This window comes from Puma concolor, chromosome B4 (assembly GCF_028749965.1).
Source record: "Puma concolor isolate L17-30 chromosome B4, mPumCon1.1.hap2, whole genome shotgun sequence".
Taxonomy (NCBI): Eukaryota; Metazoa; Chordata; class Mammalia; order Carnivora; family Felidae; genus Puma; species Puma concolor.
Window position 1 is genome coordinate 28403600 of NC_141673.1, and position 72089 is coordinate 28475688.

Here is a 72089-nt window from a genome sequence, read left to right on the forward strand (position 1 = left end):
GTTTCTTCAGCAAATGGTGCTGGGAAAACTACACAGAGACATGCAGAAAAATGAGCCTGGACCGCTTTCTTCCACCATACACACACAAAAAAACTCAAAATGGATGAAAGACCTAAGTGTAAAACAGGAAGCCATCAAAATCTTCGAGGAGAAAGCAGGCAAAAACCTCTTTGAACTCGGCTGCAGCAATTTCTTACTTAACACGTCTCCAGAGGCAAGGGAAACAAAAGCAAAAATGAACTACTGGGACCTCATCAAAATAGAAAGCATCTCTGCACAGCAAAGAAAACAATCAGCAAAACTAAAAGGCAACCGACAGAATGGGAGAAGATATTTGCAAACAACATATCAGATAGTCAGTTAGTATCCAAAATCAATAAAGAACTTATACAACTCAACACCCAAAAAACAAATAGTCCAGTGAAGAAATGGGCAAAAGACACGAATAGACACTTCTCCAAAGAAGACATCCAGATGGCCAAACGACACATGAAAAAATGCTCAACATCACTCATCATCAGGGAAATACAAATCAAAACCAAAATGAGATACCACCTCACACCTGTCAGAATGGCTAAAACCAACTCAGGCAACAAGAGATGTTGGTGAGGATGCAGAGAAAGAGGATCTCTCTTGCACTGCTGGTGGGAAAGCAAACTGATGCAATCACTCCAGAAAACAGAATGGAGATTCCTCAAAAAATTAAAAATAGAACTACCCTATGACCCAGCAATTGCACTACTAGGTATTTATCCAAGGGATACAGGTGTGCTGTTTTGAAGAGGCACATGCACCCCAATGTTTATGACAATAGTCAAAGTATGGAAAGAGCCCAAATGTCCATCAATGGATGAATGGATAAAGAAGATGTGGTGTATATGTATATATATATATATATATATATATATATATATATATATATATGAGATGCAGTCAAAAAGAATGAAATCTTGCCATTTGCAACTACATGGATGGACTGGAGGGTATAATGTTAAGCAAAATTTGTGAGTCAGAGAAATACAAATATCATATGACTTCACTCATATGAGGACTTCAGGATACAAAACAGATAAACATAAGGGAAGGGAAGCAAAAATAATATAAAAATAGGGAGGGGGACAAAAACATAAGAGACTCTTAAATATAGAGAGCAGACAGTTGCTGGAGAGGTTGTGGGGGGGGAGGGCTAAATGGGAAAGGGGCATTAAGGAATCTACTCTTGAAATCATTGTTGCACTATATGCTAACTAACTTGGATGTAAATTAAGCAATAAATAACATAAAATGAAATTAAATAAGTAAATAAATAAATAAAATCAGAAAAAAAATTCATTACATTTGTGAACCCATATTGGATCATAAGGTCCAGCAAACCCCAACTACGATGGTTTAAGCACAAAAGGGAATTTATCAGTCCATGTAGTTGAAGTCCTGAGGTAGAACCCACATCTAACACAACTAAATCCGGGATTCAAAGAAGTCATCAGGTATCTGTTTCCCTGTCTTCACATCTCAGGTCTGCTTTCCTTTGGGTTGGCTCCATTGTCAGGCACCGTCTCCTGTGGAACAAAATGGCAGCCTAAAACTCTAGTTTCTCATGCCCATATTCTGAAAATTAACACCATCTTCACAGTCACGGTAGCGAAAGGCTTTGATAGACCTTATGTTAATATCATGGCTCATTCTTGATCCAGTTACAGTGACCAGAGCAACAGAGCACATTGATTGGCCTGGCCTGTGTCATTGTTCCCACCCTTGACTCTAAAAGACCAGGACTAATTCCCTCTAAACCACATGGACTGAGAATGGCAGAAACGAAGCAACCGAGAAATAATGACACTCTATTACCACAAAAGGGGTAAATAGCTTTCAGGTAGTCGAACACTACAGATGTCTACCACAGTCCCAGTACAATTACATTGAATCATTGACAAATATGGAAAAGAAAAAGTCCCATATAACAGTAGTAGTGGTCTTGGGGGTGTGGAGGGAAAGAAGGGGTGATGGTACATCACAGAAAACTGGACTGAGAAAAGCCAGAATGAGCAACTATAAGAACTTTGCTTTGAGTTTCTGAGAAGCCGTGGGTCATGTAGCTCTCCTAATCTAATGAAAGGAAGCTCCCAGCTTGTTAGTTGATATAGATACTTTCCTGGTTCTGAATTCTGAGAATAATTTGTGTCCAAAGCCTTTAATAAGAAATACTCAAAAACGTAATGAGGTACCATGTTTTCAAAAAGCAAGATTTCAAATAGAGAAAGATTTCCTTTTGCTCAATGAAAGCCAAGGACATAGCATTACACTGTAGCTCCGTAAAGTCAATTATTCAAAAGGCTAGTGTGACATGGGCCAACTATGTAACTTAATGAAGGGCTCAACCATAGAAAACCTGCAGTGAAATGTTAACCCTGCTACTTATTAGCTGAGCCACTTAGCCATCCCTCTCATTCTCTAAGCTTATGTTTTTTAATTATAAAGAAGGAGTAATAATACCTATATTTTTGACTATATGAGAATTAAATTAAGTAACATATGAAAGTACTTTTAACTCTTTAATATATATTTATAGATATACAAAGTATTTTCATCAGGAAAATGATACTCTAGGATCTTCTAGATAAAGGATAAAGTCAGATGGCATTGTATATATCTTATGACTGATTACAGTTGATGAGCCATTCAATAGTAAAGGGCTATTTCAAGTTTTCATTGCAGCTCTAATAAAAGCCTTTTTTACTGCCCCTCTTTCATTATTTTGCTCTTAAACTTCCTAGGCTTCAAATAAGTGAGGTGTCACCAACAAAAGAAACCGTTGTTTTTATTTGTGAAGTACTTTAAAGTAGTGCCCATAACCCTGAATAAAGCTTTGTGGACGTTATTATTACCGGTACAATCATTCCTACCACATTACCTCAATCAATCGCTACAATATATTGAGCATTTAGTATTGGCCATACACAAAATGAATCACTTTTGCATCCATTGAAAACGCAATCCCTGGACTAGGAATGAGGAGAAGGATGGCTTTTGTAACAGCCCTTGAGTGGTAGAACATTGGCTTAACCACCTACTGCTGCCTCCGTCTCGCCAGGCATAGTATGGGTATGACTGCACATCTTAAAGGTTTCCTTCCAGATTTCAATATTCTATCATTACTTCGTCAGGGTTAACTTATTGGTGAAAAGATTGTTTCTCACATTTGTGGTGTTCTATAAGCACTTTTACAGTTATGAATCAGTACTTTTTTACAGTGTTCTCTTTGGTATTTTATCAGAAACAGCACCATTTTTTTTTTTTTCCTCCAATGAACCTGATGGGCTGCTCTTCCGTAAGAGAGAAGAACGTGTCTGCTACAATTCATGGAATTTTGTGGAATGTGTTTCCTTAAGGAAACAGAAAAGACCCAGTAAGTTTGCGTTAATGTCTTAAACAAGCAGGTAGTATTGTGTTTCCAAGGGAAAATTCATTTCTTTTTCCTTTTTTTTTTTTTTTTAATTAAAAAAAAAAATTATTGAGATGGGGCTCCTGGGTCGCTCAGTTGGTTAAGTGTCCAACTTTGGCTCAGGTCACGATCTCCGGGTTCGTGAGTTCCAGCCCAGCGTCGGGCTCTGTGCTGACAGCTCGGAGCTTGGAGCCTGCTTCGAATTTTGTGTCTCCCTCTCTCTCTGCCTCTCCCCACTCACACTCTGTCTCTCCTTCTCTCTCAAAAAATAAGTAAACATCCAAAAATTTTTTAAAAAATATTGAAGCATCATGGATATAACACTATATCTTAAGTTCCCTAATAGTTCACCAGCTTTCATCAGTCAAGGTCAGAGTTAATACACCAAAATGGCATCTAGCAGTGGCTTTCAGCTTTGGATACACATTATAGACATTAGGGAGCTTTAAAAAATATCAGTGCCTGAATCCCACCACTAGCGATTCTGAAGAAATTGGCCAAGGGCACAGCCTGGAAATTGAGATTTATTTTCTAAAGCTTTCCCAGATGATTCTAATGTATAGTCAAGATTAAGATTTACTGGCCCATCTGGTGTTATCCGTGAGGCAGGGCATCATGTACTTGAAGACAGGATGCGCCAATCAGGATGATATGGTGGATGGATACACTGTTGGAAAACATCAGCAGGATTGACCAGTCAAGCCCCAACCAGCATTTGCAAGACAGGTGAAACCAGTGGTATAAAAAAATGGCTGGTTGTAAGAAGGATTTTTGTACTTATGTATGCTGTTTGGGGGACTTTCAACTGAGGAAAAGTAGAAGAAACGTACGTCATCTTCGGTGGAAAAAGCCTATGTGAGAATTTTCTTTTTTTTCTTTTCTTCTCCCCCCGCTCCCATTTTTTAAATTGTCAAAATCTAGAGCAGACACCTGGGGAAAAGATGTTCTGTATTCGCCCTCCCACCCCTTTTGGTGGCATTAAGTTTTCTTTTCTATTTCAGAGGTTTTCCAGACAGGGTTTATAATATCGTTGTTTCCTGCAGGGTCTATTTTAATTGACAGAACCAATAGACACAAGAAATCTTTACCAAAATGAGAAACCAACTGGATGTAATCCTTTGGGAATTTCTCTGCTTTCTTAAATAAACTCCAACACATGGTCTTGTCCTGGCATGTTTGGGGCAATTATGCCCATTACGACTCTTTGCTGGCTTTTTAAACCAGTGTTTTTGATTTCTTGCAAATTTTTCGGAGCAAAGCTAAATTGATCCTGCACCGAAAAGATGAACTCCAATCCAGAAACCAAAAAGAAAATGTTTATGTGGTTGAGGTGCATATTTATAGAATTCCTCACTGGGGGGTGAGACCCGGGGGGCGGGGGGGGGGGGGGGGGCGATGTTTCAGCTTCTGGTGGATATGATAGTCCTTTGTCAGTTCTGTGAGATGAGAGGTTTTCATCCACCGTGAAGCTTGCCAAGCCTGGTCTACAGATGGTTAACATTTGTGCTCTTCTTATATTGGCTTGTGAATTCTTGGGTGAAAATTTGAGGTTAGAGGTACAAATAATATGGAAGGAAGTAAATGCTTGAGGTTAATGTATGCAGGAAAAACCAGGGAGGGGACTTTTTGCTAAAGGTTTTTTTGAAAAGCTACTTCCTACAGATGGATAGAGTAACCCAAGATAAGGGAGTTTAACTTTTTTTTTTTTCAATTTTTATAATGGCCACAAAAACACACCTCATACTCTGAAGCAGGGAGAAATATTCGAATTGGTCATAGGGTTATATTATTTTGTTTGTTTGTCCGCTTTTCTATTTCACAATATGAGGAGAGAAAACTAAGATGTTTGGAAAATTAAAAGACAGTAAAATAAGTTTCCTCCATGGTAGCATTTAGGGATTAAAAGACAAGTAGTCAAAAAGAATAAGAAAGGCCACTAATCATTGTTATATTCACTGATTACCTAAAGATTTCAGAGATTTTTATTTTCTTGTATTGATTTTCCTGTTGGTAAGAGTCCTTAATATTTTGTTTTCTCGGACCTCAGGCTTTATCCCTGTTAAATAATCTGTTAGGTAGGGGTGTGTGTGTGTGTGTGTGTGTGTGTGTGTGTGTAGGCAATTTAGAAGTGTAGTAATAAGTTGTCTTATAATTCAATTATCTCTTGATTTGAAAGGTGAATTTTATTAAACTATAGGATACACGTAAGAAGTTTTGGCTGTAAAGAATAGAAACCAATTTGGCTACTTTAAGAAAAAAATCGAGATTCATTGCAAAGATACTGGGGTTATTTCACAGTACCTAAAGGCTGAGAGATGTCAGTGTATTAAGTTGCTTTTAAAATAGCTCTTGAGAAGCCTGGTGGCTCAGTCAGTTAAGTGTGTGACTTTCCCTCAAGTCGGAATCTTGCGTTTCATGAGTTTGAGGCCCACGTCAGGCTCTGTGCTGACTGTTCGGAGCCTGGAGCTTGCTTCGGATTCTGTGTCTCCCTCTCTCTCTCTCTGCCCTTCCCCCATTTACACTCTTTCTTTCTCTCTTTCTCTCTCAAAAATAAATAAACATTAAAAAAAATCTTTTTAAATGGCTTTCAGTGATCCCTGACTCCTAATATTTTTACCAAATATCATCCCCTCCCCAGGAGTGTGGGCTGGCTGGATCTAGTGACTTCTAATAAATAGAACTTAGCAAAAGTGATGGGATGTCTCTTCCAAGATTAAGTTATAAAAGACTGTGGCTTCCATTTTCTTTCTTTCCAATCTGATGAAGACAGATGCCGTATTTTGAGCTGCCCCGTGAAACAGCTTACGTGACAAGGAACCGAGGGCAGCCTCTGGCCAGCAGCTCAAGAGGAACCAAGGTTCTTAATGCAACTCCCGGCAAGAACAGAATTCTGCCGTCTGCTATGTGAGAGCCTGGAAAATATCCTTCCCTAGTTGAGATGTCTGGTGAGACTATGGCTGTGGTCAGCACCTTGACTTTAATTTTTTGAGGGATCTGGGGACAGAGGGTCCAAGTTAAGTCACGTCTAGATTCCCGACTTGCAGAAATTATGGGAAAATAAATGCTCTTCATTAATTTAGTGTTGAGTTAATCTGTTACATAATAATAGATAAACTAAGAGAGTCAGCAAGAAACTGGGAGAGCACTGGGGGAATCCATCAAATGTCTTTTTTTTTTTTTTTTCTGCTCCTTGATTTTCTTTTCCTTTGGGTGTCTGTCTCATTCGTTTCTCCCATTACCAAGCCACTTTGCCTACTCCTCAGGACCAGGGGCACCAATAGTTCCTATATTACCAGCTCTCAGTTTCTGTCACACAAAAGGAAATTGATGTATCTTTAGGTACATATCCACACCTCTAATTTTAGGTACATTTCCAAACTTTGGACCGGAGGCCCACATTTGAACCAATCATCTATTCCCAGGAGGGAAGCATAAAAAGAAGAGACTGTGATTGGCCCTGCTTGGATCAAGCACACTAACACTGCAGTGTTGGGAGCAATTATGAGGACTGGAGAAGGTAGTTACATCTGCAATTTGTTTCAATATCTTGTTCACTTTGGTCCATGTTTATACAATTTGAATTACTAACATATATTAGTAAAGTATTTGAATGACTGAACGAATATAAGCCGTCACTCTACAAAGTAAATGTAGAAAAACTGAAGGTCTCTAGAAAGACTTTCCACCTAGAAAATACATCCTGTGAGGGGCACCTGGGTGGCGCAGTCGGTTAAGCGTCCGACTTCAGCCAAGTCACGATCTCGCGGTCCAGGAGTTCGAGCCCCGCGTCAGGCTCTGGGCTGATGGCTCAGAGCCTGGAGCCTGTTTCCGATTCTGTGTCTCCCTCTCTCTCTGCCCCTCCCCCGTTCATGCTCTGTCTCTCTCTGTCCCAAAAATAAATAAACGTTGAAAAAAAAATATTTAAAAAAAGAAAATACATCCTGTGAAACTTGAGGTTTGTGCAAGTTACACGCCAAGAAGTAGAAAGTAATAGACACTGACATTCTTGATTATTCAGGAAGGATATGGTTTGACATTTAAGGCCAGCTGAAGCTTCTTACCCCAATCATATCACAAGCTCCTTTGGGCCTCCACTCTTTATTTATTGTCCTACATGTGTGTGGAAAAACTGATACAATTCTGGCAAAGGGGGGGAAAACCCACTAAGATCTGTTGGTTGTACCAGGATAGTGAGCTTGTATCAAGCTACAGTATTTTTCAAGCTGCACTTGCATAATTGTGACCCCTGAAAAGGTCCCTTCCGAACTGCCTATACATAGAAGGGCAGAACGCAGACAATAATCAAACAATGTAGACAAAACAGGGTGGCTTTGCCACTGTCTCACTGGGATCCAAGGAGAACAAATGGTGGCAGGTTATGTTGTATTTTGGCCATCAGACTTGCTTTGCATCTCAAAAGCGTTTTGTAAAAATTACCTCCGGAATCAGACAAAATAAGCATACTTCTCTATTATTTTGGTGTCCTGGGAGAATCAGCGACACAGTGAAATGGTCAAGGTAATAAAATCATGCCTTCAAGGGGCGCCTGGGTGGCTCAGTCAGTTGAGCGTCTGACTTCGGCTCAGGTCATGATCTCGCGGTCTGTGAGTTGGAGCCCCGCATCGGGCTCTGTGCTCACAGCTCGGAGCCTGGAGCCTGCTTGGGATTCTGTGTCTCCCTCCCTCACTGCCCCTCCCCCACTCATGCTCTGTCTCTCTCTCTCTCTCTCTCTGTCAAAAATAAATAAACATTAAAAAAAAAATTCTTTAAAAAAGTCATGCATGCAAGATGCTAAGGGCAGGTAGTATGTATACAGGTTGCACTTTGGAATCAGAGACAAGAATGGCAGGGGTCATGAACACACACTGTCCACATACAATATTGCAAATTGCTTAAGTACCTGGGCTTTCGAATCATACCACTTGGATTCAAATCCTGCTTTTGCCAAGCACTAGACATGTTGGGTACATAACTTATACTCTGTGCCTTGGTTTTTTCATCTTCGAAATAGGGAAAAATTTAAGAGCACCTACCTTTATAGTCTTATTATGAGGATAATTCATATAGAGGCTCTGGCACAGTGCCTACTATCTAGTAAGCACTCAAATGGTTATTATTATTACACACTTTTTAAAGTCTGAAGTAATCTCTACACCCAACACGGGGCTCGATCTCCAAACCTCAAGATCAAGAGTCACATGCTCTTTCCACCAAGCCCGCCGGGCACCCCTATGACATACTTTTTGACACCAGTTATTTACTCTGTCAACCTCAATGTCCTCATTTGTCAAATAGGGAAGTGATTTTTTAGCAATGACACATACAAAGTTCTGTGTATGACCCAGCGCATGGTATTGCGCACTCAATCTCATGCATTTTTTCGTCATTCTTTGGGAACGAGAAGGGAACGTGAGTCGGTTGTCCCTTTGTGATCATCTGGGCTCGCAGCTGTGGGCACATTTTGGTGTAGCAGTTTCCCAGGCTGCCATAATAAATTGCCACAAACGTGATGGCTTAAAACAACAGCAATCTGTTGTCTCTCAGATTTGGAGGTAAGAAATCTGAAGTCAAGGTGTCAGCAGCCCATGCTCCCTCTAAATGTACTTGGGGAGCATTTTCCCTTGATTCTCTCATCTTTTTTTTTTTTAATTTAAGTTTATTTATTTATTTTGAGGGAGAGCAAGAGAGACAGCCCAAGCTGGAGAGGGGCAGAGAGGAGAGACAGAATCCCAAGCAGGCTCCACACCATCAGCACAGAGCCCAGCCTGGGGCTCGAACTCACAGACCATAAGATCGAGAGTTGGACGCTTAACTGACTCTGCCAACCAGGTGCCCTGATTCTCTGAGCTTCTGGTGGTTTCTGCCCGTGGTCTGTGGCAGCAGAAGCCCAATATCTGCCTTTATCTTCCTTCACATGGCCTTCCTCCTTCCCCAGTGCATGTCTGTCTCCCAATCGCTCCTTCCTTTCTCTTAAGAGGACACCAGTCACTGGATTTAGGTTTGCCCTACATCCCGGATGATTGCATCTGGAAATCATAAACTAACTGCATCTGTCAATACCCTATTTTCAAATAAAGTCACATCCCGAGGTTCTGGGTGCACGTGACCGGGTGTTTGCGGGGCAAGGGCTGGGGGGCGCTATTCACCACACTGCAGTGGTGGGGTTGCCAAATGCTTCCAGCTCCTTCTTGCCCTTTGCCAATTTTTACTTCAACCTATTCATTCAGCTCACATTTTGGAAGCACCTACTGTGTATCAGATCTTGGGACACAAAGGTGGTTCCTTGAAAGAGCTCACGATATTTTGAGAAAGGTGCACACTGAACAGGCTGTCTGGAACTATAGCAACAGAGAAAAGTGGTGTTTTATCCCTAAGTGGTTGGAGAGGACTCTCTGAAGGAAGCAAATCCTGTACGTGTCACAAACTGTTTCCTCATCTAGGCAAAGCCCAGGTGCCAGATGAAGGTATATAGGGTGAAAGAAGGAAATGGACATGGCCAGACAGACTATTCTGGCCCTCTGGGTTAAACAGAAGTAGGCAACATCCTTGGGTGCCCAACCAACTTGCTTCAAATAGGATTGCAGCCAACATTCAAGGCGAATGTATATCAAGGTGTAACAATTAGAACCCCGGATTGTAAAAATTTTATTTAAATAAAGGATTTAGGGGCGCTTGGGTGGCTCAGTCGGTTGAGCGACCGACTTCAGCTCAGGTTATTATCTCACGGTTTGTGAGTTCGAGCCCCGCGTCAGGCTCTGTGCTGACAGCTCAGAGCCTGGAGCCTGCTTCGGATTCTGTGTCTCTCTCTCTCTCTGCCCCTCCCCCACTCATGCTCTGTCTCTCTCTGTCTCAGAAATAAATAAACATTAAAAACAATTTTTTCAAATAAAATAAAATAAAATAAAATAAAGGGTTTACCTGAGTGTCTGCTATCTACGAGAAATACAGTTTTATTTAAAATGGGGAACGTGCACTGCAAAATGTATGTATGCGCGACCACTCATTCGCTGGAATAGAACATCACGGGTTTCTAAATTATTTAATTGGTGACACGTTGCCATGATATGCGGTGACATTTAAGCTCCCTTTGTAGTTATGTTTCTTTCAAGGGGATGTTTTTATAAATCTAATTTCATACACATCATAGTTTAAAATTCTTCCCTGCGGCAAAGTGGTAACTGAAAGCTAGATGTTAGCTTGTCATTGCACCTTGCTTTGAGAGAACTCGGGAGGTGCAAGAACACTTATTTTCAGCACTTGGAATGTGACAAATGTGTTATCTCTAGACTTCATGAGGTTCACCTCCACCTCCCTCCATTGCACCTAGATTCTTGGTGAGTGTAGGTGCTATGTTTTCTATGATAGAGGCTTTGTCCTCAGACAAAAAAATTCCACGTGCAAGCGTTGTCACAAGGATTCGATTGTATGTCTACAACAACTACTTCTGCTGGCAGGTGGTGGCTTAAGCTACGTCACCCCACAATCAGGCTCTGAAGCTATGCCAAAGATATCAGAAAGCCCTGGTATCTATGAAAGAATCATTATTAATCCGAGGTAGTTGAACAGAGGGGACTCACCTTGAATGAAATTGTGAAGTAGGTAAACATGTTCATTATCCTCTTACTTCCCTTTGCTAGACACTCAATGTCTGAATAGACAAATAGTCTATTCAGTCATGAATAGACATAACTAGTCATGTCGTTCAATAAGCCTTAATATATTTAAAATTTAAGTGCATATTTTACTGCTTTAAGAATTAGAAAATGGTATGGAACCAATATGGCTGCCATGAAAAAAATTCAACACTGAGGTCTTATTGCTTCCAAGAGCAAGCAAATGTTTCCCCAATGGTGCCTCAAAGCCCAGTTTCACCTATCCAACCTTCAGTCATAGGCATCTTTAAGACATCTTTAAAATATCATCAGAGGCGCCTGGGCGGGTCAGTCATTTAAGCATCTGATTCTTGATTTCAGCTCAGGTCATGATCTCAGGGTCTTGAGATGAAGCCCCACATGGGGCCCTGAGCTGACAGCACAGAGTCTGCTTGGGATTGTCTCTCTCCTTCCCTCTCTGCCCCTTCCCTGCTCATGCTCTCTCTCTCTCTCTCTCTTTCTCTCTCGGTCTCAAATAAATAAATAAATAAATAAATAAATATTTTAAAAAATACGTGATCAAAGATATGGACCTTTCCACCAAAAAAAAATGCATAGATACAATTTACAAATGTTTTCAGTGGATTTTAGAGTCACATCTCCATTCCCTAAGATCGGGCTCATTCTTTTCCTGTCTTTCGACTCAGACATACCCTTTCTTGTGTTGGAATGGGGTAGCAGCTGGAGTGGACATTATATTTCTCCCCTTCCATATCAGGCTAGCTTCTGAATGTCTTCTTCCATGCTGCCATTCTGCAGACAGACCCACTGACCCTTCTTATTTTAAGGGCTCGTGTGTCAATCACCGTGAGAAACATTACGGGAAACAATAGCAGGGAGATGACAAAAATAACCATAGGGCAGTCCCAAAGCTTACCTCTTAAGGCGCGCATGCCCGCTGAGAAGGTTCTAGGAGCCCTGCCCTTCAACGGCTGCTGTCTGATTTTCTTCTTTCGAGTCAGATCTCTTCTGATTAACTTGTTGGTTGAATCCTTTCTTCTTTCTAGGAAAAATTCAGCATGTTTGGAAAGATATCATGGGAGTAGACTTATCTCAAGGAGGCAAGTTGCGCCCTTGCGCTCCTGTGCACTGGGCGACACACCCAAACGTAGGTACTTTCTCACTACACAGATTCCCTGCTCTTTTCCCTAAGAAATAGGTAAGTGTCATGAATTCCTTACAGAAGGAAGCCAATAGTTTTTAAGAACCTTGTAAAGGCATTGGAAACGGGAATAGCGTTAAGGAGAGGGTTCATTCGTTCAAAAATCAGTTAATGCTAATCTACTCAAAATGAGAGCTTGCAGAAGGAGAGTGCCCTGATGGTTAAAGAGAAAACTGCCCTTTTGGAGCTCACTACTAGGATTCTCATTGTTTTCCCATCTTTTCGGTCTTAACATGCTTCTCTCACCCAACTTCATTATGCTACAGTCCAAATATTTCTTCAGCTTTATGGGGTGATTTTGTGTTCTAAAAAAAAGACGCTCACCACTCTGAATTTCATACCTTTCTCCCACTGTTTACACTCTTTTCCTCAATAACTCACCTGTCCAGGGTTGCCAGATTTAGCAATAAAAACAGTGAAGTCTGAATTTCAGAAAAACAGCAAGTGATCTTTTAGCATGTAACATTTGGAACATACTTATCCTGAGAAATGTATCGTTGTTCATCTAATTCTGATTTAATGTCCTGATTTTTATCTTGCAACCCTACCATTATCCCAGCCCCTCTCTCCAAAATGTTGGCCCTCAAATTGAGTGACATCCACAAATTTAGACAGCATCTTCTTGATTTTATAAACCCGGTCACGGAGACATGCTAAAGGCTCCATAGGAAACCACTGCCTGCCAGGCAACACTTATTTGCTCCCCTCTGACATTGACCCCGTTAACTGAATGGGACACTCCAGCCACTGCTAACCTCATACAATACGAGTCACATCTGGAGCATGTTTGTTTGGTTCCCCCTCTCTCACTGATTTGAATTTTTGATTTTTTTTTTTTCCTCGAGAAAACAAATCCTGTGGGCCTTGGCTGTCTGTCACCTGTCCTGGGTCTGAGTGTGTCTTTTGTTTCTGTGACGACACTAAATGAGGATCGTGTTGGTAATTATCAAGCACATATTCTCCAGCATCTGTGGTAACAAGGCAAGAAAGACTGAAGCCTACAAGTAACTTACACCTAAGTTTTGACCTTCTCTAAAAAGCAAAGAAGAAAACCAAAGGTGAACAACTGGTCTGAATGTCACTCCCATCGTTCCCCCTGCTCATCGTGTGGTAGGATCTAGAATGTATGAAGCCTAGTGAAACGGATTTCGGATTAGCTCCTCTCTGACTGAGAGTTGGCTGTTCTGAGCTCAACAGATATCAGAGTATCATGAGATTGGGAAACACTAAATGTGTAATTTATTTGATGCAACACTTTTGTGGGTATACTATCCTGCCAACTGATAATCCTCTTTTAACCTCAACCTAACTGAATTGAATTATGTTATCACTAATACCCCAAATCAGCAATTTCTAAAGGAGTTTATATGTGCAGCTGCTTTAAAATGTGCTTACAGATTAGCAAAATGTCAGAGCCTACTTTCAAAGATAGCTGTCTCCTGGGACACCATTTATTCTCGATCGTGACTTTAATGAGATTACCTCCCACCGAAGCAAACTGGTTTTCTATAAAATTCTAAAGAGAAGTTATCCACAGAAAAAGCTATGATACTTCCAGTCAGTATGGCCACCTCTGAGACAGGTAATAGACGCTGAAACTTCTGTGACACCAACCTCCAGTGTACATTGCCAAACTAATTACACAAGGAGGCCATCAGACTGGGGTGGTTCCAATACTTCAGCAGCCTGTGCAAGCAAACCCAAAATGAAACCCATAAATGCTTTGAGGTTAAGAAATCAAAATCTAAGAACAGCCAATCATAGCCAACTAGGTTTTTCCCAAATAACGCAATGGCTGAAGCTGTAGCCAATTTAATAATTTCTTTGTTTTGTTTCTGCCTCTTTTCTTTAAAAGTCTAGCCCCAGCAGGATGGAGGTTCCTCAAAAAATTAAAAATAGAACTACCTATGACCCATTAATTGCACTACTGAAGATTTATCCAAAGGATACAGGTATGCTATTTAGAAGGGGCACATGCGCCCTAATGTTCATAGCAGCACTATCCACAACAGCCAAAGTATGGAAAGAGCCCAAATGTCCATCGACAGATGAATGGGTAAAGAAGATGTGGTATATATACACAATGGAATATTACTCAGCAATCAAAAGGAATGAAGTCTTGCCATTTGCAACTACGTGGATGGAACTAGAGGGTATTATGCTAAGTGAAATTAGTCAGAGAAATACAAATATATGACTTCACTCATATGAGGACTTTAAGAGACAAAGCAGATGAACATAAGGGAAGGGAAGTAAAAATAACATAAAACAAGGAAGGGGACAAAGCATAAATACAGAGAACAAACTGAGGGTTGCTGGAAGGGTTGTGGGAGGGGGGATGCGCTGAATGGGTAAGGGGCATTAAGGAAGACACTTGTTGGGTTGAGCACTGGGTGTTATCCATGGGGGATGAAGCACTAGAACCTACTCCTGAAATCATTATTGCACTAACTATATGCTAACTAACTTGAATATAAATTTAAAAATAAGTAAATAAAATTAAAAAAAATTTAAATATATCTGCCCCCCCACCCCCCGCAAAAAAAAAAAAAAAAAAAAAAAAAAAGTCTACCTGCAGGCTTCTGACGGTGGAGTGATCCTAACCATTTCAGGCCTGGAACGGCCCTATGTGAATCGGTTTTTGTTCCAACAAACTCTTAAAATGTTTACTATATCTCAGTGTATGTTTTAACACTATAAAGAAATCATTTATAAACCTGGAACTTGGACGGACGGAGATTTGGATGGAGACCAGATGATTATTCCCCAAGAGCAGAATCTAAAATAGGACAGCCGCTTGTGCCATTGGTTCACAAACTCCACTTTTCACAGAAACAAAAAAGTGTTTCTGAAATCCGCCTGAGACTCCCTAGGGGGTCAAGGGAGAATGCAGAGAACTTGCAAACAGTATGTGAGCCTATTCAGGCCCATCAGGAAATCAGAGTGCGGAGCCTACAGGGTAGCCCAAGGGAGCACTCTCAGGCCTGAGCCTTGAGGCCTCAGGACCTTGCTTTACAACCCTGGTGAAGACAAGCCCCGCCTGCGTGTCACATCGCCTGCAGGTCACAGAGGTTACTACTCCGCGCACATCACATCGCCTTCGGTGTTTCCTGATTCAGGCGGGGCTGGGGGTCGTTCTGCACTGTTTTGATTATATCTGCTGGTTCTGATGATCTCATTGCGTTGTTAATTAAATTTTTAGCTTATTTGAATCTCCTTTTAACAGTTCACTTTTAACGGCGGGGAAGAGGACATAGCACCTCAGAGAATAGTGTCTGCCTCAGAGGTAACTCCACAGCCTTCCTTCCCGGGCTTCAAATACGGTCCTCTTGCCAGGCCTTCCAGGGAACCCCGAAGGCGCAAGTTAAAAATCTTCATCCAGGTCGTTTAGGAAGAGCGTGGATGAAATTACCCTTCTGAGGAGAAATGCAGATAGCCCTCCAGCCTCTGGGGAATTGCCAGACCAGAGAGGCCCAGAAGCTGCTCACCCGGACCAAAGGTGAGGGCTCTCACCTCACGTATATTGTGTGTGTCAAAGTGCTTTTTCCACATTGTTTATCAATTGGGATACAATAACTCCCTAGGTGGTCTCTCTGGGCACAGTATAGACCCTGAAAGGAATCTTTTCAGATGTGATCATCTATAGTCACCTATTCTCGTCCCTTTGTCTACGTAATGTTAATGTGGGATATGTTCCCCTGAACACTGGCTCTTTTAGGTGGATGAAAAACTCAGACAATGCCAGCTCTTTGTTTATTCTGTCTAGCCCAATCCCTTAAGGGTATCAACTCTGTTAAACTTTAAAAATTGTTTTGCCTAGGGGTGCCTGGGTGGCTCAGTTGATTAAGCATCCCACTTCCACACGGGTCATGATCTCACATTTGGGGAGTTCGAGCCCCGCATCGGGCTCTGTGCTGACAGCTCAGAGCCTGGAGCCTGCTTCGGATTCTGTGTCTCCCCCTCTCTGTTCGTCCCCCTCTCTCTTTCTCTCAAAAATAAACATTAAAAAATTAAAAAAAAAATAGCTTTGCCTAGTCAGTTTTTTTCTGTTTTTCCTTTTGGGTTTTGGTGGCTGGAAGTTTTAAATTTTCACGCAGTCAAATCTGCGTTTCTTATGAGGATATATTTCCACGTCAGAGTTTCTTGCACTTTTGCCTTCAAACAATCCATTATGAATACAAATTTTAAAATGTGCAGCTAAGCTTAAAAACTGTTTGGATAGATAGCTATAATAGTTCCGACCGGTACAGTGCGTCATAACGTTCAGCAGTACGATACTGGACTGGCGGAGTCAGGTACGTGCTCATTTGGTCTCTGCCATATGCTAGCTCTGCATCCTCGATGCTCTGTTGGAAACCCTAGGAACCCTCCTTTTTCTCTTCTCCCCCTTTCCCGAAAAAGCCAGTCTTAAAGAAGTTACATAGAATTGAGCAAAGTGGACGTGAGCTTTAGGGCAGGGCTGTGGGAATGGGAAATTGGCATGTTCCAGAGGTGATGTCGGAGCTCAAGTGAAGTGACAAGGACAAATATCTACCTCCACTCTATACTTTATGACTATTGGCCTGTGGTCCACAGGTGGGGCAGAACATTTCATATTCTTACCAAGAAGTTAACTATTTAACAAGAAGTCTCTGTTAGTTAGGATGCTATCAGTTATAAGGGATAATAACAAGTTACAATGGCTTAAGCAAAAACAAAACAAAACAAACAAACAAACACACAAAAAACAAAGAACTACTGGAAGGCTCTTGGGGTCTCTCACAGAATCGAAGGAGGAGGTGAATGACCAAGTCATAAGAAGGGCCAGAACGCAGCAGAGAGAACACCCTGGAACAACTCAATTCAGGAACTTAAATGTCCCCAGGATGTTCCCTATGGCTTTCACTTCTGTTTCTCTTTGTGTTTTCTCTTTCTCTAGAATGGTGTTCTTCACAGTGTAAGAGAAAATGACTGCCAGTGGTTTCAAGATCTTACTTGCAACACATGTGACTATAGGAGAGAAACCGCCTTGATTTCCAGCGTTTCCAGGTCCAAAAATCCCAGTAAACGAACTCATTGGCCAAGCTTAGGCGCCTAATCATGGTGGCTCCTGGATCCTTGGATGAAAGTGAGATCCCTGAGGGAGTATTTGAAGGATTTCCCAGAATAGCGAGCGCCTGGTGGTTCAGTCAGTTAAGCATCTGACTCTTGGTTTCAGCTCGGGTCATGATCTCCTGACTTCATGAATTTGAGCCCTGAGTCGGGCTCTGTGCTGACAGCATGGAGTCTGCTTAGAAGCCTCTCTCTTTCCTTCTCTCTGCCCCTCCCCCACTCACGCTCTCTGTCTCTTTCAAAATGAATAAACTAAAAAAAAAAAAAAAAGGAATTGGGATGCTATGTATAACCCCTAAGTACCTAGTAGGCAGACTGGCCTACTTGCCTCCATCTCTTAAGGGTATAGGTGAGCAGTTCTGCTTTAAACTCATCCTGACTTAGCAGTGTTCTCTACAATAATTCTACATTCACCTCTGATGGTGAACTCAAGAGAATGACATTTATAAGAAGTGAGAACTTCTCAGTATGTTGCCTTCTGTATTACATGGACTCTGTAAGCGAGTGTCAAAAGTGGGATGTCAAAGTCTAAGCATATTTTTTTTTTTTAACGTTTATTTATTTTTGAGACAGAGAGAGACAAAGCATGAACGGGGGAGGGTCAGAGAGAGGGAGACACAGAATCTGAAACAGGCTCCAGGCTCTGAGCCGTCAGCACAGAGCCCGACGCGGGGCTCAAACTCACGGACCGCGAGATCATGACCTGGGCCGAAGTCGGCCGCCCAACCGACTGAGCCACCCAGGCGCCCCTAAGCATATTTTTAATGAATCCATTTGACCAGTTCCTTCCAAAAAGATTGTAGCTCATTGTATTCCCATAAACAAAGTGTCAGAAATGGCATTTCCCTATAAACTTATGGGCATTGGACATCATTAATTTTTTAATATTCATCAATCTGCTAGGTAACAAATGGCATATTGTTTTATTTTGCATTTTTCTGACTACTAATAGGACTGCATAACTTCTGTTATTGTTATCTACCTTCCTTTATTGTCAAATTGCCCATTCCTATATTTTTCCTATTTTTCTCTTATTTCATTTTCCAACTTGTAGGAGTTTTGTGTGAAGATATTAGTTTAACCTTTTGCATTTTAATTTTTATTTACTGTATTTAATATTAATCTCTATTTGTCACATGTCACTGATTTTTTTTTTTTTTTTACCCCTCATTTGTATCAGCTTTGTTTATGGTGCTTCTTATATAGAAACAACGTAGCTATATGATCGTATAATTAACCGATATATTAATCATTTCCTTTATGGATGCTTATTTTCCTGACTTACTTAAGGAAGTTTTTCTACCCATCCCAATCTTGTGGATCTACACGTTTCCTAACTTTTCTTCTACTGGTTTTGATTTCAATATAGTCCAAGTGGATTTGGTTTTGTATATGATGCAGCAGTCTAACTTTTAGCTAGAAAGCCAGTGTTCAGGATATAGAAAAATAAGTAAATGCCAGCCCTTCCAAACATAACCTCAGAGGAGTACACATCTGATGTTCACCTTGGACTTTTTCCTATGCACATATAATTCTTTGAGATGTGTTTGTATATATGTACACACACATATGCACACACAAATAAATTTATTTTACTTATTTACCTTATTCTCCTTCAGTTTGCTTTCTTTGCTTAAAATTCGGGGAAGGAACTCCAAACCAGCGGTCTGTGGCTCTAGCTCATTCTTTCAGAAGACACAATAGCATGCTATCTTAAGAACTGACCAACCGGATGCATTAAGGCATAACCAACTAATTAACTGCTCCCAGCTGAAGTCCCCAGGGTAAAATCTTCAGCTGCCCTACCTCTCCAAGTCCTGCTCTGAATAGTCAAACCTCCACGAAGCTCTGTGACTGACTGCCCTCTCGATTCTTCTAGGACAGAGTCACAGTATCCACCTCCGTCTTCAAAAAGGGTAACTTTCTCCTGTGCCACCTCCAATCAGTCTGCTCCACAGATGCTCCACATTCTGAGCTAGCTTTCTTCCTAATGCATTGTGGGTCTGGCTTCTCCATTTAATATTCTGCACGGAAAAGGAGCAGGGAAAGTACCATTATTCCCCTGCTGACCCTGTTTAAAAAAAAAAAAAATGTGTATTTAGTTACTGAGAGAGAGAAAGAGAGAAGGTGGGGCAGAGAGAGAGGGAGAGAGAGAATCCCAATTAGGCTCCACGTTGTCATCGCAGAGCCTGACTCGGGGCTCTATCTCACCACTGGGAGATCACGTGAGCCAGTATCAAGAGTCAGATGCTCAACTGACTAAGCCACCCAGGCCCCCCTGCTGCTGACCCTTTTGATACTTTTTAATCTATGGTGGGTATAGTTAAAAAGAACTGAAGACTACTGCAATATTTATTGATCGCTCATCCATCTTTGATTCCATAGGCAGGTACCACTTAGCCAAGCCATATGATTTTGATACTGATTCAAGTTGTTTTTATCTTCCCTCGGAGCTTCCACTGCGGCAGCATCTCAATCAGGGTTCATTTATTCCTCAAATATGTATCGATGCCACAATTTACCAAACACAGGGTCAAGTGCTGTGGATAGACTGGTAAGCAAAATAGTCACAATACTGGGGAGTTACAGACTTTCTCCGAGCAAATTCTAATCTTGGATGTCATTAAAAACATTCCTCACCCTCCATACTCCTCTGAAGCATCTATTCAAACGTCTGATGCAGATTTAGCCTTCCTTACGTCCTCTCGCCATAAAACAAAAGGTCGGCATCTTTTGCTATCTAGAAGAGAAGGTGTTTTATGCCGTGGGTACCACCATGATACTTCTCAACGTTTATTTATTTTTGGGACAGAGAGAGACAGAGCATGAATGGGGGAGGGGCAGAGAGAGAGGGAGACACAGAATCGGAAACAGGCTCCAGGCTCTGAGCCATCAGCCCAGAGCCTGACGGGGCTCGAACTCCCGGACCGCGAGATCGTGACCTGGCTGAAGTCGGACGCTTAACCAACTGCGCCACCCAGGCGCCCCAATACTTCTCAAGCAACAAATAGTTTCGCGTCTTTTTAGCAACAAGAAAAATATTGTTGCTATGAGTTAATGATCACCTAGTTTTCAAGAAATAGTTATCGAGCCCAGATTATAAAAGTAAGACACACCATGATCTAGTTTTAAGATCAAGATCCAGTGGTTGTCACCGGAATCTACCCGCAAAACCAAGAGCACGCTGTGTACACTGTATATTAGCCAACTTGACAATAAATTATATTTTAAAAAAAGATAAAAAAATAAATAAAATAACCATTTTGCTCCCTGCTGAAAACCTCCCCCCTCCCTCCTTAGCCTTTTGTTTGGGGAACCCAGGATCAACGTGAGAATGACTAATCTACAATTCCTGTCAAAACCAGGTAGGTCCTGTATTTCCCTTTAAACCGCCCCCCCCTCCCCCTGCACCGGCTCCCTGGGGGATGGTGGGATGGGGGGCAGGGGCGTGGATTACCCTTTCTGAAGGCCATAGCCTGCTTCAGCCTCCTTTGCCCAGCAAAGCATTAAAGCTATCGTTCCTCTTTATCCCAAACTTTGCCTGTCTTCACGTTATATTTTGCGTCTGAAGCACTGAGGCGTGTTTTTGACAACAATAGTGGGTGATATGTGTACAAGTCAGGAGTGTGGGAGTTTGATATGGGGAAGGTCATTATTCGTCCTGCATTATTTACATCTTCACAGATTTTTTTAACCTTTGGGTGAGCTCATTAGTAGGGAGGTCAAATTTTGCTTAAAATAAGCTTGAAAACTTATCTCTAGAGCAAAAATAGAAGCAGAACACAAACAATGCAAACTACTTGGAGGCAGCATGTGCACACAACAGACCAAAGGCTTGTAAGAAATGAAGATGGTAGGTTTCCAACTCTTGCTTGGTGTCTACAGGCAAAGCGAGAGTGTCTGGGTTCATTGGAGCAGGGCATCCAACTTAAATTTGCTACCTTTGGTACTTTGACTCCAAAACTCTGCTGACTGAACTGGTGAGTGGTTTGGGTCCAAAATTATCATACTGACACAATTTCTTATATGTATTTAGAGTGTTTGGGTGAAATTTTTCTTTATACTGTTGAAAAGAAAGCGACAGCAACATGGAGTCACTTAGGTCAAGTCCTCAAACTGGGGCTTAATACTTAACCTAGTGGCAATGCCACCTTCCTTGAGACATGTAGTCTTGACCTATCAATCAGAAATTTCTAAGCAGCACCAGTGAGGTCACATGGGCCCTCTCCATCCCTCCTCCCACCATAGGAAGATGAGGTAACCCACCTAATAAGACCCCCGCCTTTCCCCCTAAGGGAATGTGACTTTGCTGGAAACAATCTTTTCTTTTGCTAATAACTTCTTGCCCCACCCTCCTTCTACAAAAACCTTCCATTGTACACAACTCCTAGAGGCCTCTCCCTACTGGCCTCTGGTTCATGAATCGCCTAATAAAGCCAATTAGATCTACTGGGTTGAATTTTGTTTTTTGACGATACTGGGAATAAACGTTTCCCAGTGATCATGACTTTTGAAGAGTTTTATTGCTGAAAAGACATTACCTGAATGTTCATTTTGTGAGTTACATCTGTTAGCATATTCTATAGACAAAACCCAAGGACTCAGCTGGGGGTTTAAAAAACAGAACAAAATAACTGCACAAAACAGACATAAATCCTTGCCTCAAAGGAGCTCATATTCTTCACAATCTACACAGATGATAATTTTGTTCACAGGTCATTTCTTTCAGCTCAGAAGGTTCATTTTGTCCCTGCTATATAGTCCTATCACAACATAGTTCTCCTAAATCCCCAAGAGAGCACAGTTATGCCATTAAAGGTTTGTTTGCTTAGAGGGTTACCATAGCCTCTGAACTCTTCTATCATGATCAGCTCTTAAATGCTTCTTGATCTAGGTCAGAGATAGGCATAGGATTGTCAAGACCCAAGTCCATTACCTCCTGCTTTGTAAATAAAGTTTTATTGGAACACAGCCATGCCCATATTGTCTATGGTTGCTTCTGTGCAGAGATAAGAAATTGGGACAAACGTCTTCTAGTTCACAAAGTCAAAAATATATACTATCAAGCTCTTTATAAAAAAATTGCCTATTATCACTGATCTAGATTTCTGTGGCTTCAAGTAGAGTATTGAACATTTGACCAGATCTAAAGAAGCATCTTAAGAGATGTGGCCTTGGTTACAGATACTTTTATAGCTCTCCCACAAAGGAAATAACAGACAGAACCTCAGAAAAGTAGATCTTCACTTTCTAATTTTCATCATAATACTAGCATACCCATTGCCCTGTGCTTAATGAATGTAACTCTTAATATGCAAATCTGTCTGTCACTGCTTTGCTTCAAAGTCCTGCACGACACCTCCCTTATTCTTTGGATAAGATTAATGTTTTTAAAGGTAAGTTAAAAGACGCCTCAGGCTTTGACCTTACATACCCGTCCCGCCTTATCTTTGGTCTCTCTACTTACATTCTTCCAACTAAGACCACAGGGTTCTGCTTTGAGCACACCTCTCGGTCTCCTTTGTAAATTCACTTCCTTAGTCTACAGAGCAAGTCTAACACCCTCAGATCCCACCCAGCCCAATTCCTACTCCTCCTTAGACTTCTGACTAAAGCCCTTGCTGAAGGAAAGGCTTCTTTGATTGTCCCATCAATTAGGTTCACTTTCCTAGGTCCTGTATTTTTCTTTCACAGCGATCTTCAGAGTGGCAAATAGGAACTGATTTTCACTACTTCTTAATTTCAGTCTTTCTACCAGATTCAGTAAAGTGTGAGACAGGTCTTTTTTGTTTGTGGATGTACCTCCGATGCTTAGCCATTACCTCATTAGTCAATCAAATTTATGGAATGAGTTTATGAACACGATAGAACACATGCAGCAGACATTTATCAGTGAACTTGTTCTTAGCTCCCAGTGGGATAGTCAGATGAAGAATGCACTACCCCAGAGGTGCCTTGGTGGTTCAGTTGGTTGAGTGTCTGACTTCAGTTCAGGTGAGATCACTCCGTTCATGAGTTCAAGCCCTGCATTGGGCTCTCTGCTGTCAGCGCAGAGCCCGCTTTGGATCCTCTGTCCCCCTCTCTCTCTGCCCCAACCCCACTCACGCCCTCTCTCAAAAATAAACATTAAAAAAAAAAGAGTGCACTGTCCAAAACATGTTTCCTTGAACATTTTATAAAATTATGTAAACCTATTCTATATTATAAGTTGATAAGTTTATCAGCGTTTAACACCAATAAATTTTTTTTTTCCTTTGATGGTATCCTTTTTTTTTTTTTTTTTAAAGTTAGCAAATGTTGGTGCCCCGGGTGGTTCAGTCGGTTAAGTTTCCAACTTCAGCTGAAGTCTTGATCTCATGGTTCACAAGTTCAAGCCCTGTGTTGGGCTCTGTGCTGACATCTCAGAGCCTGGAGCCCACTTCAGATTCTGTGTCTCCCCCTCTCTCTTCCCCTCCCCTGCTTGCGCTCCGTCTCTTTCTCTCAAAAATAAAATAAAGTTACCAAAAGCAATGCACTTTGCTTCTCTTTTTCCTGGATGCCAAGGAGCTCAAAAGTAAATGTATTGCTTATTTACAAGAATGTTCTCCAAACCCAGATTCCTGGTAAAAATTCTTCCTACTTTCTGTTCACGGCTTATTAAGCCTTTTATTTATTATTTTTAAAAATCTGTTAAATATTTGCTTCATGTCAAGTTGTCTTGACTTTGCATAATTATATCTTGATCCCATTGAAGACTCATAATGTAATGTTCCTCATTGGAGTAAATTTAGAAAACTACATAAACAACACCTCTTCAGCTGTATCTTAGCAATTGGTAAGGGTGGAAACTACATTGGGACTTAGGAGGTTCTAAGTGTCCTGATGGAAATTATGTGACTAGTTTGGGCTGGAGAAGAGGGGCTGGGGAGGAGCCATGTTCTTAAAGTCATTTTTTTTTTTTTTAAGGCAGCAAAATAAACTGGAGTAGGTTATCCACTGCTCATGAAATTCAAACAGCATATTAATACAGTGCAGGGGCACCTGGGCAAAACTTGGCTTCCTGTGCTGTAAGTGTGGGCTGCAGCCTAACATGCACACAGTCTGAAAATGAGGACCCCCTGCTTCTCTGACAGGCTGATTTTCAGGTCACTTCTCCTGCCTAAGTAGAGTGGGGGACAGGGGGCAGGAGGTGACTTAAAAGAGCTGATCTGTTTAGGAGTTGGGGGGAACTTAATCATAAGTTTGCACTTTCTTCAGATGGTTAAACAATGAGTGTTTATGAAATCAAGAAAAATGTGTCCTGCCCCCGCCCCCCCCCCCACCACCCCAGAAGTTTCCTTTTCAAAGACGTCTCTGTGTGCACTCTGGCTAATTTAAAAAGAGCCTCATTGGGTGCTTATTTTTTTTTTTTTTTTTTGCACGTATATTGCCAAAGTAGTTCCTGTTTTGGTTTTAATGTGTTCCTTCTTTTTAGTGAGATGAAAGAGAACTTTCTTTAAAAAAAGACTTGTCTGCTGATCATGTTTGTTAGAATGATCCTAAATAAAGCTTCTGTTAAGAGTTTAACTGTTTAGCTAAATCCTCTGGGCTAAAGTATCTGGCAGATTTTTGTCCTCAGTTGGACTATGTACCTACAGTGCTCTTACTCCCTCTTTCTAACCTGAAATTTCTGCCTCTCCCAGGACTTCTCTGAAGCGAATGTCTTCAGGAAGGAGTTTTTTCTCTCAATCCAGTTGACTTATTTTTTTTTTTGCATAAAGATACAAGTGCTCTTGACTCATAGTCCCTACCCCCTAAATATTGTACAGGCAGCTTGCTTCTACAAGGCAGAAAGCCATGAAAAGAACCATTCCTGGAGTGCATTGATGCTGGGTCTCTCACTAGTGTTTTACAGCTTGAAATCGACTCATGTGGTAACCAGGGAGGTCAGACATGAAAAACGACACGGTGATCATGCCTTGAGTTTGAAGGTCAGCATCACAGTCAAAACTCAAATTGGTTTCCAGAAGACGGAAATGTTTTCCTACATTGTGCTCGGTGAAAAGATTTAAAGGAGAGGCCTCTACTACAAACTCTGCAGATAGGAAATGTTTTCAACCCATGCGTTAATGCCACTAAAGGATCCTTTGCTTTCACGTTCAATTAATTCAACTAAATCAAATGATAAATATTATCTAAGCTGAAGATTGCTTCCGCTTCATTTAGGGAAAACAAATATTTACAAAACAAGATACAAACACAAGATAATGAGAAGCCTCTTACCTATGCTATCTGCTTTGGAAAATCAATGCAATTTGACATGTAAATCTTAACCTTTCCCCACCCTACACCCCCCCCCCCCCCACCATCCGCCGCAGCAGACTTCTTCTTGGCTAGAATAGTCTTTTTAGGAATTTGGATCAGTCTAACTTGCTATACACCATAAATGAGTACATTCTAAGTTCTATTTTCCAATGGGATTTTGATCCTTTAATTCAAGCTGAAGTTTATCCAAATCCATGATAGTTTTCACAATCGTGTTGAGCATCTATATTTAGGACCTCCATATTTATTTGTTTATTGCGCTTCCTTTCGCCATTTGAATGTTCCTTTATTTTAGTTCACTATCGTGTTAAATGATATGACATCACTCAGTGGCTGTAAATGCTAATCTACTTTGAGATTTTGAATTCAAGTCCCTTGAAAAGGTCAATTGGCTGCTTGTCTTAGAAATGAAAATAAAACCATGGACTATGCCAACATTTGGCTAGATGATTATTCTACCAAGCTTCCTGAGTATTATCTTCTCTCTTGAGAGTAACATGGACATCATTATCTGCTCTAGCTTGCCTAATGTCTCAGAAGCTGGGAAAAAAGCACTTTCCCCAGACTATAGAACTTGAGGGAAGCAAATAACAACACACTTAAAACTTACTTCATACTTCAAGGCCACTTTTATATATTAAATTAGTATGATAGCTTTTTTCTTTTAAATTTTTTTTTTTTAACGTTTATTTATTTTTGGGACAGAGAGAGACAGAGCATGAACGGGGGAGGGGCAGAGAGAGAGGGAGACACAGAATCGGAAACAGGCTCCAGGCTCTGAGCCATCAGCCCAGAGCCTGACGCGGGGCTCGAACTCACAGACCGCGAGATCGTGACCTGGCTGAAGTCGGACGCTTAACCGACTGCACCACCCAGGAGCCCCGCTTTTTTCTTTTAAAAGACAAGATTTCTAACTTGAGATAATACATTCCCAGATAAAAATTTCATTGGTTTTAAGTTACAGAATTTTGCCACTATGTTTTAAAAGCAGTTTTTCTGAAACATTAGTGTTTCAGATGTGTCTAGGTGGCCTGGCCTAACCCCTGGAGTTTCTTTCTTTCTTTTTTTTTTTAAGTTTATTTATGTTTGAGAGAGAGTGAGCGACGGAGGGACAGAGAGAGAGGGAGAATCCCAAGCAGCAGCTGAGCTTTCAGCGGGTTTGATCCCATGACCTGAGCCAAAATCAAGAGTCAGATGTTCAACCGACTGAGCTGCCCGGGCACTCCTAGAGTTTCTGATTTAGTGCATCTAGAGCCAAAAGTTTGCATTTCTGTCCATTTCTGGGGGTGATGCTGGGGTGAAAATCACTGAGAAGTCCCAATCTGCTGTCTAATTAGTCTGAAGGGAAGGAGAGATCCATTGTTCCCTATTCAGAAAGTTAAAACATACTAGAGGCCGGGATCACAACTTGTTAAGAACTTTGTAATGACTCTTTAAAGTTCACAAATTTCCATACTTGATTCTTATCATCTGTCGCTTTCCCCGGACTACTGTTAAGCTTTAAAACTGAACTAGGTCTTTGGCAGCTGGGGAGATGCAGAGAAACATCCCATAAGCCTGAACACTGGCGGAGACAGTATATGGTGGTAACTTTAAAAGAGCAAAGTAAACGGAATCCTAGGGTTCTGCTAAAAGGAAAGAGACAAGGTCAGGGACGGAGGCCTGGCTTTGAGGAGTGGCCCTGGTACTCAGCTAGAGAAGGTTCAAGGAGAGTTCCTCCAGGGCAAGTGATCAAGTTCCAAAGCACTGCTGAGATAAACACACAACCTTATCCTTCTAGCCGCCCTTCTTCCTCTTCCACCTGATGCCGGGGCTCCCCTCAGTTGCTGGGGAAGGGGGACTGTGGGGTTGACCCCTCCCTGATTCCTCCTGCCAGTTTAGGCCAAAGCAGAAGTGAGGAGCTTCAACAGTTTAACATAGAAGGCATTTTTGCTGCTTTCTCTTATCGGCCCCTAGGGATACTTTTCATTCCAGCGAAATTATTTTATTTGGCAGATTAATGTTTTAATATGTCCTTTGATTCATTTTTCAGTGAGCCCTTTAATGAATGTAGCTGTGTTTTCCTGGGTTATGTCAGCCATGAGAGGTCTCCTTAGCTGTCTCAAGTTTTTTCTTTTTTCTTTTTTTTCTTTTCCTTTCTACTGTCTCTACTCATCTCTAAATGGTCTTCTAACTTTATAGGGTTTGATTTCTCACAGTCCCTTTTAGAAAACGTAGTATCGGGGCGCTTGGGTGGCTCAGTAGGCTGAGCGTCCAACTCTTGATCTCGGCTCAGGTCATAGTCTCAGGGTTCGTGGGATCAAGCCCCACGTTGGGCTCCACACTAACAGCTCAGAGCCTACTCGGGATTCTCTCTCTACACCCTCTTTCCCCCTCACCCCCCAAAATAAATAAACTTAAAAAAAAAAGGTAGTATCAGGAGCATGTTTCCAAGTTTTGGAGTTTATGACTTGAGAGTTCGAATCTGGTTGCAAGACCCTGGGTAAATTATTTATTTTCTTTAGGACTGAAACCTCATATGTTTCACTGTTAATTATACAGACCTAGTGGTGTTTCTTGGAGAATTATTTGGGAATTATTCTTGGGAATTATTTGGGAAGCTCACAGTGTGAGTTGCACAGTGATATATGACCATCGCTATTGCTGCTGGTAAGCAACACTTTAATCCCTTTTTTTTTTTTTTTTTTTTTCCGATTCTCTACGATCTGAATTGCTTTAACAAGAAGAAACAGGTTAGTCCCAAATCTGTATGTGTCACTCTTGGATTTCTAGTTCTCTTCTGTTTTCGGAACCCCAGTAGATCCAAACCTTAGTACAAATGCCTTAGTGTGTGCCCTGGGACTCAAACCTCAGCAAAGCAAGGCAGGTCGCCAGGTGGGGAGGCTGCTAAAAGTGGTCTCCTTCCTGTGGGTCACCAAAACAAGAATAAATAAAAGACATAGGTCTCTGTTGAAGAGATAAGCCCACGTGCAAGCTAAATTATTTAAAGATTTAAGTAACAATTGGAGACAAAAATAGAGAGGTCACTTCAACATTACCGTTTTCCAATCCATCATCCTCAGGGCTTTCCAAAAAAATAAATCTGGTCCTATCACTTCCCTGTCAAAAATATCCCACCTCTGAACATCCTATGCACCCCCAGCCACCAGTTTGTTTGCTACTATTTATCTTCCTTGTGTTGGTTTCAATCTTGAAAAGACTCCAAGTTCAGACCCCTCCTTTTCTTCCTTCCAAAGAGAACTAATTATGGGCCCACTTAACTGGTTTAGCAGAGGTTATTCACTTTGGGGGCTTCCTTTTCTCTTTCTGAACCCAAACACATGCGAAAATAAGTGCCTTGTCTCTATTTGCTGTTAACACTGTAGAGAACTCTTCTACTGTACCCTGAACTTTTCGGTTAAGCTGAGTTTTCTAAAGCAAGCAGCACTGACACGTAGCACTCTATCTGGAAGTAAGTTCACGATAAGCACAACTTTAGTGAACGCAGCCAGCTGACAGGCAACAAGGAAGCCATCTCCAACTCAGCCTGGAAGTCTGGGTCTAAAGGTGCCCTCAGGGGAGGGAAGGTCCAGATGGATAACAAGACCTTTGCTGGGTGACATTACTATATACAAGGGGGAGGTGGGCAAAGGCCTTCCAGACAAACTTTCGAACTGCAATACAGCCACTGAAAAAATTCTGGGACTTTCCCAGCAATAATCCAGGAATCCTGGATTTCATAAATAAATTGAGAGACTGGAGCATTGGAAGGACACGTGAGAAACTTCGGGATACAATGGCAGTATGAGAGAGTGGCACATAAGCAAATGACACAATGGCTAACCTGATGTAAACATACTAAAACATGTCTACACAGCATAAGGGGAAACAAAGCAAAAAACCTTAAATGGGGGCAATGTGGACAATACCACAATATTCCTGAGCAACATATCTAAGTTACTTTGGTCTCCATTTGTCTACCCTAAAACAATGTTTATTTATAAAAGCAATTTATGCAATAATCTGACACGGCAACCAGGAAAAAAGTGCCACGGACTTTATTTATCTTGTCTCCTCAAATATTCACTGTCCAATTTTTAGCTGCAAAAATTCTCTGTATATTATTTTGCACCCGGAAAGTCGCAAGTAATGGTTCTGATTTGCCTCATTTAAATTTTGATATGTCTATTTAACATCATTCAAGAACATATACTATGCATTGGGTGTTAGGCATTGAGGGTACAATAGTGAGTTACGTAAGATGCTTGCCCTCAAAGAATTTACAGTCTAGAAAGAAAAAGAGACCAGTGCACATAGTAAATCTAGTATGTTTGATAAGTGTCAGAGCCAGGGGAATGGAAAGCAGATGTTTACGCAAGTGCAGAGGATCACGGAGGGCTTCTTGGAGGATGAGCAAAAAAATCAGCTTTTTGGGGGGAAGGGGAATTGGAGAAGGTATCTCAGGCCATGGGACTGGCATATAAAATGAATGGCATAATAGCTTAATTTAGTGTCATCCTCTTCATAGATTAACAGTTTAGATGAGTTCCCAAATGTAGGGCCATGACATGCAAAAAGTGGCATTGAGTGACTTTAAATTTATTCAATTAAAAAGACCCTGCTTTATTCTAATATGGATACCTTTCCCACTCTGGGGATGTTAAAATACCATCCGTTTCCCAAAATGATCATGACAGCAGATGGCAATGGGATTAAAAAAAATCTGGCAAAATGAAAGATTTTCAACATTGTGTGCATCCTTAATTTTTACTAGTCTATGAAACAGACAAAGGAGTTCCCCTGCCCTATGTCAATGTTTCTTTTTTTCTTTTTCTCTTTTTGGTTAGTCCAGAGCAAACTGTTCTAGTAACAGTTAAGCTGAGGGATGGGACTATAAATCCCCAGCCCTTTGAAATTCTAGTTTGTTGTCCAATAGTTACCTCTATAGAAAGTACTTTCTGAACTCCTAAGCACTCTTTCCAAAGACCTGACAATCTGTGCTTTTACTTGCAAACTTATTTTGAGAAGCAGTTTCATTTTCTAGATTTGTTTTGATAGAATTCCTAAGTGCTGGTTGTGTGTGTGTGTGTGTGTGTGTTTCGTGCTTTGATTTAAATTTTTCTAGGTTTTGGATATAAATTTGATATTATCAAATTGCCTGATGACAATTTAAGCCAGCTAATATTCATGTATTATGTACAAATTATATATATATATATATATATATATATTTGGAGGCTTATTTAATGCCAGAGATAGTGCTAAATAGTTTCTACAGTTATTCTAGTCAGTCCTCCCAACAACCTTTCAGTTTCTGAAGAAAATATTATGCAGAGAGTCTAAGTAACTTGCCTCTTACACACAGCTGAAAGGAATGGGTGTGTAAAAACAGTTGACCCTTCACCAACATGGCTTCGAGCTGTGCGGGTCCACTGACATGCGGACTTTTTGATCAATGCCACACTAGAGTATAAATGTATTTTATTTTCTTAGCTTTACCTTAGTATAAGAATACAGTATATAATACATATAACATACAAAATACATGTTAATTGACTTTATGTTATTGGTAAGGCTGCTGCTCAACAGTAAGCTATGAGGAGTTAAGTTTTGGGGAGTCCAAAATAATACATGGTTTTGACTGCTTCTGGTCCCCTGCCCTTAATCCCTGCATTTTTCAAGGGTCAGCTGGAGTTGAGACTGCCCTATAGTTTAGCCTAACAGAAAAATAAGAAAGTGCCTTTATAATTCAAAAGCTGTTGAGAAACACCAGCTTGTCTTTTAGATGGGAAGAGCCTGACTAAACCTCTGGGAAAATATTACTAAACATATATATGTCCAGAATTGAAAACTGTTGGTAATTAACATGGTGCACTATCTAAAGCTTGCATTTAGGGCCAATATTTATTTCCAGTTCTTTCCCTGAGTTCTCTCCCTAGATTCCCCCAACGACTAATTTCTTAAATCCATTGTCTCTTAAAAGAATGATTTAAAGTGGGAAACATACACATACAATAAAAAAGTGTGGGGGTGAGTTTAACTTTCTGGTAACCCTACCTAACTGACTTTAAAAAGTTTTCAGGAGTCCAGCCACTGTCTGGGAAGGCAGTAAAAGTGGAAAGAACAAGGACTTGAGAGACAAGTCTGAGTTCAAATCCTAGCATTTTGTTAACTTCATTACTTGTTTTGCAGAGGAGTCAACTGAAGCTCAGATTATCAGGAGCCCAAGTTGGAGACCAGGCTTCATTTGATTTCTCATCTAATGCTGGAATGACTGATAAAGTGAGGAAAATGAACATCACAGATGATTAAGGGTGGGTGGGGTTAGGAGGGCTATCAGAAGATCTTGTGCTAGGGCTATGGTGATTTTAAGCATTTACCTCAGGGGCACCTGGGTGGCTCAGTCGGTTAAGCATCAGACTTCGGCTCAGGTCATGATCTCATGGTCCCTGAGTTCAAGCCCCTCACCGGGCTCTGTGCTGACCGCTCAGAACCTATTTTGGATTCTGTGTCTTCCTCTCTCTCTCACCCTCCCCCGTTCATGCTCTGTCTCAATAATAAATAAACATTAAAAAAAAAAAAAAAAGAATTTACTTCAGTTTTCCTATTTCCTTTTGAGTAGTAAGAGGTTTCAGGTCCTCAGTGAATTACCGTGACGTTTATTTTTAAACAAAGTTCTATCCCAAAAGTCCTAGAATGGAACAGATGTACCTTATTTACCATTATTTTTGATGCATTTATCCAAAGAAAAGATGTTCACAAAAGTTAATGCTTTTAACAATACTATCTTTAAAGTATTTAGCTTAGTTTAACTACCTAATTATTGTGTATGAATTTAAAACTAACCTAGCAGTTTTTCCAAACCCAGTTTTACATGTTTCATTTAAACAATAAAACATTTTCTCCTTCAGCTTTATACAAGTTCTACTTTTGCTACATTTCTATACCCTTTGGCTAGTACTTAAAACACACACACACACCTCAAAGTGGTGTGTTTTGCAATACTGATGACCAACTAAACTCAGGATATTTATTTCCATCTGGTAGAGTTCAACTTCTGCCTCTTGTTTGCTTTCTCCATCTGTCCGACTCACCATCTTTTTTTTTTTTCCCTCTTCTCCTTACTGGAGTTAGAGTTAACCCTCTCTTAGGCTTAATCGTTTTAGCAGGCTCAAGCCTTAGCACAAGTCTTTTTCTCTAGTTTTGCAAGTAGGGTTTCCAGTAAACTCAAATGTCTAAGCCTAATACTGCCCCAAGCTTCAAATTTAATCTTTATTTTCTTCTGTTTTTATAAAGAGCAAGGCCTGAGAGCTATTTGGACCAGAAAAAAAAAAAAAAAAAAGGGAAAACAATCTTTGGTTAAGGTATAAACGGTGTAAATGCATTACACAAATGTGTGTTTTCAGTACAGCCTTAACTTTACGGGATCCGCGTTACTACATTATCTTCAGTAACAGGCTTTCCTATCAGCACGACGCTGGATTCAGTAAGGTCTCCACTCCTCTCTCCTTTGACTCCTGAAATTACTGAAACAGCAACCACAAAAGGCTTACTAACCTTCTATTTATTTTGCAATTAAACTTTTACAAAGACACCCCCGCTCCTCCCGAGGGTGAAGCTGAAACGGTTCCCTGACGTAGGCAGCACGTCTACTAGGAGACCCTCCGGCCCCCCGACTCCCTAGAGCTGCAGAAAGACCTTCAATAGTAGCCCTTTCGTTCCACTTTCTCCGTATCCCCGCTGCACGCCCCCGCACACTTTCAGCACCGGCACGCGAACCCCGCTGCTCGGCAAGAACCTCCCGCTTGGGGAACCAGCCTCTTAGGAGCGGGGACGAGACTGAAACACCCAGCGCGCGAGGGGACAGGCACCTCGGACTTGCAGCCGGATCTGCGCGCGCGGACGCCAAGAAGGCTTTTATCTGCCCAGCACTGAGACTCCCTGCGAGCGAGCCCAGGCAGCTCACTCTCGCAGAGGATGCGCTGGCGCTGGGCCCGGAGTAGCTGAACCGGGAAGGAGGAGCTAGGGCTGGGGGCGGAGCTTTCACACGCGCACCCTCGCTCGGCTCCGTCCTTTGGCCACAGCCCGCCGGTCCCGGGCCGCCGCTCCGGAGTTTATTTGTTTACAAGCGGATTACGTCAGCTCCTCCCTCTCTTCCCCGTCTCCGCATCCACCCGCTAGCCCCCTTTTCCCGCCCCCTCCGGCTCCGAATCTGCTGCGTCACAATGGTGCGATCTCCGGATTGGCTGAAGTCGGCCGTCATGCTCCAGGTACGCCACTTCCTTTCCGCCGCGCTATAAAAGCTACTGCACGGCTCCTGCACCTCTTCGCCGCTCCGAGCTGGAAATGCAACTGTTAGGAGCTTTGGAGGCTGCGGAGCTGGACGCGGAGGCGGCTGGGGAAGTCCGAGCGATGTGACCAGACCGCCGTCGCTCGTCTCTTCCTCTCGCCTGCCGCCTCCTGTCGTGAAAATAACTTTTTTACTATAAAGGAGAAAAAAAGTAGCTGTCCGCCCCTCCCGCCCTCTCTTCCTCTCAGCCCTCTGACCTGCGAGGGAGCCCGGGGTGGCCGCTCCGTCGTCGGGGCCGCGCCGCCGAGCCCCGGCCGCCCCGGGCCGCCCCCGCCCGCCGCCCCCATGCATCCCTTCTACACCCGGGCCGCCACCATGATAGGCGAGATCGCCGCCGCCGTGTCCTTCATCTCCAAGTTCCTCCGCACCAAGGGGCTCACGAGCGAGCGACAGCTGCAGACCTTCAGCCAGAGCCTGCAGGAGCTGCTGGCAGGTGAGCCGGCCGCGGCGGGAGGGCGAGGGGCGCCGGGCGGACGCGGACCGCACACCCGGGGCGGGAGGCGGGCCGAGCCGTCGGGGCCGCGGAAGCCGCGGCACTGCCCCGGGCCGGCCGCGCTCGGGTCCCGCCGCGGGAGCGGGGCAGGCGCGCCTGGCGGCCGCTAACGGCGGGTCCTGGCGAAGGTTTGGGGGCTGGGCAGAGGGCTCCCCCTCCCCCCACGGCTGCCCCACCGAGGGGAGAAGGGAACAGGCTCACAACAAAGAGACTACAGCCACTGAGGCGGGAGCTGCGGTCCTCGGACCGTCCGCGGATTTGGGGACAAAGGAGCTGCGGGGCTGGGGTTAGTTCGACGCCCCCTCCCCCAACCCCCTCCAACCGTTGTGGGCTCGGCGGCCGGGCCCGGGGCTGGGAGACCGCGCCGCTGCCCCGGGGCCAGCCCGGGACGGACGTGCCGTCGCCCCGCGCCTCCTACCCCTGACCATTAATCATCGGATTTGTCACCGGTTCAGTTGCAGCCCTGCCCAGAGCTTGGTTTAGTTAGGGTTGCTTGTTTTCTTCCCTTCGGGGTTAACAGCCCGGTGGCGCTTCTCCTCCAAAGCCATAAACCCCATTGTGTGCGGCTGGGGTGGGGTGGAGAAAGTAAACAGGTTCCCGCCTGGCCGCTGGTGCCATCCGGCTGCCCGGCCAGCCGAGGCCGCGCGCCGGATTCCTGTTTTGGCGGCTCAACCGGTTGGTTCCTGGAGATTGTTTTGTCCCCTACTACTGTGTTGTTTCTAAAACCCTGCCCGCTCTTTTCCCCAGCCCCAAGCACGCACAGCCGCGGTGCGGTGCTGGGCGTTTTTGAAAGTTGATAGTTTAAATTTTTCACTTTTCAAAGAAGCCTGCGGAAGGAGGAAGCCATAGCGGGATCTTACAGTAACGATCTAAGCATTGTTTCTCTCTCTCTCTCTCTCTCTCTCTCTCTCTCTCTCTCTCTCTCTCTCTTTCCCCCTTATAGAACATTATAAACATCACTGGTTCCCGGAAAAGCCGTGCAAGGGATCAGGTTACCGTTGTATTCGCATCAACCATAAAATGGATCCTCTGATTGGACAGGCGGCACAGCGGATTGGACTGAGCAGTCAGGAGCTGTTCAGGCTTCTCCCAAGTGAACTCACTCTCTGGGTTGACCCCTACGAAGTGTCCTACAGAATTGGAGAGGATGGCTCCATCTGTGTGCTGTACGAAGCCTCACCAGCAGGAGGTAGCACTCAAAACAGCAGCAGCGTGCAAATGGTAGACAGCAGAATCAGCTGTAAGGAGGAACTTCTCTTGGGCAGAACAAGCCCTTCCAAAAACTACAATATGATGACTGTATCAGGTTAAGATATAGTCTATGGATGGATCATCTTATAATGGATGGATAAATTTGATTTTTGCTTTGGGTGGGCTCCTCTTGGGGATGGATTATGGAATTTAAACCATGTCACAGCTGTGAAGATCTGGCACAAGATAGAGTGGTAAAAATAATTTTTTTTTAAAGTGACAGTGCCATAGTTTGGACAGTACCTTTCAATGATTTAATAGCCTGTGAGTCCAAGTAAATGATCACTTTATTTGCTAGGGAGTGAAGTCCTAGGGTGGTTTCAGTTTCTCCCAGATGTTAAACCTAAATTTTTTCCATCAATCCCTTTAAGGCAAATCTGTATTTCAAAGAACCTTTCTCTGCAGTAGACCTTGCGGAGGAAATTTGCACTATTACACTTGAAAATGGTTAACTTTTTTGGCAGCTGACTAGGAAAGCTCAACATTTGAAACATGGTAGTACTGGAAATTTTGACAAGACTTTTACCTAGCACTTAAATTTGTATAAATGTACATAAGACAAACCTAGTAAGCATGACCTGGGGAAATGGTCAGACCTTGTATTGTGTTTTTGGCCTTGAGAGTAGCAAGTGACCAGAATCTGCCGTGGCAACAGGCTTTAAAAAGACCCTTAAAAAGACACTGTCTCAACTGTGGTGTTAGCACCAGCCAGCTCTCTGTACATTTGCTAGCTTGTAGTTTTCTAAGACTGAGTAAACTTCTTATTTTTAGAAAGTGGAGGTCTGGTTTGTAACTTTCCTTGTACTTAATTGGGTAAAAGTCTTTTCCACAAACCACCATCTATTTTGTGAACTTTGTTAGTCATCTTTTATTTGGTAAATTATGAACTGGTGTAAATTTGTACAGTTCATGTATATTGATTGTGGCAAAGTTGTACAGATTTCTATATTTTGGATGAGAAATTTTTCTTCTCTCTATAATAAATTGTTTCTTATCTTGGCATTTTAATCAATCTCTTGTCATGATTATAGAGGTTCAGCTCAAAGAAATATGTTTCTCAGAAGACTTAGGTTCTATAAGCTATGTGAATGTCAGTTGCACACTGGTCACGCTGAAAAACATTTGATGGGAGTGTACATGTCTAGGTGTTAGAGGAAACACAGGGTAACTTTTTTTTTTAAATCTCCAAAGTCAAAACATGGACACATTACCAGGCTAATCTCACGAAATGAGGATAAGAGACAAAGGTAACATCTACCAAAAATGATACTCAGAGGATTATATTTCATTGCTTCCCTGTCGAAGTGAAGATATAAATGTTCCGTTCTGGCCCACCTTTGAAAAACGATAATTTTGCCCCATGGAATCCATGTTCAATTAGAAAATCCTGGGGTAGGTGACCCATAGTCTTAAAAGAACAGGCTAATCACTGCAGAGATGGTGGTGTTTTGCTTTTCATCAGCTGCAAGAATTACATAAAAATCACTTAAGCTGGAATTCAACAACAGGTATGTTTATCAATTTTTATTCTCAAAAGTTGAAATGTGAGTTTTTGATCCCTTATTTTCAGACTTATGTTTCAGATAAATTCTCAGAACCTAAACGAAACCTTGCCAGAGTGTACATTACTCCACTACCCCGTGTGATAAAAACTTGTTGGTAGTTCTTTGGTTGAACGGGATTTTGAAAGTGGAGAAGGTTGAGTTTTTCGGTACACCGTTAACTTACAGTGGCTTTTGAGATACGCATGTAATAAACATGATCACACTGGAAATACCCCGCAGTTGAGGTTACTTGAAATCAGTAGTCCCAAATTTGGGGATACACAGAAGTAAATCCACAGCCGAATACGCAGGTGTTTAGAATACGAACAGTGTCTGTGTACTTCACCCGTCATTCGCATTAGAACCACGGCACGCGGAATACCCTTACCAGTTATGGTTTTATTTTCCAGCGTGTTCTTTGAGAAGCCTCCCAGTTTTTCAAATTTGAATGTACAAGGATACAATGGGTAGTGTCGTCTTCCACAGGTCTCACCCCAGTTCTGATTAGCATTGTTTGCCAACTGCATCTCTGGTAACTCCTTTGAAGCCAGGTGCTTGGTAAGGTTTTGCATACTAAGCCATTGGACCCTAAGGCAGAGTGTCCGGAGAGTTTAGGAGTATATTCTAACCTGAAACTTCGGTCATAGAACCGATTCTCAACTGGAAAATCATTTTTGGAGATGGTGACATCAGACTTTTCGGTACTTTCAAAGAAATTGGGTAGGAAGAGAACTTAAAAACATTTCACTTTAGAATGTAGGTGATGTCTGGCACTTAATTAAGGAGCTGTTAAGTTCCTCTTTAAAAAGGCTTGCAAATATCACTGAGACCTGGCATCCTGCTGTTTCCCGGGACTTTTAACCCTTACGTTCTCCAGACAATTGCTTACGGTACTGGAGCTTTTTAATTTCTCATTCATTGCTTCTGGGGACTGTTTTTGCCTAGCTGTTTGGATGAAAACGTTTGTGTGCTGCTCTATGCACATGCAGGAGTGTACCAACCTGCACGTGCAGTCATTGTATCTGTACTTGTAAGAAGTTTAATACTGATAAAATTTAGAAGGCTTTTACACTGAGTGAGAAGATACTTCCTTAAGTCATTTTAAGAAAGGAGGACTGCTTTCAAAAATCCTTAGCTGCCGTTGGCACCAAGAGTTCATGATTATTAGCAGTATCGTTACGGGTGCCACTATTCTGAATTTTAACAGGTAGTTTTAAAATTATCTCCTCTTCTCCAAATGTAAGTACTATCTTGCTCTATAATGCTTAAGCAAGGATTACCCTGGTTTGTGCAGGATAATGTGGCTGTTTTCTCCCCTTCAGTCTGGGATGGGAATCACATGTCCATAGCCTTGAGTTAACAATATTTCTTGTATTAGTAGTAGATGGGAAAGTCCACTAGAAAATCGCTTTCTGGTACTGTTGCATAAATGATTTCCCTAAGTCACCGTTCTTCACAATCGCAAGTAGTTTTTGTTTTGTATGGGTGTTACAGATTGTGGGAATTGGCCTTCATGTTGAAGCAGTCTTCCTGACTATTATGATCTTTAAGAACTGAAGATTAAAAGTGTATTGTATATTGAAAATCATACCTCTCTCCTTTGCACCCCTATTTCAGCTAATGTGATGAGATGCGATTGATAAGCTATGGGGAGAAGTTATCAATAGTTTTATTTTGGATTGTCTGAAACAACGTATTTCTTATTTGTCTGAAAGTGCGGGGACTACAAAGAGTTTAATTTCATCTCAGTCTGCATATATGGCTACTGCTAAAATATAACCGTATTTTTTATGTTTGGAACATAACAGGGTGAAAAACTTGTAGTGAAATAGTTTGTACTACTAAGCAAACTAAGCTGCTTAAATGAGTCCTGAAGTCATTTATATTACTGCAAAAAGGCCAGAGGAATTTATAGGTGATTTATAGTTTCTGGCTATTTATATATATGTATGTTTTTCTGCTTTTTTTTCTGAGAATAGCCTAAAGTGAAGAAACATTGTTAAACAAGATGTTAAACTTTGTAGTTTTAAGGTGCTCCTAAACAAGTAAGCCTTAGGTTGTATTAATAGGATTGCCACCATTTCCTCAACAATTTATGGAATATAATTGACGCCAGTTTTTTTGACTACAGTTTTAGCTAACCAGTTTCTTTTGATATTGTTCAGAGTGTCAAACGATAGAAAATGATAAGGCTGCCAATTTCACTTCCAGTTGAGGATTTTCGATTCTGTCAGTGTTTTCTGTCCTCTCGTAGTTAAATAATCTTAAAAGGAACATTTTGGAGTTCAACCTCTGACTTTCATAGGAACCTTTGCATGCGGTTTATCGTTTTGATGTTGATGAATATCGAGAGGTCTGTGCAGCCATCTTTTGGCAGAGAGTTTGGGAAGCACGACTGTAGGGATTCTGTAATTCACGAACCTGGGACCCAGTCTGCGCTCACTTTGTGAACATGCAGGTCGAAGTGGTAGTGAGGTTTGTGGTTCATACCAAGTGGAAACTGGGCTGGGTGGGGGTGGGGGGTGGGGAGTGGGATAGCTTAAAGAAAGCCTGTACCTATAGGCATTTTTAAAGACATTCAAATCTAATGCTTAGTGCCTTTGTCTAGGTATTTTATAAAGGGACAATGTTTTTGAAGCTGTTAGGAACTGCTTGATTATAAGCCTCTTTCCTCGTGCCTTTTAGTTGTGAAGGCCGTTTGTGACCCCCCCTTCTGATGATAGAAGGGTGATTAAGTGTAGGCCAGACATCTAACATCAGGACAGAGATCACCAGGCAGAAAATGAGAGTAGAGTTAAGTGCATTCCTGTATTTGGAGACTATCACATCAAACAATTATTATTTCAAATCATAACAGATAGAAGACATGGTCACCTGTGGGCACATGTACTTTTAATAATTCTCTAAATAAGGTGATCTCCAAAGTACCTTTATGTCATTCTCCTAAAGTATTTTTGTGTGTGTTTTCATGTGAGTTTGCACAAGCACATGGTACATTTTGTAAACAAATATATGGGGCATGTACTAAAAATTCCATTGATAGGGGTGCCTGATCAAAAAAAAACTTTCTCTAGATCACTAAGGTAGATGAGGGTTTGCTCTCTTAATAACTTGTGATTATTATGTTAAGTGATACGGTTTCAAATGAGAAACTGGTAGCACTTCAAAGAAGGTTATCTTGTCTAATTTTAGCTTCTTAAGTCCGTATTTATAAAATTAAGACATTTTTTACAGCCAACAGAAACCTCAAATTAAGTGTTCTACCAATTCAGAGTCTATGTGCTCCTCTATATTAAACTATATACTGCTATGTGCTGAGATCCACATTTTATGTTTTTAGAAATTTTCTTTTTAAACGTTAGGGCTCTTGTAACATTTCCTTTATTTGCATGCATGGTTGTAAAAGAACTCAGTTCACGTAGTTGCACACCAGTGATTACATTAGCCTTAGCATTTATGGGTTAGCCAGAAGTCTCCTGTATCTTTTCTCTCTGGTTCTGAGCAATCTGTAAATTTGTAGGAAGGAAAGGTGACTGCAAATTAGACTTTATTTGATAAGATTCTGTAAATGGGCATAAACCTAAAATGGTAAGATTTGACAATAGCACTGTAAACAGGATAGATGTATCTTCCAGTCCTGATTTATAACAGTTTTGTCCCCTCGAGTCCGTAGACTGAATGGAATTGTATTTCCTATAAATTAAACTGGTGAGCCTTCAAGTTACTGATGTACGTTCTTCGTTGACCTCTCGACAACTGGGTGAGGTTGACAGGTAGGTAGGTCAGTACTTTTTAATCTTCGTGTTCTGTGGTTAGAAAGCTGAGGCTTAGGGAGTTTAATTTGCCCCAAAGTCAAATGGCTAGTAAACAGCTCATTCATAATTTGAACTCGGGCCTTTTTGACCCCAGAACCTGAACTTTCAACTATTGGTATATTGAGGTGTATGATTTATTTACCATGTTTCACATTGTTGCAACATGCAGGTTTTCATTTCTCATTGCTGGTTAGCCGTCATTTTCAGCCTTTGAAACCTCATCGCTTTCCATGCTCAGAAGGCAAAAAAAACTGTCTTAAAACCAGGCTTCTTTCTTCAGGAGGCATTTGGGACTTATTATAAAGAATACTAGTCATGGACTAGTTGGAATGGGTTGGAATGAAGTACCTGTACCAGCTACTACTTTGTGACTTTGGGCAATTTGATTAGCCTCTCTGAGCCCATGGCTCCGTATGTAAAATGGGATAAAAATAAGTCCGTTATACATGAAAACATCCAGCAAAGAATGGTTGGATTTTTGGGAGTTGAATACTTCAGTATAGCATGGAGGCAAATTCAGCAGGTGGTTTTCTTGGTTTCGTGAAAATTTGACGTCACTGTGATCGGTGGGAGTTTCTTGAAAGTCCGCTTTGGCCAATAGCTGTGAGAAATGTACTTGTGATTTTGAAATGATGTGAGAAGAAAAAGGAAGTCCTGTTTAAAAGTGGAAATACAGATAACCCAGGTGTTGAGTGTATTTATTTCACAGACTTTGCTGAGCTGGGTCCTTAACATTGTGCTTTTCAGAGCTATTTTCCCAGTAGAGGACAGAAAAGAAGGACTCCTTCGGATCTTTTGTCTGTTGAACACCTTCAAGTGAGAGATGCCACCACACTACCAAATGTGTATAGCCAGGCAGCCCCGCGCAGTGCCTGCTTGAGGGCGTTATCGTGTTTGAGTGTTGCACCTCCTCGCCGTAAGAAGTAAGTTGACTTTTCCCAGGGTTTGCCGCCCTTCGAGCCATTTGTATCTGGCCATGCTTTTGTGGTTTTTTCCAAACAGAACTCGGTGGCTCTCAATCCCTTCTTAACCTAGAGGGCTGTGAGTACTTCCTCCACTGCCAGGAAAAGCAGCCTTTTTGTAAGTTACCAGTTTGGGTTTGACTTGCTTCTTGTGGTGTAACTGGATGCAACGTTTGCTTGAATCACTGATAACGTCATCGGCTTGTTCTAGTCAGTCATGAGTGAACCAGCGACCACACGCTCTTTCTAGTTTAAACCCTGGTCCCTTTCTCTGGCGAAGATAACCTTCATTGAGGAGCTTGCTGCTGGGTTGTATAGCATGACTGCGTGCCTCAACGAAGTAGGTACTCAGCCAGCGGAGCGGCTTGCTGATTTATTTTGCAATAGTATAGGAAACAAAGGGCCCTATTCTTAAAAGAACCTCAAGAGACTTCCAGGCAAAGTTCCTTTGGCCCCTTCAGAAGTCTTGTATTTTACTGTCCCTGTGAGCTTCAGGCCTGCTTGGAGTTGTGGGTAGCCTTAAAAATTAGTCAAGGTGTTCCTCCAGTGTTTAAGATGGTGATGGAAGAACAAGAGTTTGGAATTAATTAAAACAGGGTTAAGGTGGCCAGTCAGAGTTGTTAGAACAGTTATCCCCTGAGAGAGGGTAGTTCCGGTCATAGGGTTAGAGGTGGGGCCTTTTGTAATAGTGAAGCGTCACACACAGGCTCTCTTCTCCTAACTTTCAGCTTCTTGCATTTCCCCCATTCCCCTGTCCAAGGGATCCCTCTTGGGATCCTTCCTTTTTTTTTTTTTAATGTTCATTTATTTTTGAGAGAGATGGAGGGGAGGAGAGAGAGAGGGAGAGAGAGAGAATCCCAAGCCAGCTCCACGTTGTCAGCACAGGGCCTGACGGGGGGGTGGGGATTGATCTTAACAGCCCTGAGAGCACGACCTGAGTTGAAACCAAGACTGGGACCCTCAAACAACTGAGCTACCCAGGCACGCCTCCTGGGTCCTTTCTGATGGTTAGAATATGACCGTTTTGTCCCGTATCTACCACATTCATTAAATACTCATTGAGTCCCTCTGTGTGCCATGTACTATCCCAAGGACTCACAATAGTCATCGTGTCTGCCTTCAAGGGGCTTCGAGCCTAGCAGCAGAGAGAAGTCCCCAAACAAATAGAAACACTGGAATCTACTAAGGGAAGGAAGAGGTGAAGTGGGGTGTCCCGACCGCAGTGATGGACATGATGCCTGCCTTCGTTCTTCCCAGAGGAAGACATGAACCGAGCTGTGTCTGTACGATTTGTTTTTTTATCTCTTTTTCTCAGTTTCATCTTTTTTCGTAATTTTATCTTCTTTTTCACTCATTCTCCCCTCTGCCTCATCAGTCCTCGCTGTCACCGCATCTGGTTTACGTTGCACCTCATCTACAGCATTTCTTAATTTGTCATGACTATGTTTTAGTTCCTTCATCTCCACAGCAATAGGTTCTCTGCTGTCTTCTATGCCTTTCTCAAGTCCAGCGATTAATCTTATTGACTATTAGTCTAAATTCTTGTTCAGTTGTATTGTTTGTGTCTGTTTTGAGCAATTCTTTAGCTGTCATTTCTTCCTGGAATTTCTTTCGAGGAGAAGTCTTCCGTTTCATCCTTTTGGCTGGTTTTCTGTCCCTTATGTGTTTTAAAAGCTTGTTGCGTGCTCTGCACCTGTGAGCACTGCTATGTTAAAGGAGGGTCATACTCTGTCCAGGGCCTGGCCCTTCAGGAGGTGTTCTTTGGAGTGCGTTATGTGCTCTCGGTTGTTGGGACTCTGGTTGCTTTATCCCCCTACTCCTAGCGATGTTTTGGACCCTCCACCAGGTTTGCTTTGATTTGTTTGTTGAAGTAGCCCATTGACTCACCAGGTTGTCCCCTTGGGCCCCTGGAGACATCTCTGTCACTCTGCAGCCGGACTCTTGGAATTCAAAGTCCTCTGTCCTCAAGACTGCTGTGTTTGAGGGATGAGGGAACTTCAGGTCCCCCCACCATGTTGGATCTCTGCCTGAGCTGCGTCTGTAGGGTATGTGGGGATTTGAGTGAAGAAGGCAGGACAGGGGACAGCGCACAAAGTCTGGCAGGAGAGCGAACAGTGCTTGGGAAGGATTGAGAGGCCAGGATGAGTGGAGTGGAGGAGAATTAAGGAAGGGAGGCCACATCACGTGGGGCTTCGTAGGTAGAGAGCGACCATGTAATTTGGTCGATAAGTTTATCGGCTGAACTGTGACCCTTGAGAGTAAAACAGAGTGCAGTTACTAATTAAACCCAGACTGTCAGCAACTGGAACAGTCTCCTCGCTTTTACAGGCCATGTTAAAGTATTATTTCTTTGAATAAAGGCCGCTCAACCAGCAACGTATCTACTTTCTAGTAAACGTGTCAAGGAGTTAGAATACCTTTTGCAGTCCAAAAGGAACCCAAACCGAACTCAAGAGTGTTTTCTTCAGAATAGCTGGATTGCTTATGATTTGTTTTGGTACAAACAATAATGACTTTCATGTTCTAAAGGTTTAGCACGGAAAGTTGGTTTTTAGCGTAAGCTGCTAGATTAGAGGCACTTTCATGGTGTATGAAATAGAACAATTGAAATTCAAACATATCTTTGATTATTGTCCACGGTTTGTTGTTACTGTTGTTATAGCACTTCCCGTTTTTGCAGTGTTTATTAAATAGAATTAAAAAAAAAAGTTTAATTGTGAGTTTACATTTCTAGTGGAAGTAACTCCTAGACGTAGCTTTCGAGGTGTGGGCCACCTAAATCTTTTTTCTTTAAATTGCTGTAAAAATGTAATACAACTAAATGTATAGAATTCAGTGGATTTTGCACACCTATGAAATCCACACCCCAATCAAGGAATAGAACATTTTTACCACCCCAGAAAATTCCCTTTGGGGACAGTTAAGATTTGGTTAAGAAATATGTTTGGGGAGCCAGGCCTCAAAGTAGAAATGAGTTGTTTTCCCTCTCCTCTTCTTACTACTTTATTTTTGCTCCCTAAACATGCGGTAATGGTTACTTTAGACATGAAGCAAATTGTCACCAGAAGAAACCGTTGCCTTTCAACTAGTTATGATTTAGTGGTTACTAATATTGTACATCCCTGCCTAATTTGCTATGGCTTTTAGTCTTTTAGAGTGAGTAGTAAAATGTGAGTCATATCCCTATCACTGACTCACAAGCTTACTAAGGAGTGCTTGGTGTTTGTTATTAGGCCAGAACTCTAGAATTGTGATCAATTGAAAAAGATTGTGATGATGCAAAATTTATATAATGCTCCCCCTTGTTTCATTTAGCCCGGTTATGCCACTGTCGTAGATCTTGTAGCTAAGAAGAGACAGGTGTTAAACCTGTATATATAGCTGAGTTCTAGCTAGCCTTGAACACTTCCTCCCATCTCAAAATTCTCGACTCCAGTTGCCAAAGAGCAATTAGAATATTCACCTAAGTTACAGCACAATCACTTGTGAAATTGACTGAACCCGCTGTGTGCCACTGTCTTTAAAGATTATTGAATGCAGGGGAGGGAAGATTTGTCCTAAAGAGACTGTTAATAGTTTGAGATCTACTGAGAGAGAGGGAAGGGAAGAAATTCACCAGTGATTAAAAAGGGGATTTACTTCTTATTTTCCCTGTAGATTAAGTGTTCCGATTTGGAACCAGATCTTAAATTAACTCTTCTTGGGAGAAGGACAGTATGTTCTGTTTAGCAAAGCCTCTGTTGCCAAAGCAGTGGTGGGTTGTGGTGGGGATGGTGATGAGTGATAATAATACCTAATATTTCAATACCAGTTGGACTTTTTCCGCTTACGCTCTAATTACGAAAGGATGGCAACTCAGTGGAGATGTAAGGAAAGCTAAAGCCAGATTTGGTTACCGGAGATTTGTCAATAACCCATTTCCAGTCGGAGAAACCCCTCCTCCAGTTGCCTATTCATTTTCCTAGTAGATTCGTTCCTCGTTTTAAAAAAGTTTCATGCATTAAGCACAGGAAAATTCAATATGGCACTTCATTACATGCATGTTGGAAAGGATTTTATTTATTTCAGCCTCTGCCCTCTTAACTGATTAGCTTTCCTGGTAGCACCAGACAGCCTTAGCCACCCTGCTCTGCTGATCGGCTGCTCTGCTTCTATAAAGTTCCGACCCAATGCTGCAGGCACTTCCTGTAGATTTCGGAATCTCAGCACTTGTGAGCATCCCTTCCTCATCACAAACCTGTAAGAGTAAACCTTTGGTACTCTAGTCATCTCTGAGTCAAAGAAATGTGGTATATGGGTGTTATAGCTTGCTCAAGGTCACAGGGCAATGGGAACATTCAAGGCTAGAATCCAGGTTTGTCCTAGGTCAAGCACCAGCTCCTAACTGGTATCGCATCCCAGTGCACTGCTTTCTGATCCCATTGTATTGCAATTGTTTGCATTCGTGTCTTATTTCCCCATTAGATGGGAAGACCTTAAAGTCTGGAACTCTTAGACCAGAGCTTCAGCAGATGCTAAAATTAGTTAATCTGTGTGTCTATAAGTCTTTGCTGAGTATCTGCTCTATGCCCAGCATTGTTCTAGGCACCTGCAGATACAGCTGTGAACCAGACAAAAATGCGTACTCTCCCCAGAGAGCGGGGGAGAACGAGCCGGGAGACGATGGTAGATCAGATGGAAGGAGGTAGAAGATCAGATGGTGACAGCGGTAAGGAGCAGAGCTGCTCTCTTGTTGCCGTGAACATCGTACCAGTCGTGTAACACTGCGTGGGCCCAGCAGAAAGGTGTGATAGGGAGCCGTGGGGAGGGGGGGGGGGCACAGGTTGCTATTTTAAGTAAAACAAGGAAGGCCTCATTGATAAGGTGGTATTTGAGCGGAAACTTGAAGGAGACCAGAGACACGGCCTCGGAGATATCTTGGAAAAGAACATTCCATTCAAACAGTTGAATGAATTCCCAAATCCTTCCAGGCTCCTTTCTCCCCAAATACATAATTGTAATTTGGCCTTCTTGGACTCTATTATAATGTCAACAGACCTGGTTCCTGGCAGTTGTTTTCCTGACCACTTCTTACTTCCTCTCCTGTTATTGGAATCAGCAGACCAGAAAACCCAGCTGGATATATATATATATATATATATATATATTTTTTTTTTTTTTTTTTCTCCTCTTCATTTTAGAGGGAATTGCCAATCATATTAAATAGACTGATAAGAAGACCTGAATTAAAAAAAAAAATCTGATTTCTTTAAACTCTATCTACAATGTAGATGCTCAGTATTTTGTTCTGATGTATAGCTAGACAAGCTGATGGACAGCACTGAAAACAGAAAGGGTGTTCTTGCCGACGTTTGGATACCTGGAAAATTCAGTTATCCAAAATGCCTATTCCTTACAGAACCTGAGATCAATAGTACCGAGGCTGGTTATCATGTAAAGCCTATGGCCTTTCGTTTTATGGAAGAAATGAGAGAAGAACAAGGGTAATATTGCCATCATCATACATTTGCTCAAAACTCATGGAATGCTTGCTCTTTTGAAGGTGCTGGCAGGTAAAGGTCCCGGTGTTAGGATATGAAATGGAGATTTCTCTGGTTCCACTTGCCTTCTCAAAATTGAATGAAAATGTGCTTTCTCAAATAAATTTCACTGTGGATTCTACCTCATCCATGCTCCCAGCCCCAGGAGTAAGACTATCCCCTTCCAAACTGTTTGAAGCTTGCTGTATCCAGTTTGGGTAGCCTTCCTTTGGCTCTGTAAAACTTTGATGAGGACTTTTGGCATTTCAAGGTTGAGTCCGAATCACTCAGCTATGATTCTCCATCATCTGAGAGTCCAACCAAGCAAAACTAAAAAGGAAGCAGACATCTCAGTTTCTGGGTTTAAGAAAGAGTCCCTCTCAAAGCTCCCCCAATTCGCCAGATAATCCTGGCCATTTGACCAAAATTGGCAGGGCGAGACTGTGAGGAGATATATATAGTGATGATAGGCCCTAATGATGATAGGCCCACAGCCCGAATTCCCTGATGTTAAATTTGGGAACACAAGTAAAATAACCATGTTAATTTGAAACTGGGTATCACGGATACAGATCATGATTATAGCCTTGTGAGTCTGCTAATAATATTTATGGCAATAATTTGTGGCATTTCTCCCAGAAGATTTCTCAGATTCTTCTGTGCGGATTAAAGTTCATTCTGTTATCAGGATGCTGGCTATGATCCTCTGGCCCTGAAAGGTGTGTTTTTGCCCTTCCGTTTTCAGGAGGAAAGTCCTGCCTTCATTTCTTAATGAGCGTCCCTTTGTTTTTCTTCCTTCCTCCTACTCACACTGAACTTGTCAACTTAGATAGGAAAACACTCTACTGTGTAGAATAAAATAAAAACATCTAAATGTGTGGTTGGACAAGCTTATTTTTAAACTTAGTCATTTGATGTAACACTATGTTAGGCAATAATTAAAGTTCTGATAAGGCTAATTGAAATGGCGTTATTAGTTGACTTTTTCCTAGTTAAGAGGTTTTAGGGTATTATTAGGGTAAAAATATATTTCAGTATCTTGGGTACAACTCTGGCTTAATATAGCTTTTTTTTTTCGGTGAAAATTTTCATTTCACTAGAAATTTATTTCAGGGGAACAAAACTCAAGACTTGTGTTCGTGTGTGGGTGGGTGAGTGGGTGGGTTACATATGTGTTTGCTGGGAGAGTGGAATGGGTAGATTTAGCACTGGAAAGAAGAGAGAGTAAAATTTAAGAAATGGTGAAAAAGGAAATCTGCGTATATATGGGTACATTTGAGTATTGCGTCTATGTCTATGCATGCCCTTAAATTAGTGCAGGGAAAGAACTATGCCGATCCACTTTAAAAACATTTTAAAATATGGTTTCTTCTGATGCCTGGGCACTGATTTGGATAAAAGAAAGTTACAGAGAAAGAAAACCACATATGTATATTTCCTTTTCCACTGTCATCACACCCGAAAAGTATGTCCCCTAGGTAAATAACATTTAAAACCTTATCTTTTTTTTCTTTTAAGTTAATTTATTTATTTTGAGAGAGAGAGATTGAGAGGGATAGAGAGAGAGTCCCAAGCAGGCTCCGCGCTCAGCACAGAGCCCAACTCCAGGCTCCACGCAGGCTCGAACTCACGAAGCAGTGAGACCATGACCTGAGCCGAAATCCAAGGTCCAAAGCTTAACCAGCTGAGCCACCCAGGTGCCCCCAACCTTATCCTTTCGCTTTAGAAGGGCACACCTGGCAGAATTGGTGAGCCAGGAGGGTGGCTCTCTCAGAAGCGTCGCAAATCCCCCAGGGTGTGGGATCGCCTACGGTGCCACAGCCTCTCATCAGAAGTGAGGTCTCTCTTCTTGTCAGAAACTGGCAAACCGCAAGGCCCTAGCCACCCGGTGGTGGAGAACCAAAACTCCAACAGTTGGAAGGGACAAAGTAGCCAACGGAGCGGCACATTACAGAACGGAAGGGTGATGTTAAAATCCCATTTTTAAACTTAGACCCAGATGGAATGCCCGTTTTGACCTTGGCCCCAAGACAGTGGTGTGGAGCACCAGTGGTAGGTTGCGGCTGCCCTGGTGTGAAGGAGGGATTATAGATATTGCTTCGTTGCTGCCGCGCCCTGGCGAGACTTGGCTTCATGTGGACTTCATTGTGTTCTGGCATTAGTTTGGCCACCAAGCTCAAGTTTGGCCAGTAGGATTTCAAATTAAGAACACAAACAATGGGTCTCAACCCTTTTCCTGCTTTGATAGGCAGTGAGACAGAGTCCCAAACCACAGTCCCATGGGCATTGCAGGTTATGCGTGATCCAGATGCACTCTTTACTCTCCCGGGCGAGACTGTATTAGGATGTAGGAGGGGCAGGAGCATGCTGAAGGTGATGATGTCTGCATGCTGACAGTCGACCATCTGCGACGAGTGGTACCTGATGTAACCCGCCTGCAGACTGCAGCTAGGGTCACCCTAGCCCTCAAAGGCTATGCTGTTCAAACCCCCATTCTGCTGGCCTGATAGTCCCGTGTCATTCTCAGGTTTTTGCACATTACTGGGGAGAACACCCTCTCCTCTGAACTCTGCCCTTGAACCCCTGTCTCCGCTGGTTTAGGTCAATTTAGAGACCATTTTACCAGCCGGAGTGGGCTGTTCTTTTTGCATGCTTCCCAGACGGGTAGCTCGACCTCATCTTCATTTGGGCAAATACTCGCTTGTAGAAGGCATCCCTTTATCCAGATGAATTTACCAAAGGTGTGTGAGGACAAAGGACCTTGCAGCAACATAGACATCTGGAATTATTGGGATGCTTTCAATGCTTCAGTCATTTCTAATCCCAGGCCCTAGGTCCTTTCTCTCTCCTTTCTTTCCCTTTCCCCTACCTCCCACTGTCCCCTCTCCATACTTCCCTCCCCTCCCCCTCCTTCCTCTCTTCTCTCCTACCTTCCCTTCCCCTCACCTTTCCTTCCCTATTCTTTCAGCTTCCTTTTTTTTTTTTTAATATTTATTTATTTATTTTGAGAGAGAGAGAGAGAGAGAGTATCATAAGCAGGCTATCAGCACAGAGCAGGATGCGGGGCTCACCCTCAGGAACCTGAGCCCAAATCAAGAATTGGATGCTTAACCAACTGAGCCTCTCAGGTGCCCAAGACTCAAATTCCTAAAGGAATAAGGAGACCAAGGCTGATGCTGCCTCTTTCTGCTCACTGAAGGAGAAGCAGTGTTTTCCTTTTTTTCTCCTCTCTACAATCATTTTCCAGGTGAGGTCGCAGAGAAAGGCAAGTGATGAGGAATGAGAGGACAGATTAAGTCTTCAGGACAAGCAGAAAGACTGCAGAGGCAGTCTGTGTTTACTGAGACACCCAAAGAAAGCCTGAGGGGCAAGAGAGTGGAGTTTTAGACACCGGCTCTGGAGTCTGAGATTTCCTCCTTGAACCTGGCCCAAGCACTGCTCCCATGCCAAGAGACGATGCACTTTCTCCTCTTGAGTTCCATCTTCTGTGTCTCTAACAATGGAGACGGTGATCCATCGGATCTTCAACTCTGAAATTCAACCTCTGAGAACAGGTTTTTGGGGTTTTTTGTTTGTTTTTTTAAATCTAGATTTGGCAAAAACACTTTAGGCAGTAAGACCTGGCCCAAAGAAGTAGTCTTCCTCCTACTTCCGTATCTGTCCGCCCGTTTTGCTGCACCCATATGAACACGGCTGAGTTCCAGCCCCCACTGGAAGGGATTCATACCATGCTGTGCACACTCCGTGTTGACTCCCTAGAATCCGAGGAAATGCTAGATTGCAGAAATACAAGTGGCCCTGGGGGTTTGGGATAAGATAGTCCACCTCAGAGGGTGTTTGGGATCCTGAATGGGATAGACAATAGCTGTGTGGGGGTTAACGTAGGACCCGGCACAGGAATAACCACCCAGTAAGTGCTGGCCATTTTTACCACCCTACTGTGGTCTTGAATGAGAGCATGTGTGTATGTCTGGCTCCAGGAATAGCTACAAAACTTCGTGTTAGGAAGTACTTAAGAGCCTGGCGTTTACGCACTGGCTTATTTTATATCTGTTGTTTATATCTATCTTGAGTGTTGAATTTGCTTCCGATTTTCTTTTTAGATGCCTTCTCAACGCCTTCTGACCCCATTCTTTTTATCTGAGGGAAAATAGCATTTTCTCTCTCTGTAGCACTTAAATATCCTTCTTCTCTGATCACGGGAACCAGAGAGCTGTTCCTGGTGGAGCTGCAATGCCTTTCTCTGTGAGTGGTGATTAATGGCCAAAAGATGCTAGATGTGAATCAGTAATTCAATAAAGCTCTCAGGACATTAACTCAGGGGCCAGGCGCTAAGAACTTCTCAACAGGGACAACTTCGTGCAGGAGATGGAAACACACACAACGTAAAACCTTGGCTGTCAACGTACAATGATTTGTGGGGGGATGGTGGTTTTTCCTTTGGTGTTTTCTCCCTTGTAAAACCTGTTGTCTGAAGTAGGTAAAATTCCTTCTCCTGCACCTAAACTTAGGAGGTTGAGTGTGAGGAAGAATAAGTGGGTCAGGCTGGAAGGGTTTGACTGATTGAAATTAAAAAAACAACAACAACAAAAAAAAAGCCCCACCTTTTCTCCCATAGTGATAAGATAACCACAACATCCCTCTATTGTAAGAAATCTTGATGCTTAGTTAAAAAAAAAAAAAAAGATGGCGGCAAGCTGTGGCTTCGTTGTGCCTGTCTGTGCCAGCTTCCCAAACTCTGGCTGAATGGAGACTATGTTTGGGTATGCATCCCGTGAAATATTCTAAATTGCTGGGAGGATTTGTTGTTGTTGTGTTTTGTTTCGCTGTTAAGATTCTGGATTCTTGGAACCTAGTCTAAAGATCTGAATTTCTGTGTTGTGTTCATTAAAACCAAACAAACAAAGATGAGCTGCAACAAATCATTCTAAGAGAAAAGAAGACACAAACAGAGCACTGAGAATCTAAAGTTTTAATAACATTTTATGTTTACTTCGTAAACCCAGCTACGAAGTCATTTCTTGCTGACAGTTATTTTAGAGGCCAAAGAAAGAAATTTGTCTCGTACACCGTCGCCATGAATTTCTTATGACATCCACATTTATTTCCTCTTTAATTGTCATGGCTTTCTGGGTTCTCTTTCTGGGCGTGGCATGCACAGCCCCTCTCTCTCGTTCGTGTTGTCTCAAGGCAGAGATAGAGAATTTGTGTAAAATGAAAGCATTCATAATCGAGGGGTTCGGGGAAAAGAAGGAAATCACAAAAGCTTTTCCTTATCCTGTAAGGGAAGAGTGCAGGTAGCCACTCATTGCTGGTCTTCTGTAAGGGCACCCACGGAGGCCTCTTGAGAATAAATTCATCAGCCCCCAGAGGTTAGCATGGCATTTATTCCATCTTGGGTGTGAAGTCTGATCTCGAACTCGGACAAAATAGAATTTAACCTATTTCTGTGTTGTTGTTTTTTTAAATCTCTTTCTGAACGTATAAATTTTCTTGCTTCTTAAAAAAAAATTTTTTTTTCCATTCCAGTTATTGTTTGTTTTTACTTGAATTGGGTTCAAAGGTAAATGTAGCCCCTGGTGTCTTCCCTCTTCTACAGTAAAAACACATGCATGCAAAGTGCCCAAAGAATAGGGAAAAGCATGGCTTGTTCTTGAGTGATATGGTCAGCAAAAGAAGTTGGATTTGGAGAGATCTCTTGAAAGGGGGCTTTGAGGTTTATAAAACTTTGTTTCAAACTGTGTTTGAGTCTATTTTAGACGATCCAGACACATTCATTGTGTCTAAACCTCTTTTCCTTTTCTTTATTTTTAAATACGCAATTAACATCTGATTTTATGAGCATCAACCAATGTGCAGGATTCAGCTCAGCATTAATGAGAAGTCAGAGGTCATAAAGACATAGTCATAACCGCCAGGAGTTTATAATCAAATGCAGAAAAGGGATTGATAAAATCTAACAGTAAGACAGAGTGTCTTGTGTCAGGATAAAGGCGCAGAGTGAAATGTTTTATTTAGGGAAGGCTTCATAAGAAGAATGGTGTTTTAACGAATTTTTGATGGGTTGAGGGATTACCAGTAGTGGAAAGGGAATGATGACAAGACTGTAGTGCATAAGTTCAGTGACCAGAGCATTCCAATGTATCCAGAGTTCAAGCTGTGTGTTTAAACTAAGGCGTTGTCCTAAAAAATAAAAATAAATAAATAAATCCTCATTTATTTACTTAAGTACTAGGTGGCTCGGTCGGTGAAGCGTCCAACTCTTGATTTTGGCTCAGGTCACGATCTCACAGTTCCTGAACTCCAGCCCCTCGTCGAGCTCTGTGCTGATAGTGAAGAGGCTGCTTGGAATTCTCTCTCTGCCCCTTCCCTGCTCATGTGTGCTCTCTCTCACAATAAATTAATAAACGTTAAAAAAAAATGAGTAAAGAAATAAAAATGGCAGTCTAGGACAGAAGAAATGCAAATAAACAAATGAATCAGAGTACGTTTCTCACTCCTGGAACGGAGAGGAAGAAATCTGAACTGCGGTAGTGTTTGGAGGGTGGTTGGAAAGCATCACAAGGTTCTGAATCTTGAAGCAACAAAACTTTGCTTGTGGAAATAAGAGGAAAGCACAAGTTCCCCTTACCCTTTCGACTTGTAAGGATACGACTTTTCTGGGGCTTTCTAAGGAAATTTTATTTCAAGATTCTGCTAGGTGGGCGTTCTCTCTTCTCTAAATTGAAATGTGAGGATGCCAACTTCTGTCTTTTCTTTTCTCACCAACTTCTCTTTGTTCCCTCTCTCACTGCTCTCGTTTTTCCTTCCCTCATTAGAGTTCTCTCTCTCTCCTCTGTCTACCAGGAAGGAAGCACAAATGCCGTCTTACATTTCAGAGGAAACTCCAAGACCATCTTCCCCAACATCCTTCCTGTTTCATTAAGCCAAAACCTAGTGATCATAATCATGGCAGGACCCTTGCCTTCTGTGGATTAGCAGAGTAACAGATGGCCCCAGGTTTGCACTGTGAGAGATGGTGTTTCAATTGAGACTCTAAAGTCAGATTGCTCAGTTCTGACACTTGCTAGATGTTTAATTGCACATAAATTACCGAGCCAGTTCCTCAATTCCCTCACCTAGAAGATGAAAATAATATAGTACCTACCTCAGACAGTCATGACAATTAAATAAGGTACTCCATGGAGAGCATTTAGTGCTGTGGCTAGAATGTAGTCACTTACTTTATTTATTTTTTAAAATGTTTTTATTATTTATTTTTGAGAGAGAGAGAAAGAGACAGAGCATGAGTAGGGGAGGGGCGAGAGAGAGAGAGGGAGACACAGAATCTGAAGCAGCTCCAGGCTCTGAACTGTCAGCACAGAGCCCAAGGCAGGGCTCGAACTCAGGAACCCCGAGATGATGACCTGAGTCGAAGTCGGACACTTAACTGACTGACCCACTCAGGCGCCCCAACTATTTTAATAAATATTTGCTATTTTTAATCTTTTGGCCAACCATTGACCACCTTGTTGCTCCACAGGCTGCATGATTATAGCCTGTGATAGTTAATGTCACGTATCCACTTGACTGGGCCATGGGCTCCCAAATATCTGGTGAAACATTTCTTGGTGCATCCAAGGAGCGATTCTGGAAGAGATTAGCATTTGAATTAGTGGACTGAATAAAGCATATGGCCTCCTTCAACGTGTGTGGGCATCATCCAATCGGGTGAGGGCCTGAATGGAACAGAAAGGCTGAGGAAGGCTGAACTCTCCCTCTGCTTGATTGCATAAGCCGAGACATCAATCCTCTCCTGCCCTCTAGGCCTTCAGGCTCAGGCAGGAATCTACACCATGGGCTCTCTGGCTTTCTGGCCTTGGGCTATACCACAGGCTTTCTTGGATCTCCTGCTCACAGACTGCTGATCATGGGACTTCTCAGCCTCTGTAACTGTGTGAGCCAATGCCTCATAAGACACTTCTAGACACATATCCTATTGGTTCCGTTCCTCTGGAGAACCCTGACTAATGCACAGCCCTTCTACTCAAATGGTCTGCAGCCAGCAGCCTGGGCATCATTTGGGAGCTAATTGGGAATGCAGATTCTCAGTCTCCACCCGTGCAATTTTTAGCAAGCTCCCCGGATGATTACGTATACACCAGACTACACAATCCCCTTATTCCCCATGAAAACCCTAGGTTTGTGTCGATGCTCCCTCAGCTAGGGAACAGCCACAGCCTCATACCGCAGACTCCGAAGATCTGCCCGAGAAACACAGCGTTAACATAGAGGCAGCTTCCTTTCAATCGGTACAGTTATTGGGAAACAAATTTGGGGCTTTTAAAGGCCTATCTAACAATTCTCAGAGGGATTATGAGGACTGGAGAGATGGGTCCCTACTCCTCACCACAGAGGAGTAAGGGAGATGGAGGGAGAGAAACACCTTGTAACGAGGGACGGTATTCTCTACGTGCTCTTCCAAAGGGGCAACCTAGAAGACAACCAAGGGAAAGGGAGAGAAGAGTACCTGGAAGTGAAACATCTGCTGAGAAAAGTTGACCAAACAGAGAGACAAGGAAGAACTAACCACTCATAAAAGGCCTCTGAGCCAAGGGCTCTTACACTGACCTGGTTTCCTATGGAGTTAATTTTTCACCAAGAAGGGGAAGAGCGACAGGAATTTAAAAGATAGGTTTCTTAATGGGATTGGCCGGGGTAAGAATCAAGACATTTTTGGGGAAAGTACCAGTAGACAACATACCCATACTTGGGCTTTAGCTACTCACCACCTATGTCTACCTTCTGTGCCCTCCTCAGTTTTCTGAATGACTGAAAAAATATTGCAGTCTCTCAAATGTCCAGATTTCCAGCCTGAGTCCTAAGGGGCCACTCATGGGGACCAGGTAAACATCCAACGGATATGATGGTAATCTACCAATACTATTGGGCAAATATCAGGACCAGATGAAGTTGTGCTCAATAAAGCTGAATAAGAAGCAGGAAAAGTGGGATTTCCTTACAAATCATTAAAAAAAATGAAAAAGGAATGTGACATGTAAAAGAATACTGCATTATATGTGTTAGAATAATAATTACTTCAGGAAATAAAAACAATAGACTAAATTTCCTCCATCCTCTCAAAGGACTGAAAGTCATGGTGAGTGGAAAGGAGAGCTGGCACACTTAAGAAAGAAATTAAAGGGGAAAATGTGATCAGTTTCAAAAGGAAAACTGCTTGAGAATCAAAAAGAAGAACAGAATCAACAATGAAAAAAGATCAGAGATGTGGATGGTAGGCATGAGAAAAACCACACAGAAGGCAGTGGAAAAATACAAGGCAATGAGAGAAATCAACTAGGAGCTCACAGATGTGGAGACCCAACACAGGGATGATGTAGGGACTGGAAGATGAAAACCTAGAATGAGCTGGTGCTAAATGATACGTCAGCACCTTGCATACATACTGTTTTCCAAAATAAGACAAAGCAGGGCAGAGGAACGCATGCAGGGTTTTTGTTTGTGTGTGTGTGTGTTTATGTAAAGCTTAAAAACATGTCAACATTTCTATATGTGTAACATGTTGTAAGAATATAAAGCAATGGATGAGAACAGTAAACTCCTAATTCAGGAGAGTGGCTACCTCAAGGGATGGGGGCATGGAATCTAAAATGTATTCAGTGAGTTTCATCTGTGTTGGTTATGTTTGATCTTTTTCGATAAGGTAGTGAGAGGATGGGTTTTCATTGCATTATTACTTATAGCTCTTTGTTCTGTGCTGGTGACGATGTAGGAAAACAGCTTTCTCATACCTTATAAACAGGAGTATGAATTATATTAAATTATCTCTGGAGTCTAGTGGGCATTTGAAAAATTTATATTCAGGAATTCCTTTGTTCAGGACGTTTTTCTTATATCGTAAAATTATATATGTATATATACATATATACACATTTATATTTGTGTTTATATATTTATATATATATATATATTTTTAAACTTTTTTTTAATGTTTATTTATTTTTGAGAGAGAGACAGAGCACAAGCAGGGGAGGGGCAGAGAGAGAGGGAGACACAGAATCCGAAGCAGGCTCCAGGCTCTGAGCTGTCAGCACAGAGCCCGACGTGGGGCTCGAACTCACGAACTGTGAGCTCGTGACCTTAGCCGAAGTCGGATGCTCAACCGACTGAGCCACCCAGGTGCCCCTTATATATTTTTTTAAGAGAGAGAGGGAGGGAGCACCAGTGTGCACAAGCATGAGCAGGGGAGGGGCAGAGGGAGAGGGGGAATCTTAAGCAGGCTCGATGCCCAGCATAGAGCTGCTTGCAGGGCTCAATCCCACGATCATGACCTGAGCTGAAATCAAGAGTCAGATGCTCAACCGACTGAGCCACCATGGTGCCCCTATATTATAAAATGTTTAATGTATACAACAAGGTTTAAAGGAAATCTTTTGAAATTCTTAGTTTTATTGTATTAAATCTATGTTCTGATTTAGAAGGATTAACATTTTAGTGATATTAAGTCTTTCCATCTAGGAACATTTCATCTTAACATTAATTCATATCTTGTTTCTTTACATATTCTTCTTATGTGTTATTTTCTTGTTAAATGTATTTCTAGATGTGTTATACTCTCTATCTCTATCGTATATGTGATGATTGTATACGTCCATTCCTAACTCCAAACTGTATATAATATAAATATCTTTCCAGATTCTCTTATTAGTCTTAATGATTTTTAGTTCTGTGCCTTGGGATTTTTAAACCTATAATACAAAATTTTCAAATAAACATAATTTATCTATATATATATACACATACCTGTTGTTTTTTTTGCTTTATTGCATTTTTTAGATCATCTAAAATAATTTTGAAAAATAATAATGATAAAAAGCGTTCTTGATTTGATTCTGATTTTAATGGCAATGACTTTAAAAGTTTTATTATAAAATATTTGTTACTTTTTTATTAAAAGTTCTTTAATATATTTAGTTATATTTCTTAAAAGAAATATAAGAATAAGACACAAAAATATGAATGAGTATACTTAGATAAATGAAAGATGATAATGTGTTCTTATTTTATTCAGTTTTTATTAAGATTTTTTGTGATATTTATATGAATACATTTATATTTCTTCATCTATAAATATATTTTTCTTTTGAATTGTTACTGTAATATTACAGTTTTTAAAATGTATCTACATGGCAATGCTATATTCTTTCCATGACTAGATATATTCAATATACTAATATTTTGAGAACATTTGCTATCGTAAGTAATTTTTTTTCTTTTTAAAATTATTAATTTGGATGTTCTTGTGTTAGCTTAGTAGACCATCTTGGTCAGTTTCAATCATTTTTTGATAGTTGAGAATATTTTGAATAAGATAGATAAAAAGGAATTACAAACATTCCTTCAACATTCAAATCTATTTGGTACCTGAGTTCAGAAAGCAAAAGTTCAGAGAGAGACACCATAAAATCTGATCATCTTTAGTCTCTGAGGTTTGAATGGTGAGTGGCAAGCGTTTCAGAAACCAAAGGGTCTGTTTAACATTTTCTGGATATATTCATCTCCTAAGCTGTATAGTGACAACTGAGATAGAGAGGCATACTAGCTAAGTTTTTTCTGTATTTTGAAGGTTAGACTCTGCAGTAAAACTAACTCAGGCTAGACTCTTTCTAATGGTAGGTCATGCATGATATTCCAATTTCTGCTTTGGTAGAGAAGAGAGGGAGAATGTTATTTATGTATTTATTTTACACGATCTTTTTTGTATTATTTGTATTCTCTATATCCTTGATTGTTTGTGTCTGTTTGATCCATCGAATTCTGATGCAAAATTCCCCACTAGGACCGATTTTTATGATGGTTATACCTATCTTTATCAGAGTTCTGTTTTATGCGTCTTGCTGTTGTAGTTTGTGATACACAGTAATTCATTAATTGTACTCATAGATTTTATAATATGCCTCTTTTCCCTGCTTAATGGTCTGGATCTTGACTTGTTCTTATCTGATTTTGATTCTGCCATTCCTGCTTTCTGTTTGCATACATTTGCCTGGTGTAATTTTCCACATGCCTTATTTTCAAACTTTCTTTGTCATTATGTGTTAGGTGTATTTCTTGAATACGGCATTGAGCTGGTGTATCCATTAGGATAATTTGGGTTGCAAATAACGCTCCCTGGCTTTAAAAAATGCTCTTATAAAGTTGCAGGATAGGTTCCGTTTCAAGCATGGTTTGTTTCAGCGTTGCTGCTTGATTTCTCTCAGTTCTTTCAACTCTGCGTTTCTTTGTGTGTTGGGCGACTTCTCTCATGGGAGCAAAATGGCCACAGAGGTCCCAGGCCTCCCATGTGCTTATACCTTGCCATCCAGAAAAAGAGAGAACTCCTCTTCCAAAAACTTTGAAAACTCTTGAATTCCATGTCAAACCCTAAAGGAAAAAAAAAATCCACTGTGACTGGTGCCGTGCTGTGCCCCACTGAGTCGGGGCCTGTGTCACTCATCCTTGAACCCATTGCTTTGGTGAAAAGATTGGTATTATGATGAATGGTTAGTTTGGGTGAATTAAGGGTCAAGCTTAACACTGAAGTTTGAGATTCATTCTACCCAATGGATGTGTCATTTTGAGAGAACAGAGTAAGGAGTATAAGCATTGCAAAGAAGTTAGTACAATTCCCACTCCTACATAATGATATGGTTCTATAGCTTCAAAAACCAAATGAATCAACTAAGAAAACATACCAGAAATAATTAAAAATGACAAGTTAGGTTGTTGTTACCATATCAATATTAATAATGGGGAAAAACTACTAGTTTTCCTATTATAAGGATAACCAATTAGAAAACGTGACTGAAGAAAATATTTCATTTATAAAAAAGGTATAAAATATACTGGAATAAGCTGATTAAGAAGCATACAGTATTTATATGAAAACATGAACTCTGAGAGATTTAAGATGTTTCTACCTGGGAAAACTCAATATTATAAAGATGTTGATTTGTTTTAAAATACTCTGAAATCGTTGCAATCTTAATGATGAAGAGAAATCACAGTGGGATTTCTCTTTTGGGTGGGTATTGGAGAGGGAAGTTTGGTGGCTGAGAAAAAATATTTTAAGATCTATCTGATAAAATTACTCATGCTGGACTAGTCAAAAAATTAAAACAAACAGGCAAAAAACCACAGGTGTAATGGGCCTATGTGAAAGAAGGAAGCCTTTTCTCACCAGATATAGAGACATAATATAAAGCTACAGTAATTAAAAAAAGTGAGGTACTGGTACAAAAATAAATAAACAGTAGAACAGAATAGAAAAACCCAGAAAAGCCCAAAGTAATATAAAGGTGGCTTAGCATACTAATGGAATGTGTGTGTGTGTGTATGTGTGTGTGTGTGTGTGTGTGTGTGTGTGTGTGTGTATAAAATTCAAGAGAGTACATGAACTATTCATTATGTCATTAGACAATAATTAGTTACTTGGGGAAAAAGTGAACCGAATCCTTATCTCACAGCTCATACTAAAGTCAATACCAAATAGAATTTAGCTATAATTTAAAGTAGAATAGGCCTTTTTATGAATGATAGGGGAAAGGAAATCAAGAAATGTGACTATGTAAATATTAAAAAATTTGAATAGGTGAAAATAAACATATTAGCAAACGGTTTTTTCCCTCCTCCTAAAGAAAGTACAAAATCTGGGCAAATAGTTAAGAGGGGGGGAAAAAATCCAAAACAATATTTAAGTCATAAAGAGCTAAAAGTCAAGGAAAAGAAGGCAACTCAGAGAAGTACACTTTGCATTTGGTACTGCTTTTCCCCTAGAGGCATCTGCCAATTTTGGAAGTTAGACGGGAGGCTGAGAAGGTGAACTGAGCATCTCTAAGATTCTTGAATTTAGAAGAGGGAAGAAAGGGAGGTCAATGCTGCCAAGGAGGGAAGCTTTGGTAAATTCACAAGTTTTAGACTGGGACTCCCAGCCAAAAGGCTACACTTTATGGGTAAAGGTGGTCCTGAAACAGATCTTCTCCAGAGGGACTGAAGCCCAGCTTCTAATCATATCATTTTGTGTTTGAATTAAGATAATTCAGGGCTGCTAGGTTTCCTAGCCACCTGTCAGAAGCAAACAAAATCCTTCCTCTCTGAAGGAAGTTACATCCCAGTTTCAAATTATCTCTACCATTTTTCATATACAATATCTGACACTTAGTCAAGAAAAACCAGATATATGGGGCATCCGCGTGGCTCAGTGGGTTAAATGTCTGACTTCGGCTCAGGTCATGATCTTGTGGTTTTTGAGTTCGAGCTCCGCATTGGGCCCTGTGCTGACCGCTCAGAGTCTGGAGCCTGCTTCATATTCTGTGTCTCTCTGCCCCTCCCCCACTCACCTTGTTTCTCTCTCTCAAAAATAAATAAACATTAAAAAAAAAAAGAAAAAACAAATATATAAGGAATCAAAATAGTGTAGCAGAAAATCAAAAGAAGCAATGGACAGTATAAGAAACCATCAGGAATCTTGAAAATGGAGTTTTCATACATGGATTTTAAAGTAAGTGCAATTAATATATCAAAGATAATAAAACGTGAAATTGATGGTTTTGACAGATAACAGTAAACTACGAAAATGTACAAAATGGAAATTCTAGAACAGAAAACATTTGTGACAGATCAGTAACCCAGTGTACAAGTTTAACATGAGAGTAGACACATTGAAGAGAAAATGAATTGGAAAATAAATATGAAAAAATATACAGAATGAATCACATAAATGGAAAGGGAGAGAGAGACATAGAGGACAATATAAGAGACATAGGGGACATAGTGAAAAGTTCTAACCTATCTGTTAACAGAATCCACAAAAGGAAAAGAAAAAGATAATAAAGGAGAAACAATGTTTAAAGAGACAATGGATGATGACTTTCTTAAAAAAAGATCTATGAACCCAAGCTGGAGAGATAACACATTCTCTAATAAACACTGAGGGAAATTTTATACCCACCCATAAAAAAGAAAATACTAACATGGACTATTCAGGGACAAGAACATTATCCCAGATGAAAACTTAAAGATACAGAATGGATTTAAGAGCATCAGAGATGATAAATATTTAATGTTGATATAAAACTGTAATAATAATGTCTGATAAGGCTAAACATATTACAAATAATGGGTTAGGATAAAAGCAGTTAAAGGGGTTCTATGTTTCTTGCATTGTCTGGGAAGAAGTAAATGCAACCATTTATCTTGGACTAAAATAAGTCATCTATACATGTTATAATCTCTAGTCATGTCTATAATATTTAACAAATCATAGTAAGAGGATGCCTAGCTACCATGTTAATAGAGGGAGGAAATGAAACTATAAAAAATAATCAGCCAAAAGAAAGGAAAGAAAAAGAATACAGAACAGGTAGTACAGATAAAAAGCAGAGGACAAAATGGTAGAACTAAACCTGATCATATCAATAATTACATTAAATGTAAATGAACTAAATATTGTAATTAAAAGATGAATATTGTCAGACTGATTTTTTTTTAAGCAAGGACCAGTTATGTTATTTATAAGAGGAACACCTAAAATATGCAGAAGAGGCTGAAGGTAAAAAGATGGAAAAGTTATACCATAGAAAAAATTAATCAAAAGAAGATGTGTCACTATATTATTAAGAGTAAGCTTATGAAAAATGGAGAAGAAAGAATTGTCAGGGGGGACAAGAGAAAGAGACCAAGCAAACAGTGTAAGCAATGTTTCCCAAGTAGCCTTCCTCTCTACTGAGGGCAGAAGGCAGGGTGGGGTGAAAGGGCTGGTGAATGTGGAGCATGTGTGCTAGCAACTAGTGGGAGAGACCATAGGATTGGAAAATTGAGCCCAGATTAGGGAAAGCCGGCATAGTACTTTCAATGGATATGTCATAGATCTGGTCATGGCTTTAATCAATGAGAAGCTGGTATATCTACAGTTAGTGGTAGTGAAAAATAAAAATTTAACTTGTCATTATCAGACCCATTAACAGACTTTATTTTATTGGAATAAGTCCATTATCTACTGTAAGTTTTAAAGTCTCCTTAACCAACTACAGATAGCATGGTGGTGGTAGTTGTGAACCCTGGCTCTGTAGAATTTGCCTGGGTTCAAATTCATCTTCACATTCTGCATCCACTTCTTAGTTCTATGACCACGGGGAGGGACTTTTTAAATATAAAATGAAAACAATAGGAGCACATAACGAATAGTCTTGTGAGAATTAAATGAGTTATGCACATGAAATATGAAAGCAGTGGCTGGAGCATTGTAATTACTCAACAAATAGCTGTTACTTTTACTATTCTAATTATGACTTTTGCCTGGGATATTGTTTTGGTATTTAAATTCAATGCCGATTCAGGAAGTCTAAGGATACTAAGTGAAGGGCCAATTTTTTTCTGGTCTTTCTCTGTCCTCAACTCTGGACCAGGAGCTTATTACTGTGTCATGGGTCTGGTCTTTCCTGCCTGAAATTGGCAAACAATGCAAAAAGAAGGAGTTCTTGCTACGTGTGGGTCCTCTGGTTGGCATTGGCAATATTCTCCAGCAAAACAGGGCTGTACTCTTGAAGGAGCTCACAGACATGAGAATACAGGATTTCCATGCAGTGGGATATGACTAATAGGAAGAAGGATGTATCCCAGCACGTAGGATGACGAATGTGCTTTGGAAGCAGAGAAGAGGGATATTTATTTTCTGGGTAAGAAGAGGAAGGCGTCATAATGGACTTGAAGGGAGAGGCAGGAGAGGCTATTCTAGGCACAAAGAACAGCAGGCACACAGAGGCAGAATGGCACAAAAGTACTAGGCATGCTTGGGGAGTGGCTAATTGCCCATTGTCCCAGGTACATCAGATGGACAGAATGGGACAGCATTTGCGAAACTTGAGAAGTAGGCCAGAGCTGGGTTATGACTGCTTTCCTGTGAAATTTAGAATTCTTCAGAATTATTTCAGGGCAAATCTTTTATAGCAAGCCTTCAGGTATAGTTGTGCTTTTTAGTTTATAAAAGAAATTCCATACGAGTGTCCCCTAAGTGGCCAAATAGCTATTGATAGGAATTTAGGATTTAGAAATAAAATCATTCTTTCCTAAAATAAGTTATATATCGTATGACCAGCTAAATGTGAACTTGTACTTCCTAAACTGTTTATGGTTTAGCAAACTAAATGGTTATGCAAACTATGACTATAATAACAGTGTTAAAAACAATAGCTTGTGTACTAATAGTAATACCGTCGAACACTTATTGAAAGCATTTTTGGTGCCAGGAGCTATTGTAGACTCTATTAATTCATTAGCGTGTTTAATACTCGTAACACCTCTTTGAGGCAGTGCTATTATGACGTATAACGGAAAACATTGCAAACCAGGAAAAACACTATGCCAATGATGATAGTAGGTTATGTTATCCTCTTGGTGTGTACTCTAGGCCTCATCTGCCTCTTGTGTTCCTTGCATGCTCCTCTTTTCTCTTGTTTTATGCTGTAAGCTGGAGAGAGAGACAGAAATAAGAGAAGAGAGAGAAGCAGGGAAGAGGAAGATCTTTAGGAAATTATCATTCCTAATTGCAGTTTGAGATTTGTTTTTGTTTTTATTTATTTAATTACTTTATTTTTTAATTTACATCCAGGTTAGTTAGCATATAGTACAACAATGATTTCAGGAGTAGATTCTTTAATGCCCCTTACCCATTTAGCCCATCCCCCCTCCCACATCCCCTCCGGTAACCCTCAGTTTGTTCTCCATATTTATGAGTCTCTTCTGTTTTGTCCCCCTCCCTGTTTTTTTTTTATTATTTTTGCTTCCCTTCCCTTATGTTCATCTGTTTTGTCTCTTAAAGTCCTCATGAGTGAAGTCATATGATATTTGTCTTTCTCTGACTAATTTCGCTTAGCGTAATATCCTCTAGTTCCATCCACGTAGTTGCAAATGGCAAAATTTCATTCTTTTTGATTGCCGAGTAATTATTCCATTGTGTGTGTGTGTGTGTGTGTGTGTGTGTGTGTGTGTGTGTGTGTATATACAGGAAGGATGATTTTATACATATATACACATATATATGTGTGTGTGTGTGTATATATATATATATATATATATATATATATATATATATACCACATCTTCTTTATCCATTTATCCATCAATGGACATTTGGGTTCTTTCCATCCTTTGGCTATTATTGATAGTGCTGCTATAAACATTGGGGTGCATGTGTCCCTTCAAAACAGCATACCTGTATCCCTTGGATAAATGCCTAGTAGTGCAATTGCTGGGTCGTAGGGTAGTTCTACTTTTAGTTTTTTGAGGAACCTCCATACTGTTTTCCAGAATGGCTGCACCACTTTACATTCCCACCAACAATGCAAAAGAGATCCTCTTTGTCCACATCCTCGCCAACATCTATTGTTGCCTGAGTTGTTAATGTTAGCCATTCAGGCAGGCATGAGGTGGTATCTCATTTTGATTTTGATTTGTATTTCCTTGATGATGAATGATGTTGAGCATTTTTTCATGTGTCGGCTGGCCATCTGGATGTCTTCTTTGGAGAAATGTCTATTCATGTCTTTTGCCCACTTCTTCACTGGGTTATTTGTTTTTTTGGGTGTTGAGTTGGGTAAGTTCTTTATAGAGTTTGGATACTAACCCTTTATCTGATATGTTGTTTGCAAATATCTTCTCCCATTCTGTCAGTTGCCTTTTGGTTTTGCTGATTGTTTCCTTCGCTGTGCAGAAGGTTTTTATTTTGATGAGGTCCCAATAGTTCACTTTTGCTTTTGTTTCCCTTGCCTCTGGAGACGTGTTGAGTAAGAAGTTGCTGCAGCTGAGGTCAAAGAGGTTTTTGCCTGCTTTCTCCCTGAGGATTTTGATGGCTTCCTGTCTTATGTTTAGGTCTTTCATCCACTTTGAGTTTATTTTTGTGTGTGGTGTAAGAAAGTGGTCCAGGTTCATTTTTCTGTATGTCGCTGTCCAGTTTTCCCAGCACCATTTGCTGAAGAGACTGTCTTTATTCCATTGGATGTTCTTTCCTGCTTTGTCAAAGATTGGTTGGCCATATATTTGTGGGTCCATTTCTGGGTTCTCTATTCTGTTCCATTGATCGGAGTGTCTGTTTTTGTGCCAGTACCACACTGTCTTGATGATTACAGCTTTGTAATACAGCTTGAAGTCTGGTTGTTTTTGTTTTTAAAGCTCATTTAGAGAGGACAAAAAAGACAATTCTATCATGTAAGAATATTATCCCATCTTGCTGATTTTGCATAGGTTGAGACTGGTGGGTGCTGAATTAGAGATTCTGGAGGATACAATGGGTTTTAAGCAGGCTGAGAGTTTGTCTTCTGTATCTGCCTATCTAGTCAGACTCTACTGTAAGCCCCCAAATATTATATCATTCCCTCCCACACACTACATTTGCACAAAATCGATCCCACCTCAGGAGAGTCACTAACTTTCCAGCTAGTCATTTACCTGGTTCTGAGAAAAATAGAATAAACATTTGAAGGTCTCAAAGTACTCAGGGGGGTGTCAATGGAGAGCACCTTAAGATTGGAATTAATTCCACAGGGGAATTATGACAGAATAATCAATTTAGAAATTTAAATCTTGCCTTGAGATTCAAAAGTTTTGAAAAGAAAACAAAACCAAAACCAAAACCAAAAAGCCTTGCAGAAGCAGAGATTTGCTTAAAGTTCTTTTCAATCCCTAACAACTGTGGGTCTAAGATTTTCACAAAATGAGAGGAAAGAAATTATGTGTAATTTTCTCATCTGAACTAGTCTCCTTCTGCCGACTTCTTACCAAAATTTCGGCTACTTAGCCCGTCGGCCAAATCCTACAGCGAACGTCACTTTAGAACAATCTCAATGGGAAAACCGCAGAGCACGACTTCTTTAAAATTACACATGAACAAATCCAGAATAATCAGAGGAAGCATAAAACAGATTATGTTTTACCTAAAGTGGAATTTAAGACATGCCACAAGTAATTCATTCTCTTTCTAAGACAATTTAAGAGCAAAGGCTTATTTGACTTTTTTAAAATATATATATATATATATATTTTTTTTTTTTTTTTTTTTTTTTTTGAGAGAGAGAGAGAGACAGAATGTGAGTAGGGGAGACACAGAATCTGAAGCAGGCTCCAGACTGTCAGCACCAGAGCCCCATGCAGGGCTCGAACCCACAAATTGTAAGCTCATGACCTGAGCTGAAGTTAACTGACTGAGCCACCCAGGCACCCAGGGTTATTTGACTTCTTAAACACAATAGCAGGTCACTATTCTGCAAAACCAGAAGAGTGATGGTCTTTCCTTCCTTCCTTCCTTCCTTCCTTCCTTCCTTCCTTCCTTCCTTCCTTCCTTCCTTCCTTCCTTCCTTCCTTCCTTCCTTCCTTTGTCTTTCTTTCTTTCTTTCTTTCATCTTTTTTTTAAAGTTTATTTATTTATTTTTGAGAGAGAGACAGAGACAGAGACAGAGAATCCCAAGCAGGCTCCACACTGTCAAGGCAGAACCCGATGTGGGGCTCGAACTCACGAACCACAAGATCACGACCTGAGCCAAAATCAAGAGTTGGACGTTTAACCAACTGAACCACCCAGGCACCCCAGTGTGATGGTCTTTTCTAATATAACTGATCTGTTTTTTTCTTTTTGTCACCTTTATGCTGCCTATTTTATTTTATTTTTATTTTTATTTTTTCTTTTCTTTTAATTCTTTTTTTTTTAATTTACATCCAAATTAGTTAGCATATAGTGGCAACAATGATTTCAGGAGTAGATTCCTTAGTGCCCCTTACCCATTTAGCCCTTCCCCCCTCCCACCCCTCCAGTAACCCTCAGTTTGTTCTCCATATTTTGAGTCTCTTCTGTTTTGTCCCCCTCCCTGTTTCTATATTATTTTTGTTTCCCTTCCCTTATGTTCATCTGCTTTGTCTCTTAAAATCCTCATATGAGTGAAGTCATATGATTTTTGTCTTTCTCTGACTAATTTCGCTTAGCAGAATACCCTCTAGTTCCATCCACGTAATTGCAAATGGCAAGATCTCATTTTTTTTTGATTGCCGAGTAATACTCCATTGTATATATATACCACATCTTCTTTATCCATTCATCCGTCCATGGACATTTGGGCTCTTTCCATCCTTTGGCTATTGTTGATAGTGCTGCTATAAACATGGGGGTGCACGTGTCCCTTCAAAACAGCATACCTGTATCCCATGGATAAATGCCTAGTAGTGCAATTGCTGGGTCGTAGGGTAGTTCTATTTTTAGTTTTTTGAGGAAGCGCCACACTGTCTTCCAGAGTGGCTGCACCAGCTTGCATTCCCATATACTGCTTATTTTAGTATTTGTTTCTGTCTCTTGCGATTCTTAGTTTATATTCCTGTCTCCACTATTATAAGTTCCTCAAGAGCAGAAATGTCTTCTTATTTACTCTTATAAAAGGTATTTTCAATATTTGCCACAGTATCATGCATGTATCAACCAACGCATGTTGAATTTATGAATGAATGCGTGCATGCCATGGCAAAAGTAATACATTAATTAATAGCCATTAGTAGTTAGAAGTCCTCGATTCTGTTTGAGCTCTGCCATCAATTACCTGACATTGAACTACTGATGTACTGTTTCTTCATTTATAAAAGATGATTATTTTCAAGTAGGATCCACCCCCAACATGAGGCTTGAACTCACAACCCTGAGATTAAGAGTTACATGTTCTATGACTGAACCAGCCAGGTGGCCCTATAAAAGATGACTTTGGAAATTTCTTCCAGCAAACATTTATTTCGAAAGCAAGAGGTTTATAGCATTTTATAAACTATGAAGGGGGAAGCATATATTATCAATGAATAATTCACGTTTTGATATCTGACCACCATCTTTTGGAAACCAGACTACCAGGTACTCTTTTGCCTCACTTTGCTGAAAATTTCAGTTGTAGTCCGTTCTGGTTTGTCTTGTCTTCTTTCTACTGATTCTTATGGGGAGAAAAGAAGTGAGGAAAACAGTCATGCATTGAGGATATTCGGGGTCAGAGAATTTTTTTCTTTATGCTGGCTGCTAGGGGCTTCATTTCTCTGAGCTCAATTTCCACACCGGCCTAGAATAGCAACCTAGTCCCTTAAGTGTGTTATAATTCTACTACAATTTATGAGAGTGAAGAGATAAAACGGGGAAGAAGATAAATCAAGTTGAATTTTCCGAGAAAATTTTGAACCGTAGGTTGGTTATTGGGTAACAGCTACTTATTTTTAAAATCATCTAGACTCTTGAAACTGTGCATAGGCCCCAGTTCCTCTAGAAATTTTCCATGCTTTGGAAAAACTTACATAATTGCTTATGTGGCAATTGCAAAACCATCCCTTGACGTGAACATAAACCAGAAAAGAAATGTCCTACTCAAAATTTCAGGCTTTTCCTCCCAGAGACAGAAGGGGGGCGGGGGGGGGGGTATTAGCAGGAAGATAGGAAGAGGGAGGAGTTTGTGTAATGAGTGGGAAAATCATTGAAGAGTTTATAAACAGTTGCAGGGCATTGAGACAACCACAGTTGAGACCGTGGAAGAAAAAAAATACGATAAATCCAATCATTTGCCCTCATTTCAGCAGAGAAGGAGATTGGCCATTTTATGTTTTGTTCTTCCGTGTTCTGGAGATTGATGTCAAAGTAAAAACAATGAGATGCTCACAGTCTTTTCTTTCCTAATTTGTCAATTGAAAATCAACTACCCAGAAAGCAGGAAGTGTACCACCGATGAGTTTATTAAGATCCTCTCTTAGCTGTCATTTCAGACAATTTTTTTCTCCTTAATTGTAAGAGAGCAGTGAAAGCCTCAGTGAGGCATTTGTTACCAGTAATCGGTCTCTGCTTTGCGGGGAGGGTTGGTGGTTTATGATGTAAAATCCAAGGCCAGAGAGATTTTCCAAAATTATTGAAAGCAGGTTGATGTGGGAGAAGATAGGAAGCCGTCATAAGAGAGTCTGGTTAGGGGAGTTTCAAAGCCAGCTACTTGATAATTTCCCTAGAAAGTCCTGAAGCTGGAAAAGGAGAAGCCTTTAAATCCCCACACATCTGTGTCTGTGTGTGGGGGTGTGGGTGGGTGGGTGTGGGGGTGTGTGTGTGGGAGTTTGCTAAGCAATTACACAAACAAAAAGACAAATAAGGTCCCTTTCTTCACTCTCCTGGATATTTCTCCCCCCAGGCGGTCTCATGTACAACCTCACTTCTGCAGGTTCCAGAGACAGCTTGGCCTGTGGAAGACAATAGATACGCAAGATAACAACAGGGCAGTTGCTCTGAGGCCTTGGCCTTTATCAGGATTAACTGTTACATCAATAAGCAAAACAGGGCGGCAGGGTTTTTCCATCGCTGGCCTTTGCTGTTCCTGGGTGCCAGATGGCATTTATATCCATGAAAAAAACATGCTGCAAGTTATAATGTTGACTAGGCACTGTTACTTCCGCTTGATCACACTGTTTGGGGCTCTCTTTGATGTACAAAACACTCCTAAGATAATGAAATGCGTTGGCAGCTGGCTAATGGCTGGGAAAGTGCAAACCCTGAACTGAACTCTTCCTCGAGACTATTCAATGGCAAGGTGGTGTCCCGGGACTCTTGGGCAAGCGGCTGAGGAGGGGCTGGTATTTTTCTTCCTTCAATAGAAGTGGTCTGTGCCTGCAGCAAATGAGAAATAAATCCGTCAAGGCCAAGCTCAGGCTTATTTTGAACTGGCTGCTGGAATTTGCATAAGAGCCTGTGCACACACAGGTAAACAAAGACGGTTTATGGAAGTGGAGGTGATGGGGGGATTGCTAGTTTTCGTCTGTGCCCGAGCACATCTTTCTGCCAGGAACACAAAATGTCTTATGAATTAAATTTGACTGTGCTGTTGCTAATCTTTTCACTGGCCTGATTCACTGAGAAAGTAGAGCATGCATAATTGGGTAGGGAGGCATTTTCTCACCCTTCTCTCCCTTGGTGCCATAGGCCCACTCTGTGGAGCCAAACCCTGGGACCAACCCCTTTGGGAAGTCTCCCGTGCCCCTGTACCCTTCTGCCCCACAACCCCACCCTGATCCCAACTGACACGCTGGCCACCGAAAGTTCTTCCGCCACCTGGACTCGCCCCAATCTAAGCAGAAACTCCTGATCCTCTGGTTTGCTCTTATCTATGTTGTTAGAATGTACACTTTAGTGTAGAAACTGCTTTTGGACCAAAGGTCAGGTAACTCTGGGCCAGCCCGTGGACCAGATCCAGCCTGCTGTCTGTTTTGATACAGCCAACAAAGCTGAGAAGAGTTTTACACTTTTAAATGATTGGGGGTGGGGGGGGGGGAATCAAAGCAAGAATATTTTATGGCACACATGATTCTATGACATTCAAATGCTAATGTCCGAAAGTAAGGTGTTATTGGCACCCTGCCACTGGGTTCATTTATGTATTGCCTAAGGCTGTTTTCTCAGTATAGCTGTGGAGCTGACTAGTTGCATCAGAGACTTTGGGAGAGCCCGCAACACCTAGGATATTTACT

General features: G+C 41.3%; 1 protein-coding gene and 1 long non-coding RNA gene across 2 annotated transcripts; both read left to right on the forward strand.

The window, feature by feature from the left end:
- The first annotated feature begins 33944 nt into the window (after positions 1-33944).
- BTG1 (BTG anti-proliferation factor 1) lies at positions 33945-36711 on the forward strand. Its single transcript, XM_086712672.1, has 2 exons — positions 33945-34392; positions 35396-36711. Exons 1-2 carry the CDS (start codon positions 34245-34247, stop codon positions 35761-35763), a joined length of 516 nt encoding a protein of 171 aa, XP_086568798.1. The 5' UTR covers positions 33945-34244; the 3' UTR covers positions 35764-36711.
- A 13233-nt stretch (positions 36712-49944) lies between these two features.
- LOC147578989 (uncharacterized) lies at positions 49945-55229 on the forward strand. Its single transcript, XR_015253438.1, has 2 exons — positions 49945-54551; positions 54614-55229. It is a non-coding gene; the product is annotated as an uncharacterized LOC147578989 (long non-coding RNA).
- The last annotated feature ends 16860 nt before the right edge of the window (positions 55230-72089 follow it).

What these genes read in the sequence shown, in the direction of transcription:
- BTG1 (XM_086712672.1), top strand. Translation starts at nt 34,245, where the DNA reads ATGCATCCCTTCTACACCCGGGCCGCCACCATGATAGGCGAGATCGCC. An exon ending in CCTGCAGGAGCTGCTGGCAG is followed by an intron (nt 34,393 to 35,395) that starts GTGAGCCGGCCG and finishes TCCCCCTTATAG; the next exon opens with AACATTATAAACATCACTGG.